The sequence below is a fragment of the Lytechinus variegatus genome, chromosome 12, assembly GCF_018143015.1.
Source record: "Lytechinus variegatus isolate NC3 chromosome 12, Lvar_3.0, whole genome shotgun sequence".
In the NCBI taxonomy this organism is placed as follows: Eukaryota; Metazoa; Echinodermata; class Echinoidea; order Temnopleuroida; family Toxopneustidae; genus Lytechinus; species Lytechinus variegatus.
The window spans coordinates 1,508,414-1,580,502 of record NC_054751.1 but is presented as its reverse complement, the minus strand read 5'-3'; the positions used below and the strand labels follow the sequence as shown (position 1 = coordinate 1,580,502).

General features: G+C 36.2%; 2 protein-coding genes across 2 annotated transcripts in view; one reads left to right on the top strand and one right to left on the bottom strand.

Moving 5' to 3' along the window:
* LOC121425254 overlaps positions 1-22,295 on the bottom strand; it is a 38,218-nt gene extending 15,923 nt beyond the window's left edge. Inside the window, exon 1 of the mRNA XM_041621273.1 lies at positions 21,010-22,295. Within this exon, the coding sequence (XP_041477207.1) occupies positions 21,010-21,511 (502 nt within the window). The 5' untranslated portion in view covers positions 21,512-22,295. The remainder of the gene's footprint in view (positions 1-21,009) is intronic.
* Positions 22,296-33,746: 11,451 nt separating this feature from the next.
* On the top strand, positions 33,747-60,485 carry LOC121425374 (vacuolar protein sorting-associated protein 51 homolog). The gene is made up of 20 exons (XM_041621402.1): positions 33,747-33,825; positions 36,782-37,008; positions 38,193-38,278; positions 39,926-40,081; positions 41,312-41,385; positions 42,269-42,401; positions 43,286-43,374; positions 43,911-44,067; positions 46,349-46,452; positions 47,895-48,006; positions 49,433-49,613; positions 50,173-50,312; positions 52,074-52,196; positions 53,880-53,984; positions 54,672-54,812; positions 56,311-56,540; positions 57,285-57,411; positions 57,757-57,869; positions 59,000-59,078; positions 59,514-60,485. The coding sequence occupies exons 2-20, from the start codon at positions 36,789-36,791 to the stop codon at positions 59,541-59,543; spliced, it is 2,400 nt and encodes a 799-aa protein (XP_041477336.1). The 5' UTR covers positions 33,747-33,825; positions 36,782-36,788; the 3' UTR covers positions 59,544-60,485.
* The last annotated feature ends 11,604 nt before the right edge of the window (positions 60,486-72,089 follow it).

The window sequence follows — 72,089 nt, the reverse complement described above, 5'->3', positions numbered from 1 at the left end:
GCTTAATTTGTGTAATGTATCTGTATTTCGAAGTAACTTTCTTAATTGATGGTATTAGTATTAACGCATTGGCTACGCATTGTTTACTTCCAGTCGGCTTTTCACAGGAAACACCTGTTTCCGGTAGGCAGCGCAGGTTAAGTTAAACCTTAGAACATCATCTCTGAGGTATATCTATGATAATCCACAGGGTACAAGAGAGATGTCTGCTTTATGTTCTTCGGTTGACCTTGAATTAGTAATTAGTGTCCAAAGTATAATCAGGTGCCCATAGTCCCCATACCTTCCCTGGCCGAAAGGACAACCCTCTCTCTCTCCAGATAAAGATTTGGTACAATATGTGGTCCACACTTCCACAAGGGAGTCCTGAAATCCTGACCAGGGCCCAGTAACACAAAGTTTAGCGATTAATCGGCTAAATGAAATGGCCTGTCAGAACGATCGTTGCATCCGCAATTTGCTCAGTAGACTGACTTGGAACCAATCAGAATTGTTCTTTCAATAGTCATTAACCATTATGACTCGAACTGGACCAGGACCTCTGTACCCCGGTCCATTACACAAAGGCTTGCAATGGATTCCAAATAATTTTGAATAAAGATTCTGATTGGTTCGTGACCGGTTGATGATGAATATTGGCCATTATCATGTAGGAATTGATTGATTTCAACCGCTTTGAGCCAAGGTCAAGTTGTCCAAGAAAGGATTCTTTACCGAATTTCTTGACCCACTTTGCCGTTGATCTAACCTTCCACCCCGTTCTTGTTGGATTGACTCATGTCTCTTATTTCTCACCATTGTTTTGTCGGTGTATTCTGAAGGTATGTCATTAACTATAGACCTTATGCATTGACGTCTTCAAGAAGCCATCTTTGAGGATGAAGCCGTTGCCTTGCATGCCTTTGTGATATGCAGCTGGCGCATCTCTGACAACTCCGTTCACACGTATTACTATATACTCTGCGGGAGGGCGCGATGATATCATGACTTCCTATGCATAAAGTCTATTGTTCATAATTGCGTCTGCAAGGTGCGCTGTCTTCGTTTTTAATATGACAATCCCACTAGGATAATAGCGTTTATTACGGTTCAGCTAAATGTCACCAATTCACAGCTTTATTCTTTGAATGAATGACTTAAATCTGCATGCCACATAATATTGAAGAATGGGTTCAATAAACAAATGCAATCGTTTGAGACTTAATCGCAGATGACATGACATAATTAGAACTGCCCATGCGGAATGTACACGGAGATTTCATTGACCACATTAACCAATTTAAGCCTAAACAAAACTAACCTTCACCTTCTCTTAAAATTTGAAGTCGGAAAAGGTCGAAACACAAACATTAAGAAAATTATAAACTTTTTTTAATGCCACGAAATTATTCATTTACTTTAAAGAGAAGTAGATTCCCTCTTTCAAAACGCAAACACGATTAATTCCAGGAACATTGTATCAGATTCTTGAAATTACTTTGGCTTAATAATATGTCATTGGCCATTTCGTGTCCAGCAGTATAGAACGGCTAGGTCGGATTTTCTCGTATGGGTTCTTATTCCAAAGCGATTCAATCATCTGTGGTCTCGGTTTTTTTCTTGTGGACCCAGCGATTACATGGTTGGGTTTAGCTGTATTACCTATAGTACAATGGCATGCATGATTTCAGGTCCAAAAGCTGACATTCTGTATGCTAAAGAAAGACCCTTGTGGGTGCCCATATTCCATCGCTCTCTCGAGTTCATATCACCTGATGCACTGAACTTAATACTGATATGTACTGTGCTATCGATTATTTTATGGCACTGGGATAATGGTAATAATTTAGGAGACCTTGACAAGACCCTACTCATCAAGGGGTTTTCCATAGATGTTAGATGTCGTAACTTGATTTGAATATAGCGAGTTTTCGAAATTGCAAAGGGGACGGATTCTATAACATAGTAAATCTACTGAAAATGCCCGTCAAATCGCAATGAACAGTTTAGAGCTCATTGTCGAATATTGGTGAACTTGGAGAGCTGATCGTCGTAAAATTCTGAGCTGGCGAAAAATCAATTACAAACATGACGTTTGTTCAGAGTCCAGGGCGACACTGCTGTTTTTTAATCACCGAGCCTTGCCAAAGGCCGCTTTGTCATGAAGGGCTTTTGGCAGATTCTCAAAGCTCAAAAAAGCGTCTACGTAGTGGTTGTGGGAACTACCTCGAAAGACTTCCCGGACAGTGGGTGTTTACGTAATGCAACGCCACGCAACGCATCAGTAACAATATGACCATCGGTTGCGTATGTCAGTAATCATGGAACAGATTGAATAATCTTACTTTACACGTAGACGGATTCACATGGAATTAGACGCTATTATTCCATTATACTGCTACAGTCGAAACTGAGATTTGGGAACTATATTTAGTGCGAGTTAAGCATTCACTTAATATGATAACTTGATGTATACTGGAAGAAAGACACCAAATAAATTAATTCCGAAAGCTTTGGAGGTCATGGGTCTTGAACAGTGTCATTAGAATCAGCTCACTGGCTTGAACTCTATTAAAGTCCTAAGCTGGACCCGCTGGAGCTTATACATTTTATTTGCATCCGTGTAATAGACGGGTTTTTAGTTCTTCGTACTTCGACCCAGTGGTAAAATTTTACTTACTTAGTGATAAGGAAAGAAGGTCTCTAGATAATGAATCTTGGATGGAGTGAGAGATCGTTTTGATAGTTTTTGTTCGAGCTCTTTCATGAATTTAAAAAAACATCCCGAGAAACATGATGCATGATGCTAAGAACAGGCCATGCGTCAGTAGAAGACGTTAACATCCCCATGACTATAATATAACATAACTCTTATTTACTGAGCAATGTTGTTGTGATTCACTTTTTAATCCCATGCTTCTAGATGTATCAGAGGATCGGATCGGATTTCAGAATACAGAAATAATCCTGCCCGAAAGACACGATTTTGTCACTTTTCTTGTACAACCGTACAAGGTGAACCTGAAGGTCTCACAATGGCTTAAGTGAAACTTAAAAGAAAAAGTTGATAAGGTTTGATCTATTATGTTTCAAAGTGTTTTTCAGAGCAGAAGTAATGGGTTCCATGATGGCAGTATCCTTGGTTATGATCATGTAAATGAGTTGCAGGCTTGTGTTTTATAGGGCTTAATGTGTTGTTTTCGTGTAAAAAAAGGTTGTTGATTTTTCAGGGTCCAGTAACTCAAAGAATATCAATTTCTCGTAGGCTTGATTTGTACGATCAATTGTACATTGTAGCCAATGCAATCAATCGTAAAAGAATCTTGTACGACGATTGCTAAGCATTAAGGTTCCGGGCTCTGGTCCTTGAAAAGGATTTTCATCATGTTCCTGGATGGTATACATCGGGGAGACTTGCTTTCTATAAATCTTAACAATATATATAGCTTTTTGATAAGCGCAACGGGATAATTAAGAGTGCGAATTGGGCTACTTAGCAAACTGGTTTATTGTTATTTAGGAAAGCTGGATATAACCTAAGCGGTTCATCCGCTTCCATATACTTTCACGCATGAAAAAAGTCGAGGAAACCCAGCATATGTACCGACTTTCGAATTTAAGACCCGACCTTGTCCATACAAGTTTATAATCTCAACCCAGATTTGTTAGATGACGATTTTTTCGACACAGCTACCAAATCTTGCTATGCCAAAAACGAAATGGATTCCAATATAATTATGTAATCTAAAAGAGACGTTTGGATCTCTGTAAATTTTCATCTAGGAAGGAATAATTAGGAGAAATCAATTTTCAAGTGGAATTGATTTCTGGTAACTGAAGGAAGAATAATCAGTGTCCACTATCTCGCTAATTACCATCTCGGACGAAAGTGTGACAGTTATGGCTAAACGTAATCGTATCATAGAAACCATGGTTTCTAATCAGGGTAATATATTTTTATAAACAAATTTCGACGTCTTGCTCCTCTGTTTAGTCAACGAGATGATTTAAAGTGATCGATTTAAAATAACTATCAGCGAATTCAACTGGGAGCACTGTGGAAAAGCTAAATCCTAGAGTAAATCCACACACATTTTTTTTTGTAAAAAAATTGGTATGGACGCTCTGTCGATGACAAACAAATTTCAGGTTGCCTTTGTGGTACCGAACTGCTTTTATTCTGGAAGATCAGAGTCACTCAAGCCCATTTAGCAAGTAACTGAGAGGGATCATACTTGATTATAGGGTAAATGACTTCTTAATGATCTTATTATTTCTGGTTATGTATCTCGGGGGGGGTTACTCACGACAAATTTACAACGAAAAACCTTGTTGACACTTTTCAGCAGAAGTCAATAAACATCTCTTCTTTTTTTAGTCTCACACGCGTACGAATCGATGTCTTGACCACGTTTCGTGAAACAATATTCATTTAATGGTTATCGAATTTCAATTAAACTGCATGTACAATAGTTCAATTATTACAGAATAGTAGAAAATCATATCACTTCATAAAATTCATGATAAGGCAGTGTTGGAATTCAGTATTAATTTAAAAAAAATGATAGGCTTTTAACATATATGAATATTAATTACACTTATCTATTTCATCATGTTCATTTACTATTTTATGTTGTCAGCTTTCGAAAGAAAAGCCAAAATAAGAAAGAATGCCAAATTAACCCATTACCTACTGAATTATGTTATTCCCATAGGCTTTGTTCAGGAACGAAAAGGTTGCAGTAGTCAACGGGTTAAACAGTAAATTCCTTGGAAATGATACTTAAATAGATCAGGCTCTTTCTTGGTACTTAAGTTGGTAAGTGTTCTTTATAGTCATTATCTTCCTTCATGCTTCCATTTCTTCAAAGAAATAGATACCCTCAGAGAGTTAAGGCATTTCCTCCGATTGCTGTATTGTGTGTATACAGCAATCGAACCACTGTGACTCTTTCAGTAATTGCAAGGACGGCTTTGTATTTTACAATAAAATATAGATAATTCCATTCATAAGTATGTTAACAGTGAAGTAGGGCAATAACCTTATCATTTGATATGGCATGTCTTTGCAGCAGAATATGCACTCTTTTGTGCCACCATTGAAACTATCAGCAGCCAAAAAAACGCAACTTTTAAAATGAAATTGCTTTCGATCTGAATTTTAGAGAAAAGCTGGAGAATGACCTTTAAATTTTGCAATTGTTGCGATACAAAGCTGAAATATTAATATCAAACTTTGATAGAGTGCTCTTGAAATTAACCATGATTAGTATGGTTATGATGATGTTGTGTGGCATAAGCATATCGTGCGAGTAATTAACCGTGAACTATACCATTATCTCATATCAGATAAAACTAATTGATACAAAACGATTAATGGTCTTGCTCTTTCAGAACCAGGATCGTAACGTGTCAGGAACCATCACAGCTATCATCCACAACCTCAAGGTTGACCCCGAGAGTTCATAAACAACCTCTTTTTCAATCGTTCTAACCAGCGCGATCAAATGAATCAATTATTATCCCAAAAAGCATATCAATTGGTGTAAGATTTTATCTGGGGTTGGCGCTCAATGGGTAGAGTCCTAATTTGATTTTATCGTATGTTCCTTTTCTGTCGCAGCAATTTTCAATCTTGGTATATCTTGCTAATGGCTATCATTAGCGAAATTGACCCTAACAAGAGATCTACTAAAAACTTTAGGTGGGGATTTTCACGTTTCACAATCTCATGAATAACGTGCAAATATTTCACACACCTACAAATGTGTTCTCAACTGGAATTTAGTATTTCTTTAATGTCAAAACATTGTGCTGCTACCGTTTCCATTTTAAGGATAAAATATCCATTGTAGTTTCAAGAAGTTTGACTATGCCAACACAACTAGGAATTCACTTCCAAAAACTTTTCAAAGACGTATTGCGCTATATACAACCGTTTAAATGAAATGTGAATTCAACTCATCGTTAGATAAGTGGTTAGCGGGTGGTTGATTAGTTGATTCGTTTGTAATAGGTCACATGTACTAAAGTAGTTTGGTGGATTGTCATGTTTTTTCATTGATTAATTGGCTGATTCCGTGATTGGCTAATGCCATGGAGTGCCCGATGCTTGGGATAGTTGGTTAGGTAAATTGTTAGATGTTTGTTGGGTAGATCATGCAAGATGGTGAGATGGTATGCTGACTGTTTTATTTATTAATTTGTTGGTAGGACACTTAGTTGAATGACACGTTAGATGATTGGTTGGATTGCCAGATTGGTGGACAGACGGATGGTCAGCTGGTTACGTGGTTGGGTTGCTGGTTGGTTATGGTTATATCAATACTTAAGATAGATGGTTAGATGGTAGGTAGACGGATGGACAGTTGGTTTCGTGGTTGAGTTGCTGGTTGGTTATGGTTATATGAATAACTAACATGATTAAGATAGATGTTTGGATGGTAGATAGACGGATGGTCAGTTGGTTTCGTGGTTGAGTTGCTGGTTGGTTATGGTTATATGAATAATTAAGATATATGTTTGGATGGTAGACGGATGGTCAGTTGGTTTTGTTGTTGGGTTGCTGGTTGGTTATGGTTATATGATTAAGATAGATGTTTGGATGGTAGATAGACGGATGGTTAGTTGGTTTTGTTGTTGGGTTGCTGGTTGGTTATGGTTATATGAATAATTAAGATAGATGGTTAGATGGTAGGTAGACGGATGGTCAGTTGGTTTCGTTGTTGGGTTGCTGGTTGGTTAAGGTTAGATGAATAATTAAGACCGACAGAGATGGGGTCGGTCGGTCGGTCGGTCGGTTGGTTGGTTGGTCGGTCGGTCGGTCGGTCGGTCGGTTGGTTGGTTGGTTGGTTGGTTGGTTGGTTGGTTGGTTGGTTGGTTGGTTGGTTGGTTCAGTCCTTCGTTGGTTGGTTCCGTCCTTCGTTGGTTGGTTGATTGGGTTAGGTGGCTGGTTCGGTGGTTGTGTGACAGGTTGGTTGCATGATTGTTTTGACAAATAGATGTTTGATTAGTAGGATTGATGGTTGGATTAATAGTTCGTAGTGTTATCCGTTCGTTTAATAGATGGTTGGTTGTTTTGGAAAGTTGGCTGGCTGGTTGGTTGGTCTGTTGGTTGGTTGTTTGACTATTGCAGGGTTAAATCATCAGTTGGATGTTGATTGGTTCGTTTGCTGGATGTTTCTTTAGATGGTTGCTTAGTTGGTAAGATAGTTACTTCGTTTGTTACTTGGATTGGATGTTGAAAAGTTTGTTGGTTCGATTGTCGGACGCTTTGTTATATGATTGGTTGATCGGATGGTTTGGGGATGTTCGGATGAATGTTATATGATTTGCTGGCTGGTTTGTCAGTAAGTTTTATTGGCAGGATACATGGATGACTTGTTAGATGGTTGGTTGATTTGACGGATACATTTTTCTGTAGTATTAATTTGAAGGTATTTCGGGTATGCCAATTACGAATTATTCAAAAACGCATTTCTGCAACCTGGAAATGTCCTATGAAATATCAATAAAACAATACTCTCTCTGTATCCTTCGTTGGCAATCTTGAATGACCAGAACGACGAAAACATAGATCCAAATTATTGCAAATGAACAAATCAAATGCAGATTAACTTTGACCTGATAGAGAAGCAATGACATTAAGTTAAAGTCTGTTGCTGGTGGGTTTTTTTTTCTTGTTTTGGGAGATGCAACAGACCCCCGCTCTATCAATCTGGAGTTACAAGTTTTAATCAATTAGAATTTCATTTCTGAACATCGCTCATGTTAGCCAAACGTCACTCAGATGCGTACAGCATATCATCCAGGCTTAGCTTTATCGAACCAAGAACATAAGAAGAAAAAGTCTTCCAAGTTTTCGAATCAAGTAAGTAAACCCGTTTGTTTTAATAATTCTCTTAGACCGTTTTGAGAGGGAAGGAATGGGATTTTGAAGCAGAGGGTAAACATAGCGGAGACGGGCCGTATGACAGCTCAGTACAAGCTCGGCGCCAGGTTTGGCATAGGCAACATTTATCTCAGACTCTTGTCTTATGTGTCTCGTTTAGGAAACGCCATCATCATATTGGGAATAACAGACCAAGTTAAAACCGGAACAAAGTAGGGGGTTGAAAACGGCATGAAAATTTTATCAAAGTAAAGCCCTCATCGGTCCATTTAGTTGATTCTAAGACAATGCCATCCAGAAGCCCTATTCAGAACGTCTTGTTGGGCTCCTATTGTCTTTTATTAGTCTTTTTACTCATCTTCAGTAGATAGAGATGTATTGACAATATTACCATTTACAACTTTAAGTTCATGTTTTTGCTGATTAATTTCTATTTCCGATTTGCAATTGGAAAATTTAAAGAAATCAAATCAAATTGATTTCACATTTACTATGAAACAAGTTCATATCAACCACATCATCGGTGAAACTGTTAGAATTACACGCGTGATCATTCTAATCATGAGATGCGCGATTGTTGAGGCTATCATTATCGCATAAGCTGCTTCTGCTACACGACAATGCCTCCCCTAAAACATGAAAAATATCATCAAGAATTGCTAAGCTGGGAGCATCTACAATGTACGTATACATCACGTAAAGTCCTAAGAAAAGAATATTACTGTTTCTGGATAATGCATTATCATATATTACTATGTAAAACCATTACAAAAAAAACATATGATAAATCTAAAGTAGAAAACTACTTTGAATTATATTTCCTTAAAAGTTCGTGAATTAAGCAAAATGTTATTAATCATCTACACCTCCTATTCCTACGTTTTTTCAATTACTTTTCGTCATGTGAAATCATATTCCTCCCTTCTCCATATTCTTAAAGAGAAATATATGAATTACACCTTATAATGATAAGTGATACATTTCGTTTTCAATTCTCTTCATTCAGCTTGGAATGTAAATATAAAGCTACCTTTATAGAAGAAAACCATCAATCATGAAAAACTGGCCCAAGCTTAGATCTTCCCAAACGACATTTTTGGGATACTTTACCTTTCCAAAATCTATTATCTGGATAAACCTAGTCGATAGAGTGATATATTCTTACCGAAATCACATGAATATAAGGTCTCCTTTTCATAACAGATTCGAGGTAAGCGTAAAAACGGAGAGACCCAAAAAGATCACCCTTTTGAAATGAAAAAGGGAAAAGAAAAGAGAAGACGCACATTAACGACGGTATGAATGGGGTCGCTTTCTCCGATAAATCCTTTTTTTCGTAAATGATAGGGAAAATACTGAGGGAAGGGTTGTATTTCAATAACCGAATCAATCTGTCAGAATATTCTACTTTAATCTATTCTATATACACACTATCGAATATATTAGACTTACATTACCTTGGTAATTACAGTTATGAGAGTTGGTCTGAACAGATCCTCTTCACTGGAGTATTATGTTATAATTATGAAACATATTCTGTAGTTTATACCTTTTGCTTGTATTAATGTAATATCTCTCTTTCGCAAACGCAAATACACATACCCACACACCCTTTTCGCACATACGAACTTATTTCTTTCTCCAGTATAGCAAGGGGTACTTTCGGCAACGAATAAACCCATTCAAGAGATTCAATTATTGTCCTACCACTTTGTATTTTCGATGATACAGCAACTTTCTTTTAAAGTCTGGTGTTTAGGAAGCACTTTTAACGTTTTAATCCATCGCGTTGCATTGATGTAGTTCACAAACTCAGGCGAATGTGTTTGAATGAGTGCGCGAGCAGCAGCAAGCAACGTCGGATTGTATAGGTTGACTTTGATACCAGTTTTGACCTACAATACGCATCCCAACAACATACACACACACTTTTTAACCGCTTTCTCCCTCATCCTTTGCCCATTGTGAGCACACGGTGGTGACAGCATCCCCGTGCTTTAAGGCGCCTTGTTGAATGATGTCTAAAGGAAGACTTTGCGCGCTTAAAACATATCCAGAACAGCTTTAAATACACTCGTTGACAGGGGACCGGAGACACGGCTCTTCCTTCAGATGTAAAAGCGGTGTCAAGCATGAGGAGGAGAGAGGGAGGTGGCAATAGGAATCTAAAGAAAATGAAAGAAAGTGAGATGGGTAAGAGAATTTGGAAGATGGGTTTAAAATATGAAAAGGGAAAGTTCATGAAGAGAAGGCTGCTGTTCACCAGGAGAGGCAGGAAGAGAATGTGGAGGAAACGTATTTTAAATGTAGATGATGAAGAAAGCTAAGATCTAGATATAGTAGAAGGGAAGAGAAGTTTGTTTTGAGAAGGGGTTAAAGCACGATTTGGGTCAATTAAAAAGAGTAAAATATTTTCAGAGAATCTAGGGTTTGGTTTCTTGGTTTTGACCCGGGGGATCCACGGTCTGCTACCTCCACAGGAATAATGGGAATGCAAGAATTCCTTTTCTTTTTAACATCACTTTAATTCTGTCCCACCCCTCCCCTCCGCAGCTCCCTGCTTCCTTCACCGCCCAATAAACCCTCTCCCTCCCACACACACACACTCATTCCACATCACTTTTATGTAAGCACGTCGTGTACAACCTTATCTTTTATCAACCACTCTCCCTTTTGTTGTAAGAGTAAACACAAACACACGCACACCTTAACTTGATCTCCCTCTACGCACACTCACAAACACAGCACACACCCACGGACATATTTAATTCTTTCTCTCTAACTCCCTCCCTCTCTTCTTCTTCTTCTTCTCTCACAATTTCTCCATCTCTCCTTCCAACTCTTCCATTCATTCCCATTTACTCGCTTTTACTCTCCGCCTTCTCTGTCTCGTGACCTACATGGAAACCCAAAGAAGAAAGAGAATGAGAAAAAAAAGTTTCAGGTCTTCGGAAGACACGTTGTAGCACTTAACAATACCATCGGGATTACTTGCCTTTACTTGTCAGTGATATGACAGGATTCGTTCTACACAATCCTGTTTTCATTACTAGTCTTTGTTTATCGCTATGGTTGTCTGTGTCCTCCTATAGAAACAATATACTGGTTGTTATGACGTTTTCCCCGTCATACCACATCATACGGTATTCTCCATCACAACAACCCTTCTCAGCCATCGTTTTCAATTCAACGGCTTTAATTCCGCCTTTTTTTGGTCATAATAATTTTGATACCCCTTTTTTTTCTTAATTTGGGTTAAAACGGGACTCAACTCTGACGTTAAGTTGGTTTTTAATACAGGTGCAAAATTACACATACCTTACCATTCAAAGTTTAGACAATCAAGCAAATTATAATTCAGTTATTATTTACTCAAATTTTCAAATCATCAGCACTTTATTACGATCAATATTTATATATATATATGATACAAAGAGTTAAAATGTAGAAACAAATATTTAGAAATAATAAATTTGGAATATGTAGAAAAACATTATTTCGTAACGTAACGTCATGTGGGAGTTTTACATCATGCCTTGTATAGTAAATTCTGTAAATGCAATCGTTGTGGTTCATGGTGAATGAATGAATATATTTTAATAGAAATGTCTATAAAATAATCTCTCTGATCTTTAGAAGGTGAGCTCATTTTACTTTTCAAGTTCATTTTGTGGAAATGTGTAATATACAGTGAATGATGGAATGGATACATCAGACACGTTCATACGTTCCGTGGTCACTATGGATTTGAAATTAAATTTTAATTTGAATTAAATTTGACTGATGAGGAAATTTTAATGAAATCTGGATTACAAGATTGTCTACTCCAATACGTATCTTTTCTCTCCTCCTATTCTCAAAATTATTTTGATCATAAAACACTTTAAAAGTCAGATTGCCCATTCCATTCTGAAACAAATCATTAAAATTTAACAATTTCAAATGTTTACAAGTTAGACAAAGGAATCTTTTATGTATACTCGCGTTTTCTAAACTGTTTACGTCATAATAATACACACCATTTTACAGTATATATATTTCAATCATCTATTCTCAATTATCATTGTACCTGAAAATTTATAATTTTACCGAAGAGCTAAAATTAAATTTTCACTTTATGAGTAAAAGAATTAGAGAAATTTTGATATTTTAATACGATAACATGCATACCGAAGCATTTCTCTCTAAATTTGTACAAATAACAACAAATGACCAAACCCTATTCCTATTACGTGGCCTGTAGATTTTAATTAGCTTCGTTTGCAGGTAGATTGTAAATGTACTATATAGCTTATTGGCTAATCGCCATGCAAGTGCTTATAATGTGGGACTTATAATGAATAAATGACAAGGTAATAATCAAGTTGGGTTCACCAGAAGTTCAAAGTAATATAGTCAGCATTAATATTTCGACTCTCGTTGAAATCTGAAATTTTCCCCAAAGTTGCCGCGTTAACGGTAAGGCTCCTCACAAACAATTAAGAATTATGATTTGATATGCGGAATTGGAATCATGGTAAATATGTAATCTTACAGTGGAATTTAGACGAAATAGTGTAAAAAAAAAAGATATATACTCTTTGCGGTATCTTTTCAAAATGAACGTATCATCTTTAGCGATCAAATTGCAGATATCTCGATACCAAATAAAAAGTAACTTTTGACGCAAGAATATACCTTATACTCATAATCTGAATTTCACGGATTGTTGTTTCTTCGCAGCATGTTACAAGCATACCACGCAAATATTTATCCACACTCTGTGTGAAAAGATCAATGGCAGATTAATACATTTTTTCTAAATTTTCCCCCCTTTTCTATACCTGTCTCTCCCAGTCATATCATTGATACAATTTCAATATACGGAATGCCTCCGTTTGTGTCCCTCGTACCGTGTGATAAACTTGCCCAGAGCAAGTTTCCACAAAAGATCGAGGGATTTATTCCATATTTTTCTCTTACGTCTCATTCTTCCTTAACTGTTCAAAATCAATGACCTTTGAATGAGCATGACAGAGCGAGACGTCCACGACTGAGCCTGGGCAAGATTGTTTAACCCCCACCCCCCCCCCTTCCCCCTCCCACTCACCGCCATGTTAATCAACTCTTAAATTGATCCCAAATAGCATCCTAATTATTGTTTCACTTGCTTGTCTGTTATCAAAGCGCTTAAAGGGCCCATGCCATACGAGCAAACGTAACTACCAACAAATGTGTGTATGAAAAAGGGAAAGTATTCGTATTCCTAGCAAAGTAACACTAAGTAATATAACAAAGCTACGTGATAAAAAGAAGAGCAGTCTGGTTATTAGACAAGCTTGCGAAATCTCAATTAAACTTTACACAAGAGGGGGCATTAACTCGAAAAGAAAATTCTCGCACATGCCTGTTATCACATTCATAACTATCGGCCTCAATTGGATTTATGCAAACTGTAAAAAATATTGGGTAAAATTTTAACCAGCACGAGGGTAATTATGTGTCCAACCAATTTGGGGAAGTGTTTTACCAAATGCGGGAAGCATATTGTCCAGTACACTGGATAAATAAAAATGCCCAATGTTGATGGGACACATAATTACCCTCATGGAGCATTTTTACCCAATATTTTTTAGAGTGAACTGTCCAGAGCAATTCATTTATCTTTTCGTCTACTATAACTGAATCACCTTTAGCTTATTTTTAATTGGCATCTGCAGTGTTTATTATCATATCTTGCACTTACAATAATGTATTTATGTCTAAATTATGTTATCCCTCAACTGTTATAAACTTGTTACATATTACTTTATTATGTCCTATTTTGATGAAGTTCATGTATTGTAAATTTATCTTAACTATACAATACATGCAGAAACTCAGAAAACGGGATACTCCTCCTCTCAACCAATGTTACTTCCAAGTATTTAGATGAAAATTGTCAGATTCAATGAATCGAAATCCGCTAAAATCAACACATCATTTCGACTATTTTGTTCAAGAAAATATAGGTTTGCAACAAGGCTTCATTGAATAATACCTTTTAACAGCAAACGTAATAAAGAATTATCAAAAGCTTTAATCGAGTCCTCATTAAATCAACATAACCTGAGACTGTATGGTAGCATGTAATAGGAATGACATTTGGACGGTAATGTCATGAAGTTTCATTAGATGAGAAACCTTCCACAACCTACATGACCATCCAGGGATGTCCTATTTATGCATATAGCGCTAATTTCAACTTGGTTGAAACATGTACCTATATCATACATTTAGGTCCATGGTTGAAATAAGGACAAGCGTGTTTTACCCCCCCCCCCCCTTGTGTGTTTTTGTTTGGTGCAAAATCTCTGGTGAAAATAACTGTTTGTGAAATATTCGTTTTCGGCCGTGAGGTTTTAAACAAAAATTGAAATAGCTATTCTGATTGACCCCCGGTTAGTCTTGTAAACAAAATATGCATGTTTCAATAAACTCGATCCTTCATTGCCATTTTGCGATTGATCGTAAACCTGTGTTCGATGCATACAGTTCCCCCATTATTGTTCGAAACTGTGAAATAGAGGGAAACACCATGTTGAACTGGAGACTATTTTGGTCTGACACCGCATTTGCTGGTTGAATGTTGGATGCAAATGCTCCTTTGTATTTCTTTCCAGAAATAAAGTAACTAATTCCATCGGTGGCTACGTGTGTGAGGTCTACCTTGTCCGATGATGACTGTAATTGTAGTAATTCGTACGTAATTTGGCCAATTTTCTTTTGCTTGGTAATTCTGTACACTAACAAGCTTGGCCTGTCGACACGGTCTTACACATCAATAGTGTCAGCCTTTCAGGGTCTGGGGTGAACTGTATATTCTATAAATCATACCTGATATAACTTTTGTTGTAGTCCTCAAATAATATTTGTTTTCAGCGATGGTCTGTGACAGATTGGACCTCAAAAGAAAGAGGAAAACAGATGCACGCTTGGTGATTTGTACACAAATCAAGTGGAAATAGAGTTCAGTCTTGACTCCATGAGCCAGCCTACTTTTGCAGTTGGTCCCCTTCGACGTATTAATTAATATTCATTGCATTGGAATGGTGGAGAGAGAAGCTATTTATAAGCATTGGCTTAATATGACCATTGACGCCTAACTAGCAATAATAACCATGCTGATGATTTTTATTATCAACAAAGCTTTCACATAATCTGTTAGAAATAGATCGTAATCCAGCTACAGTAGTGTATATGTAGAATGAATATGACGGGTAAATGAATTTCATTGGTTGTGGACGTCAGATATATAGGGTGCTTTACTTTGTCATACATGTCAGAGGTAAAAGCATGTCTGATGTCTGATGTACAATGATAATTGAGAAAATGTTTAGTTTAAAGAGTCAGGTGGACAAATATGGCGTACAGTGAGAAAAAAAAAATTGGAGTATTATTATCATTTTTTTTTTTCAATTTACAAGATCAAGATCAAATTGATGAGTAGGGGAGTAGGAATGAATAACCTTCATAAACAAAGTATATTAAGAGCATCACATAAATATCAACAACGATTTCAAAATAAACAAAAATCTTTGAAGTCTTTCAAATAGTAGGGAGAGAGCAAAATATTAACAAATATGAGTTAAATTGTTTTATCCGATCCGTAACATAATGGACGAAAACGAAAATACGTACATGATCATTTTTTTAAATGAACAAGAAACAAAAAGAGAACGTGTTGTCTAACTGAGATAAACTTGTATTGATGAGATAATTAAATTGAGTGTAAGAATGAAAATTAATGATCAAAAGTGGCTTTTACATTATTTAATTAAAGGGGAATGAAACCTTTGGAACAAATAGGCTTGTGTAGAAACAGAAAAATCAAAGAATAAGAATAAAGAAAGTTTGAGAAAAATCGGCTAATTAATGAGAAAGTTATGAGCATTTGAATATTACAATCACTAATGCTATGGAGATCCTCCCATTGGCAATGCAACAAGAATGTGTGATGTCACTGATGAACAACTTTCCCTTTGGTGGACTATAAAATACCCTCAAAATGTCTCTTTTTGCTTTTTCTTACGATGATACAAACTCTTTATCCATTATGTATTCTTAAAAAATATGTATTACATGCCCTCATGTAGAAAGAACACATGATCTATGGATAGATGTGATAAAACAGGCAATTCAAGTGAAATATATATTAAAGTAATGGGGAGAGTTGTTCATCAGTGACATCACACATCTTTGTCGCATTGCCAATTTGCTATCTCCATAGCAATAGTGATCGCAATATTCAAATGCTCATAACTTTCTCATTATTTGTCCGATTTTTCTCAAACTTTTGTTGATCTGTTTCTTTGATTTTTCTGTTTTCACACAAGCTATCTTGTTCCAATGGTTTCATTCTCCTTTAATGAATCTTCCGTAGGTTTTTTTTTGGGGGGTACTTTCTGATCAATTATGGATTGCCAATTCTAATAACAGATACCTAATAGCAGCTGATATAAGTGATAATTTCTCAATTTTTCATAGGCCTGAGCAGATTATTGTATCATGCAGGTTACCGACGTCTGTTCTGCAGGGTTATATGAAGGTTATAGAGTCCCTCAAGGCTCCCTACTTGGCCCTATATTATTTTAAAATTCGTTTAACCTGTCTATTTCTATTTAAATGTAATAACTACCTCTGAAAAGGAAGTATTTTTAACGGTATCGCCAGCCAATTTGAAAATACCAAAGGAAGAACAGCTTTGTTTGCTAAGTGACTTTATACAGCCACTTCACTATTAGTAAATTGAGCTTAATGTGTAAATACATTTATACTATACTACAAATACCACTATAAATGTTCCACTCAAGAACTTTACTATTGATACAAATTCCATGTTTGAATAATAGGTATCAAATAGTACGATTGAAAATTACCCTCACATTCCATCGGGTTTCAAGAATAGTATCCAGCCTGAATATTGGATAAATCACACTGGATAGCGACGATTAAGCAATAATGAATCATTGCGTCTAAAACCCCTCTCGTATAATCAGCTCCCCACCAATGAATCGAAAATATGTTCATATCAATCGAACAAAGAGTATCGAATTTTCTGGTGAAGTTTTGATTAATTGGCCACCATGATTGTTGTATATACTATACACATTTCTACTTCATTTTGAATGATTGTACTACGGGGTGTTATAAAAGCCTGAGGTCACACATGATATCACCTGCGTATCCACTAACTGGCGGATCCACGGGGGGCACAACCGGCTCGCCCCCCCCCCCTTGAGAGGCAAGGCATGATTAAATTTGTAATGTAAAAATGCCGTTAAAACCAAACTGTACCACCCCTCCTCCTTTTGAAAGTAAGGGTCATTTTTTCTTTTTTGCTTCTCAAATTTTCATCTGGAAAATGTGCCCCCCACACTTTTGGAAAAGCCTGGATCCGCCCCTGTGCGTATCATTATCTTCCATCGAATAAGTGTGTTCTATTTTATGAATCTTCTGGTGTCATGAATGCGCAAGGGAAAATGTTCTATTTTTTCTTCAAGAGGGATTTCGAATTGGACAATTTATACCATGCGATACCGTTTATGTAAAATGGATTGCAATATATCAATCAGCATTTTATTTTCTGCATCCATCATTACATATATTTGCTTATTCATCCACTTGGCCATTTAATCATTCTTCGATTCCTATCAAATACTTATACATTATATATTTGTTCTTCTTAAAAACTTACATGACGCCACAGCAAACACATAACATGTACAGAAAAGTGCTTCATACATTTTTTGAACTCTAAAGTTGGGTCAAGTTTGTACAATTAAAAAAAGATAAATTTATGTAAATCTAGAATGACATAATCATAGCAGTCATGCGGTGGTTAAAACCTGTTGGGAAACGAATTATGATTTGAAAGAGTTTTTCTCTTTCAAATCAACATTTTTTTCTGGGGTGGACTTGACCTTTAATTTCGTTCACCTGCAGCAACCACAGCACTCAAGTGAAATCGGATCTAAAATAAGAATGTTACGATATTTTAGGGTTTCGCTTATTTTTCACAAAACAGTTATATGCACAACTCGGTGACATTAATGATAGAATGGATGATGTCCATCACTCACTATTTATTTTGTTTTTTATTGTTTGAAATATACAATATTTTAATTTTTACCAATTTGACATTAAGGAACAACTTGACTGAACCATAAGATGTTATAACAATAATACCACATGTTCAGTATGTTCAGAGAGGAGTAAAACCTTGTCTCACAGGACAATGACGAGAAAATTAAAATAATTCACATTTCATATAATAAAACACAAGAGCAATAGTGAGTGAGTGAGTGATTTCATGCTACCGCCCACGATGTGCATAACTGTTTTTTTTAAATTAAGCGAAACTTAAAAATGTCGTAACTTGTTTATTTTACATCCGATTTTGATGAAATTCGCGGTGTTATGCTTGTTGGATTTTTCTCTTATTTTTTCCCTTATACACTTTCGCAAATGTTAGGTCATTACTTTTGTTCATTTTGTTTATAATTGCATTTATGTATTTGTATTTATGTATTTTTGATATGTGTGTGAAAAATGAAAAGAAATGAAATAAATCAATAAATCTAAATCTAAACAAATGTACATTCACCAATAATTTGCATTTCGATTCTTTCGTAATTTAAATGCAATTTTACTGATCATTTTTCATGAATGAATGCATGAATGAAAAACGTGATTATGATTCAAACAATATCAAATCAAATGGCCATTTTCTTAAACAATGATTTTAATTGATGTGGAATTGCATGTTTTGATGATTTCTGGGTACCTCTTTGATTGCTTCCAAGAAAAAAGTAATTCACTTGATAATCGTTTGTGAATGAGTAATTGAAATTATTAAAAGAACAACCACAATCGAGATCAGAGTACATACGTCTAGAAATAATTTATCAAATGAATGTGGGATAGTAAAGAATTATAGAGTGCTCTATGAAATCAGATAATGTTCTAACACACAGTACACAGCCGTATAAAAAAAGTCTGAATGTTATCCTTCCTGCGAGTGACGTAAACTTTAAGTTGCACGCTCGTAATATATACATTCTTAAAACTTATCACTCAAATTGACTAGATCAGTAGTCAGCTGGGTGCACATAATATATCTAGACAGTCTATTCACATTTCTGACGTATATTTTAGTCAGGAATAAGTCTGTTCTAGTAAAATACGACTAGAAAATAGTCAAATATGACTAGAATAACAGATGTACCCAGCTGACCCGATCATCTGGTTATTTTTTACTGATTTGTTTTGAGAGGACTTCACATTTTGTCACAAAATTAGGAAACTTTTCCAAGCATAATACATTCAATACATAAAGCATGTAAAGCATGTTCAGTAATCTAAACAAGTTTTTATCATTGGTTTTGTGAAATAGTTGTGATGAGAAGGAAGAACTCCGTGTGATACTATATGCTACGGTTATGAAAATGATGAGATGATGTTTGCCTCATCTTTCGAGTTCGATGTGATTGCAGGGGAACGAGTCATGAATGGGATGCATTCCCATGGGGTCTGTGATGACTGCGTGAAATAATGAAGTCCCTCCCCACTCCATTACCCATACACAGTTAATCATTCCTTTTCAAAGCTTCCTTGACTTCACAACGATGTAACCTTGGTATCCCTTTTCTTTCCATCTCACCTCCTCACATTCGTTCGAATTATTATTTTTCGATCATCTGATAAAGGTGTTTGTATTAAAGAATCCCTAGATCACATGATGCTGCCTTTTCCACTAAAATCTGACTATTTTGGGACTCAAAAAATTGTGCTAACACCCACCGATAGGTATATAGATCATGTTAGATAATGCAATTAGAAAACACTGGTGCATGATATTGTTGACACGTGGTATTCTAGCATTTATTTATGTTAATGTGGTGATATGGCTCGTAATTGGCTGAAATATTTCACGTGACTAGTAATTTATATTAGCTTACCAGTACTAACATGACTAATGACTAGTTATATTGACCAGCCATGATTTTGAAATGAGAAATGATTTATCGATAATTAAGGATCCCTATCACCATCTTCACTTTCGTATAAAACATATAATGCACAGGATTTTACCCATATAATTGCTACGTTTGAAACACTGGTTTAAAAGGGCACTTACAGCTAATACTCAAACATAATTGTCCTTAAAAATTTAAAAAAAGAGTTTTTTGTTGGTGTTGTTGTTAACGGAGTGACATGAAAAGTGGCAATTCATGTAATTTGTAACTACTTATTCAGGATATAATCTGTTGACCCCTGATTTTCAAAAAACGTCATTATTGCTGTCTATATTGCAGAATATACACTGGAATTTGCTTTTTCTTAATGGGGAAATATTTATCTTTACTTTCGATAAGCTTTCTTGAGTTCCTTTTTTTCTCCCTTTTACCTATTGCTGCATGTCAACTAGAGCAGGTTAATTCATATGTTGATCGTAAGAAGTAGAACATTTTATGGTTCCTTTATCTCAGCTCTTCACAAAGTTCACATTCGAATCTTTATAATACGTGAAATCACATCCAATACCGAGTTTGATATTCAACTCCATTCACCAAGTGATATACACAGTTGCTTTCAAATCACCCTAACATCGTGTTATTAGACTGGCAAGCGTAGTACTTATTCATTTTATCTGTCCGATGCAATGTTAGTTTAATTACAGCTTCGCCATGTGACTGGACATTGATATAAATGTAAGGTCTCCTAGTGGGGATGGCATGGTGTCCGAGATCTATACAACACCATGTTGGCTTAATTTGCCAGTGGCGACACGGGTCGGGTGGCGCCGTATACGTTAGGGCTGGTTCCGAGCCCTTTGCAGGCTATCAGAGCAAGCTTTAATTGCATTGGAACTCTTATCAATGCATTGCGAGAAAAACAAACATATAGAAAATGAATGGAGACGATACTTTCGTATTTGTATACACTGACACATCATGCTCGACACTTCTTTAAATGTACAATCATTAAAACACAATCATTATTGATGATTATGATTATAAACACAGAAATGACAGCATTCTCCGCTATTCATGCCAATTGTTGGTTCTTTACCCCATGTTATTATTCTGTAAATGAATAGTACAATGATTTAATCTTACCTGTCTCAGAATAACTTCTGACTGTGTTCGCTGCTGGTGTTGCATCGTCAGCATCGTTAAAATCCTCCGAGGTTTTATCATTTTGTGAACCTTGTAACTTTTCATACAGATCTAACATGAAGGAAGGGGCTTCTTTCACCGCTTTCTTATCAAGCTTCGGTAATTTAGAGAGACCAAATGAAGTCAGTAACCGCCTTTCGGCATCCCCTTCTACCTTAGGTTCTGAATAATCCGAATAGTCGTCCTCTTCTTCCGTTTGTTCGTCGTCATCGACGTCGTTCGACTCCTGGTCGTTTTTACCGTACGGTGAATCGTTTTCACGCCATGGAGGGGCCTCCTGTTCGGACCGTAAGCCGCCCGGCGGGCGTCGCGATGCCGACCCACCTCGCCGCCTCTTCCCATACTGGTCCGTCGGGTCGAGGGGCGAACTTGTAACCCGTGATAAAATGACAAGAATAAAAGAGATCCGGATCGTGGCCAGGGCAAAGTTGGGCATCATCATGTTGGATTCGTTCGTAAATAACCACCAAACGACAGCATGAATGGATAGATATCCCTGCTCGACGATGTCAGCGAGCTAAAATGACCACCAGACTACACCTGCGACGTCGTTTTGATTATTCTTCATTGAGAAGCTCAGAGCTTGGTGATGCTATTGGAGAAAAGTGTTTCAGGGAAAATCTTGGATACGAGTCATCCTGCCGGGGTATGATGGAAGAGAGACAGGGCTGGGAAAATGGAGCCAAAGTTGATAAAAAGGAAGCCAAGAAATGTTTTAAACGAGTCCCCGGTACTGGTCTATATCAGTGCGTAAACTCGGCTTAAAATGAGCTTTAGAATCTCGTACGAAACGCAATCGGGCGCAGAGGTTTTAGCGCTCCTCCTTTTCTTTCTCTCTGTCTATTTTTTCTCAGTCTGTCGCTCTCTCGCATATACTTTTTTCCCTCTCTTCTATCCCCCGTCGTGCATCAACGATCCTTCTATTTCTTTTCTTGCTTTATTCGCTTCCTCTGTGCCCCTCTATCGAATCATCTGTTACTGTATCTGAACAGATAATGGTATCATGAGTGAAGCTCTGCCGGTCCATGCCTGAGCGAGACTGAGGTGCCTTGTGTCGATTGGGCAAGCTTGACGTATCTATTTAACGCACGGGTGTTCTTGGGGGGTTTGGTTGGCCGCATCAAACACAGCCATCAATCAGTCCTAAATAGGCATACTAGCCGCGATATAACCCCTAAATTGAAGAGCCAGATAATAATTATGACAAAGAGAGCGCGAGGGAAGGGGGTATAGTAATGTGTAGCCGAGTATGTGCGCGCGTGCGTGCGTGAGGGTGGATGTGCGTATGCGAGTGGATGTGCGTATGCGAGTGAGGGAGAGAAATTGATGAGGATGAATAACAATTTCGAAGACGTTACGTAGTAGAAATATTTCCATTATTCATTGCGCATGAGTGTTTTGATTGATTTCATCATAATATTGACCTGAAAAGAGCTACAACTTTTTGTAGCGAAATCACTGTGAAGAAATAAGTTTAAGCCAAAGGATTGTTCGATTGAACATGATTTAAATTATATTGATTTAAATTGGATTTTTTTTAAAAAGTGATGCAGATATATGTCTCAAAAATTTAAGCAAATATCACCAACTATTCCAAGTGACTAAACTCATCAGCTAGAATGCGATGGTTAAAAGGAAAGAAATCTATTAAATGTAGGCCTTGTGTATGATCGATTCAAAGAGCATTTGGGGCAATACTTTCTCAAAGAAATTCTGAATTCAATAATTCAATGGAGGTAAGGAATAACATTTTTGAATCACCAACCTCGAACATAGATATACTGCATATCGAACGAGATTTTTTAAGTTATTATTAATTAGTTCACCGTTTGAACATCACCCAGTCCTAAAAAGAGATGCGTCTATCGTCATATTCATTTGTGACGTCATTTTTAGCTGTTTCTGCATATTTCCATAAATTTTCTGTTTGATGGTTAATGATAAATGAACAATTACCTCTTCTTTTCATAAACACATGTGAATAATGATATGTCTGAAAGTAACAGAGTCTTTAAAAAGCCATCCTGTGCATGGCGCAATGAGCGAGACCATTAGGGGCCTGGCAGAGCGATAATGGCATTTTTAATACCAAAAATCGAATTTAATGATAGATTTTTGCATAATATTCAGAAAATACAGAATCATAATTCACACTTTGTCCTTCCATTTGTTTTCTCCCTTTTTTCTTAGTCATGATTTTTTTTTGGGGGGGTTCCTGGCCCCCAAGCCACCCCCCCCCCCCCATCTGTACACCAGTCTGCCAGTGGTGCCTTCTACTTGAGCTGGTGTGCCTCTTGCCAAGTAGACTTCAAAAATCTGATTTGTCGTCATGTTGATATATGATATCTTGTGAAGTCGACTTCTAAAAAAGTTGCATGTCGTCATTGAGACATGGCATCACGACAAGTCAACTTCGAAGTATTTAATGTTGTCATGGAAACAGTTTAAGGCATCGCCATGACAAGTCGACTTCTAAAATGTCACATGGCGCCATGGAGACATAAATGGCAAGCCAACTTCTAAAAACTGACTAGTCGTCATGGTGACATAATGATATATTGCCAAGTCGACATCTAAATTGTAACATGTCATCATGAAGACATAAGGTATCACGCAAAGGCGACTTTCAAAGGACAAGTCCACCCCAACAAAAAGTTGATTTAAATAAAAAGAGAAAAATCCAACAAGCATAATACTGAAAATTTCATCAAAATCGGATGTATGACATTTTAAAGTTTCGTTTGATTTCAACAAAACAGTTATTATGCACATCCTGACTGGTGTGCAAATGAGGAGACTGATGACGTCATCCACTCGCTATTTCTTTTGTATTTTATTAGTATGAAATATGAAATATTCTAATTTCTCCTCATTGTCAAGTGATACAACGCTTGATTCCTCCATGGAATTAGCATTGTTTAATACTATATGGTTTAGTCAAGTTGGTCTTTATTTTCAAATCTATAAAAATGAAATATTGTATGATTCAAACAATAAAAAACAAAATAAAGAGAGCAAAATTACCTTTCTCAATATTTCTTTCCAATCTTGATGCGTAAAATTGAACAATTATTTGCAATGAACCAGTATCAAACTTCAAAAGAAGCGATACATAAACAGATTAAAATTCGGAAATGGGAGTTTGGAGAAAGAAGTCTAAAATCGTTCAAGTCCAAGTCTTTAAAGAGTCAAAATCTTTAAAGTCTTTGACTTATTTAGTTTAAATGAGTTGAGGCGTGTCGTTTGATTTTATACCTGTCCACTAAAACTGTTTTTGACCGTGATTATCAAGGGCACAAAAGGAAGCGATTGCTTCTCCTTTTCTGAATCCACGTTTTGATCTCTGTGAGTCATGGGTTAGGTATCAGATATGAAGGATAGGCCCTATTAAATTAAGGATATACATTTAAGTGGTCCGTTCGATACGGTCCCACTTCATTATCTTGACTTCATAAAGAGGTCATTCTCCGCCTGTGTCATGATCTTACTGAAGACCCCCAACACTCCCAAGGGAAAAGAACATAGCGTTTTTAAATCAAAAGAGCCCTGAAGAAGTAGGGATCTATTAGACTACTTGTGTCAAACAACGGGTATTGTGTTTAGATGTAAGTGAGACACAATGCGGCGCTCGAAGACCTCTTGAGCAAAAGGCGCCCGGTCGAGTTGAAACGATCTCGGACAATACACGGTGTATTCAACAAGTGTGTGCCGCTATGTCTCCCCTCTCTGCACGAAATGACGAGCTCCATGATACAATCGATCGAAACTTCAGTTTGATAGGTTTCATCCGAACCGTCTTGGTCTTAAATTGGGAGATCAGTCTCTTTTCATGAGGTCATTTAGCTCACAAAATGCCGCTAAAACGGGGCTTTTGCGATTCTACCGCTATGGACCCCTAATCTGTTAATTTGGATTAATGGCTTTATCCGAATAGGTATTGGTAGCGCCCCACAAAAGGGGAGAGTATTGATCCCCGAATAGGGGTGTAAAGAAATGACTTTTTCCTCTACCCTTCTCTCTCGCTCTTAAGAACATGTAGATATGTCACTATCTGAGCTTCGTTTGAAATTGAATAAAATGGGATTGCAGCGGATCTTATAATCGCAAAAATATGTGACACATAAATCACAGAATGGCTATTCAAGGTATTTGGTTGGACATATGTCCTAATAATGGGACGAATACATTTCAATCTTAGACAGCATAGTGAGACCAAAGACCATTCTTTAAAATTGGAAAATTGGCCATCTGGATCTTGTCATGTTAAGCTTCAGGTGAATAACTTTCTTTTCGGGTAATAAATGTTCTCACTTAATTCCTAAGCAGTCTTAATGTTATTCCCAGACATAATTGCACAATTCCGTCTTTGTATTTGCTTGATTTATGACTCGTCTTGCTGTTGTTGTTGTAGCTGATTTGGTTTTGTATGTCTACGTAACACAGTAACATGAAATATGTCACAGGGTAACTATATGGGCTCCTATTGTGGCATCGTTTCGGTTTTATCCGGGTATTAAAGTTAGAATTTAGACTTATACTTAACCAATTACAAAACAACTCCTCTAAACATGACAATGCGATCATGGAACAGGATTTAAAGAGGGTATAGATGCAAGTAAAAAAAAAACTATCTAGCAAGAATAGGGACTTCATTTTTTCAGCTCAGAATTTGCAGACAATAAATGGAGTTAACACAGGCGGTGTATTTGTAGTGTGTTTTATTATACTGTATACACTGTCAATACGTAAATAATCACACATAATATAAAAAGGCTGCAAATTTGCACCCTTCAATTGCAAGACTAGGAGGTCTTTTGAGGATGCAAGTCTGCGGCACATTCAGAAGCCTAAGTTGCAACCTCAAAGGGATGGTCCGGGCTGAAAATATCTACCTATGTCTTAATAAATAGAGTAAAATTCACAAAGCAAAATGCTGAAAATTTCATCAAAATCGGATAACAAATAACGAAGTTATTGAATTTTAAAGATTCGCATCATTCTGGTGAAACAGTTCTAGGCATGTCTTTATGAATATTTATTAGGTGGGCTGATGATGTCACGTCCCCATTTTCCTATTTCTTAAGTTATTACATGAAATCAGAATTGTTCCATTTTTTCCATTCATGTGTAAATGATGTGTCTCCATTATGATGAAAGAGGTTTTGACAATAAGTAACTAGTGCACTTAATCAGTTGTCAATCTAATTGTTTTAGTTCTTGGTAGAAAAATTTTGAATAAACCTAATTTCATATAATAAAATACAAAATAGCAAGTGGGGATATGACATCATCAGCCCACCTAATGAATATTCATAAAGAAATGCCTAGAACTGTTTCACCGGAATGATGCGAATCTTTAAAATTCATTAACTATTTTACTCGTTATCCGATTTTGATAAAATTTTCAGCATTTTGCTCTGTGAATTTTACTGTATTTATTGGGATATGAATATTTTCACTCTGGATCATCCCTTCAAGGATGCAATTAGCAACATTTTAAACCAATTTAGGGTGAAGAGTTGTACTCTTAGGAGAGGGTGCAATTATTGACCTACTGAACGTCAGAATAAAACTAAAGTACCTTAAAAGGTGAAAAGTGGCACCTGGTTGCAAACAGGAGCAAAAGGTGATTTTCTCCCTTTTTTAGTTATACTGGGCTACCGGTGCTGCATTGGGGTGCAATTTTTCACATTCTTACCTAAGTGTGTAAAAGATTGCAATGCCATAAAAATAGAGGATTATCTTATCAGAAAATTGCAAGACTATACCAAAGAGGACTCACCACTCAAAAATAAATAAGTGTAAAGTAATCATAAAAGTAAGCACCTATAAGTGCTATGGTACATTCCAAACGATAATTGTGTTTCATAATACTGTTCGTGTGTTAACCATGATTGATGGCTCTTAATGTCTTGGGTGCTAAAGTCGATTCGTAATCATTTTGATTGAAGCTGAATTTGAAATCAAGCCTCAATGTTTTCTCCGTTCATTTCATTTCTTGAAAAAAAATTGAGAACGGGGCCGCCCCCTCCTGCCGACCAGACCCCTTCCTGATACGCCACCACTTCGTGTTTTACATACAGTTAGGTGTAAGTGAAGTAGCAAGGAATTTATAGCCATTTCAGCTTAGAATAATGGAATCTTTTCTTTCCTGTAAAAAAAAGAAATATCATAAGCGTATTAATCAGTTGGATCAACACATTGAGGGGTGATCGACATGGCTCTATTAACTATGTATAAACAACAATCATGACAAGAGGCAAAGGCATTTCTTATTCTTCCGCGTCACAGCGCATGGTTTAGGGGCAACTTAAGATATCTTGAAAAATAGGATTCAATTACCTTTTAAAGTAGGGCGAGATTGTGAGAAGTTCTCAGTTGCACGGGACACTCAAATTTATCAAAGGCAGTTCCATTCAGTGGTTCAAACTCAGTTGATTCAATCTTCTTGCTAATTTCATGATGTTTTGTATTTAGTTTGTTACCAGATCAAGTGTTTCGAAAAATTTATACGAAGTGATTATTACCGCATGTGGTTTGAAAATAGAAGATAAGAATAAAATAATTTGTTATAGATGAAACCATTGGATTTGATATAGGAGTAATAATTGTGACGATTTTCATACATATATTTACAACATATCATTTGGTTCTAAAATGTTTAACCACTTGTTTGTTTTCCTTAATTATCTGCACCTCCACCCAACCCACCCCCCCCCCCTCTCTCTCTATCTCTATCTCATTTTATTTATGTTTCTTTCTCTTTATACTTTTTTATTGTTCTGTAAACGTCATTCATCTACTTATCATAATATTTTTTTTCTTCTTTAACCTCCCAGATAAATATTGTGAAGGTTTTTTTTTTTGAAAGAAAATCGTCCTAATGAAAATCACGCTTGATCTATATTACTCGCCTCATCGGACTCGTCTAATTATTAGTCATGGCTCATTACCAGAAAGCTTATGTCATTGATAAGTTCATTTTCAAACAATTTTATTCGATACATTTATTTCGTCTGGCTTTGACAATGCACCCTTTACCCAAGGTGTAACGTCTGACTGAGTTGTTTTGTGGCGAGGGCAAAATGGGTACTATCTCGATGTGATCAGGGCCGGTATTTTTCAACCCTTTACAGACAGGTGTGCGTTCTTTCTGGGAGGCATATTAATTCTCTATATTTTTGCCGTAATCATTATTTTCATTTAAATTTGTCTGGATTTTTTGTGATCTTTAATATTTTTGTATAAATTCATCACACTATATTTAGATACTCCAAGCAATCCATAGAATAGGGTGAGGTCAGGAGTACATCTTTGATGTAGGATTATGAGGGAGGGGCACATGCTAACAAATAAAGACTCATGGCGTACAGACAGAAAGACGGAATGGACGGACATACAGACAAGACAGATGAATAATCTCTACCTTATATAAAACATTTGTAGATATTAGGATCATTCTCATATTAAAAACACGTATATGGTTATTATTTCAGATATTTTTCTGATTATTTGTATTTCACTGTAATTCAGTGGATTAGTCTACTGACTTTGAAACAGAGGGTAGTGGGTTCGAATCCCAGCCATGGCGCAATTTCCTTCAGCAAGAAACTCATCCACATTGTGCTGCACTCAGCCCAGGTGAGGTAACTGGGTACCCGGTAGGAAGAAATTCCTTGAATGCTTGAGCGTCTAGGCAGCTCAGCTAAAGCCGGGGTAATAATAATAGCAGGGCCCGCTGGTAGAACAGTTTTCGAAACTGAAGTGGCTACCTTGGATAAATATACTTATATCATTATTATTATTATAAAATATCATCTTATTCTCTGAATTATATATCAAAAACTTTTATTTGAAAAAAAATCAGTCAAAATTTCAAAAGTTTTGCGCGCACGCTCGCAGCTTTTTAGAAATTTCGCCTCATACGCCATGCCTGCCCCCTTCAATTTTTTTTAGCTCATTACGCTACTGGTTTTATTGAGAATTGTCTACAATGACGCCCCAGCCAGGTTGATGACTCTGTGAATACACAAATCCACCTACGAAAAAAAAAACAGAAAAACACAACGCCCTCAAAAGATGGCAACTTTTGTTTCTTGTGGTGTGTCCCTATTCTTGAAATCAAATGCACGGCTGAACCCAAATCAACTGAAACTAAGTAAGTAAGTAAGGGGATGAGCAACCACTGTCACTGAATGTCAACAGAGTTGTGACGTCAGCAACCATTTAAGGGTGGTTCAAATCACATTTGTTTTACATCAGGGTCAAAACTCCCCGAAAAATTCTCACGATTATAGAAACCTACTATCGTAGATTAAAAAAGTTTTAGTTTGTTTTAAAACATGCATGGACCGCGGAAGCGGGGGGCTGGGGGCTTCAGCCCAACCCCACTTTTTTCCAAAACCATGTACAAAAATGTAAAAATGACCTTATGATTATGATGTTTTGCATGGTCAGCCCCCCCCCCCCCCACTGAAAACCGTTCCGCGGCCCCTGTTAGAGCATGTAACAAAGGAACGTATCCCCACCCCCCCCCCCTCCGCCCCTGGTCTACCTAAACGATTATGCGAGGTATTTTTCGTTATTCAATGTGCAATATACCTTGACAAAAATATGGTCAAAGAGTGGGCGATTCATAACTTAAAATAACCATAATGTTACAAATATAATATCGCAGTCAAATCTCTATTTGGAAAGTGTTTTAGAATTACCTATTATCCTATTATCATAGCATTGTATCAAAATAAAATTAGTATTTGGAAAAAAATGTTCGTTCTCCTCGCTGTCTCGGTTACATATGATTTCGAACTTATTCCGATTAATGGGATTGCTGACCTGTTTAATGTTGTTCTTTTGAAATTGACTCATCATAAAGCTTCATCCCTCGTCCTTATATATGTATATACTTCTCATTAACATTCAGATTAGTTAAGAAAATATCTCCTTTTCAATAGAAATTCGTAATAGGTCAAGGTGACCGATTTTTCAGGGATCGAGTCGGTATATATATATGTGGCCTGTATGATGCATAGACCTCGAAATAGAGATGGCGCAACATCAGGGCTTAAATGCCGAATGAATCATCAGCTTTAATTAAGAAAGGGTTTTGTCTCTCAGTCTTTCTTTGGATCATTAAGCCTATCAATATTTCATCATCCTCAAACCGAATCAAAGACTTGGAATTCTTTTCCGACCGGCTCGACCTTCACCCCAAGTTATAAATTATATGATAATCATTATACACTGATTATTTGGAAAAATGAAACAGAATGCTCGCTCTTTTACCTTTCCCATCTTTTCGACCTTCTTATTTTAAGAGGCCGTACAAAATCAAAAGAACTATTGGCATAAGTACTTTTTAAGCGCTTCTTTCAAGATATAATTTTGACTTTTTAAACACGCCACAAAAATTGACAAAAAAATATTATTTTGAAAAGTGTCAATTTTAACCAAAGGGATGTGCATTACAATATGAGGCTGAAAGGGTGAATGAGTAGGATATTTTCCGTCCTAGAACCTCTTCAGGACTCGTTGGACATAATTTAATATGTGGTTCTACTTGAAGGTCAAAATTTAATTCTAAAATCAAATTTTTCAGACTGTCCTTTGGTTTTTTTTATTTTGTGTTGTTCGTTGTTGTATCGTTTGTTTTATTCCTTTGCGTAATTTATTTGATCAGATTCGGTTGAAATCATGTCCAAATACTTCTTCAGAACACACTCATAGCATATTATATATTATATTTAGGTTTTTTAGTGAGAATGATAAATACTTGTCCTAGAATTTGAATGATCATACGAGCATTAAAATAGCATAGACGAAACCATAACAACCATATCGGTAAGTTAACACGACATAACATACTCCTGCGACATTTGCTTCGGTCTTAATATCTCAGACATGTCAGAGTGCATAGGGTTGGAGTTGGGATTTTAATTGAGTTTTGGGTTCAAATAAGGATTAGATTTTATTTAATATTGGAGGTTTATAGGTTTCATGTTTGGCTTAATCTTCAGATTTTCCATCGGAGCAATAATGTCGCCGGAGCAAATGTCATGGCACATCTATTTTATTTGCTTCACTTCTTCCTTGTTTTCACTCATGTCTTCCAACATGACCAAAGGAGGCCAAATTGTCTCTAGACATCTGTTGGATTTGTCATTTCTTAATCTGCTCCATGCAGTCCCCCCACCCCCGCGCCTTTAATGTAATTATTGTTTGTTTGTTTGTATTTATTTCCATATAATATACATGATCAATTTAACATAACATACAGATGGAGGACGGCCCATTTCAGCGGTATCAGTAAGATACCACTGTTCTCTCATGGGGTCCTTTAAAACATAAATACATGCATATACAACAAATATACAAAATATACACAAAACTTAATCGAATGCATGAAAAGGTTGAAAAATCACTACCCCCCAAAAAAAATGCAAGCAAAATGATTATGGAAAACCGAGATATAATTGAATATTTGATTTAAAGGACTGAATAGTAGAACTAGACGATAAATGAATAGGTAATTTGTTATAAATTGTAGCCCCCCCCCCCCCATACGAAAATTTCCGTTTAAAGCTGTTTGACTTTGGTTTGGGAGACTGAGGTGATTTTCTGTACGCAGAGAGTAAGGGTATGATTTACGAGAAAATTGTGTTTTCATATAATCAGGTGCAAAATTAACCATATTATTAACCAAATTATAACCATATCATACTTAAAAACAAACAAAAATGGTATACAAATATGAATTTCGCACAATACAGTGCTACATATCGTTTTTAATTGTTGTATGCAATAGCCTAATATTTTTTTAGAAAAACTGGTTTCAATATTCCCTCTGAAAATGTAGGCCTATATCAAATTACATTGCTTAAAATCATTTGTAAGATTAACAAGTGTTGCCCAATTAATATCGTACATTGCGTGTCGGTATCCTTCAGGTAGTCTTTTATAAGTGAATATTCACCAAAAGGGGGATTTTTTATTACGGAATTGATTGTTCCAAACTATTTATACACCTTTACTGAGAAATTCAAAGATCTGACACATAAAGAGTGATAAATGGATTATGATTTGTGAATGTAGTGTGTACACGCAAAGTCAACGTTCTTTGTGGACTTTGGTTCACATAAAGGACATTATTGTTATGCCCATATGCAAGTTGATTTTAATAATACGAGCAAAATCAAACAAGTGTTACTATATCGGGGCTTACACTTATTGAAATTTGTATGTTTTAATAAAATCTTTTGACATCCGATTTTGTTGAACATTTCACTGTTGAGCATGTTGTTAATTTTGCTCTTTTTATTCAAATCAAGATGATATTGGGGTGGACAAGGCCCTTAAAAAATAATCATCTGCATTTCATGTTGTAACGCAAGTTACAGATGAGTGCCTAAGTGAAGATGAAACACTAACCAAGCAATATATCAATGATATTCTACTGCGTATTCGCCCTGAGAGCTTCAATTACTAATTGCTACTCTATCGTTGATGGCGCTAAGTATAAAAGTAGAGAAAGTTATATTCATCTCGAACTGTTCTTTTTATAAGGTTCAGTTTTTGAATAGTTTGATCTAGTAATCGAATTTACACGTTCAATATGAATTCAAGTTTATGTGTCCTTAAATACATACATACTTGCTAACACTTGAACATTTATATAGCGCTTCTTTACGTATAAACACTAGCTGCCCCCCCCCCCACACCCTCCCGTGGCCTGCTTCTACTGTGATTTTTTTTCTTCCGACCAAGAAAAGGGCAAGAATAAAATAAAATAGAAAAGTATGAGATACGATTTTCTGACTAATTACAATATATCAAAAAATTATATTCATTGTAAGGGTCAAAATTTTGGATCACTTGCTTAGCTCACTCGCAGATTTTTAGAAAGTTTGTTCCATACAACGTCTGGTGCCTCAGAATTTCAGGTTCATTACGCCAGTGGCCTACAAATGGGGGGGGGTCGAGGCGCTTATCCCCCCCCCCAAAAAAAATGACCACTGAGAAAAAAATGAAAAGGAAAGAGAGAAGGATGAAATATGATATAATTTTCTGAATATTTTTTATTATGTCAAAATCTATCACAAAATTTGATTTTTTTAATAACAATGTCAAAAAAATTCTCGTTCGCTTTGCATTCTTGCAGCTTTTGATAAATATTGCCCTATATGCAATATCTGGCCCCCTCAAAATTTTGGCTCACTACGCCACTGCATTACGCTTCTGGCTGCAACTATTAAGGAGTCACATCAGATACACATGCATGAAAATATGAAATCATTATGATTTCATTAAATAACATAAGAAGAAAGAAAGTGGGGACATCATCAGCCTACCTAATAACATTCGTGGCAGTGTTCTGTTTTCAAAAAAATATTAGTAGACCTTAGAATTCAATAACTTAGTTTTGTTAATAGATTTTGATGAATTTTTCAGCATGTTGTGGCTTTCTTCCTTTTTTTAGATTTGATTATATCAGCCCAGCTATAACCCTTCTAGTAAGAGTCTTTTAGTAATGACTTTACAATCTACCGTTACTGATACTTACGAATCTAGCTTCTTCTTATTGTTATTCTTTTATTGGTTTGGTTGCATTCAGTCATATCGCCATTGCGAGCGGCAACCTTGCTGAAAATCTCCTTGTGTTTTTCCATTTATATTTGAATGCTGCACGACACCGTGAACATTACAGTGGACTCCGATTTTTTTGTAGCAGTCGAATCTTAATGAATGGTTAATAATATTGTAAGTTTTAAGCATTTGTTTGTGAATATTTGATATCTGTAGTATTTGGCCTTCAGCGATGCTGAAGTATAATCATAAATTCTTATAGTTTAATCGAATTATTAAAGTGAGAATGTTTCTGTGAGTGACTGTGAATCAGAGCAGTGCCAGTGACTGAGTGTGTGGTTGTCACCGTTGTGTACCGAGCAGGTGCCAGGCAGTAGCACCATCCGCTGTTGGGGCGGGGCCCCGTAACGGTTCCCCCGCAACGTACCGGTACCGTATCATACCTAGCCTAGCCCTAGTCTTGAGGACGCAATGATGATGATTTTTTTAGATATGTCATCTACTTCTTCATCATTGACGTCTTGACACTCTCTCCATAGTGTCTTCAGCGAAGGACCAAAACAAAGATGGATTCCCCAAAAAATCCATCTTTTTAAACCGAAGTCAAGAGAATTCATTTAATTTTATTAATTGTTACACCTTCCTACGCCTAATGCGTAGGAAGGTTTTAAATATTACTATTTAAAATTGTACAAAAATGAAGATTTCTTACCTAACTGATGCCGCGTAGACCCCTCGTTCCACATGTAAACAACAGAAATACAATAGCGTCGACCCTTGAACCGCTTATGTATGACGTCCTTCTGGAAAGCAATGCCGTCTTAACGAACAATTTAGCGATAAAAAATCTTATTTAACAAATATTAAAATTTATTTCGTGATCATAAATAATTTATATATATTGATATGAATTATTTATGATCACAAAATAAATTTTAATATTTGTTAAATAAGATTTTTTATCTCTAAATTGTTCGTTAAGACGGCATTGCTTTCCGGAAGTACGTCATACATAAGCGGTTCAAGGGTCGACGCTATTGTATTTCCGTTGTTTACATGTGGAACGAGGGGTCTACGCGGCATCAGTTAGGTAAGAAATCTTCATTTTTTTACATTTTTAAATAGTAATATTTAAAACCTTCCTACGTATTAGGCGTAGGAAGGTGTAAGAATTAATAAAATTAAATGAATTCTCTTGACTTCGGTTTAAAAAGATGGATTTTTGGGGGGAATCCATCTTTGTTTTGGTCCTTCGCTGAAGACACTATGGAGAGAGTGTCAAGACGTCAATGATGAAGAAGTAGATGACATATCTAAAAAAATCATCATCATTGCATCCTCAAGACTAGCCTAGCCCACTCATTCAATGAACAAGGTTATAATATAACCTTGTTCTCAGTTATATCTCCATGTGTGGCAAAATAAGGGTGGCAATGATTGGCTTATTTTCTCTTTTTCTTTGGGGCAAATGCTTGATTTTTTTACACTGACAGTTTTCATTACACCTATTATTCATACTACTTGGCTCTTATTTCAATTAGATTCTTTAAATCATTTTTTTCTTAATTAAAAATAGAGATCAAAAAATGAAATTTTCTTGTCATATTACTTTCCACCAATAGAGGGCGTACAGAAAAATATGCCCAAATTTCAAGTTTTTGAGCGCTCTGGTGAATACAAAATTATTCCCAAGTAGTCTAATGTCAAATAAATTGCAACTGTATGAAAATTAGTAATTTTGGTCACAAAAGTGATATTTTAATGATTTTTTGAAGTGTGTGCTCTGTACAACATTGGTATATCATAGTCCTACGTGTAGATTCACCACAGGCAGGGTGGTAGAGGTGAACAAGTGGCCTAGCCAGGAGGCTTCTTCGAGAGAGTAAAAATAATTTACGAATGTAAGTTTACTCTCAACGAAGCCAGGTCTTCCTTCCTATTCACCTGCACAGAGGGCCCCAAACTTGAAACTTTCACCCCGAGATTTCTACTTTCCTTCCGAAAGATCCTAGCCCTAAATCATGTAGGCCCTACATACAATGGATTACAACTTCATTTCCAACATTTCTACACTATCGATTTTATTTTCAAAAAAAGAATTCATCAAAAAATGAGAAAAATATTATGAAAAGACGGAAGAGACTTGCCTGATGTTTACGCCGCCATCTTGTTTCCTATTGTTCTTCCCCCACGTTACGCAACACATGCGTCCGTAACTAAACATGCTAAATGCAGTCCTTAACAATAACAGCTTACTTTGCAGACCAGGGGAGCGTTTCATCTAGCCAGGAGGCTTCTACAGGGTAAAAATCATTTACTAACGTAAGGTTACTCTCATCGAAGCCAGGGCTTCTATTCTATACATGTGCGTGTAGGCAGCCAAAACCTGAAACTTTCGCCCCCGAGATTTCTACTTTCTCTCTAAAAGATCTAGCCCTAAATCATGTACATGGGATACAACTTCATTTCCGACATTTCTATGCTATGGATTTTATTTTTAGACAAGAATTCATTTAAAAAAATGACAAAAATATGAAAAAAAGGAAGAGACTTGCCCGATGTTTACGCCGCCATCTTGTTTTCTATTGTTCTTCACCCACGTTACGCGACGCAAGCGTCCAAAAATGGAAAGAAACTGTGGAGGTCTTATGTGCCACAGGGCACAAATGAGGATAGTAGTATTATAGTAGCACCATAAACAATTCTGGCAGAGCTACAAAGCATGCAGTGTGCTCATATGTTGGCTCTTCTACAGGGTATTGCATGTTTCGGTTTGGGGTTGGTTTGGAGAATTCTGGTTTAGAACTAGGGTCATCAGAAAAGAGATGAATTCAAAATCTAACTTCTACTTCTAACTTCTAATCTGTCCAGTCTTTCAAACTGAGGGTTGTAGGTTCAAATCCTAGCCATGGCACGTTTTTTGTCCAGCAAGAAATCTATCCCCATTGTGCTGCACTCTACCCAGGTGAGATGAATAAATACCTGACAGGATTATTTCCTTGAATACACCAAGTGCTGCTGGAAAAGTCATAGCTAAAGCTTGGGTAATAATAGTTTCGCTTTGTATACTCAGGTAAAAGGCGCCATTTCAATCTGTAATTGTGATTATCATTTTTATGATTTCATCAAGGTACACAATGAGTGAGGGATCATCAGAAGGCGGGGCGGCAAAGTCCCGGAAGAAACATGGCATGCTGAAGATGTACTACGGTCTGGACGACCAACAGGAGAAGCCGTCCAACATGAACCCTACGGACATCAACGGTGCTTACTTTAACCCAGAGGTCTATCTTACAATGATCATGAAGGAAAAGAGACTCAACGATCTCATCGATAAAGAAGCCGAGATGGTGAAACGTAAGTCCGTCTCTATTGAACATCTTTCACTGAACTTTAAGCATCTTTTCTTTTTTTCTTTTTTTGATGGTCTGCCATGTCTAAGTCATTGAAAAATTTGTTTTAAACATAAATTTAAATGTATTCATAACTAGAATTTCTTTACACATTAATCCCACCAGAGGATCCAGGTCTTTATGAAGCAAATTTGTAATGGTAGTCGGGGGAAGTCTCACTCTCATTACTCAACAGTATTTAATTCTCTTATCTTGCCTTCAAACTGTTTAGAGCTTTGAAAAATATCAGTCGAGATCTAATTTCAATTATTTTTCCAAAGTTTTGTGAAAGGTTACTGTGTGTAAAGTTCTTTTGAAATCTGAGCTTACAGTATTTTCTTAAAGGTCAAGTCCACCTCAGAAAAATTTTGATTTGAATCAATAGAGAAAAGTCAGACAAGCACAATGCTGAAAATTTCATCAAAATCGGATGGAAAATAAGAAAGTTATGACATTTCAAAGTTTCGCTTATTTTCAATTAAAAAAGGTATACGAACGAGCCAGTTACATCCAAATGAGAGAGTCGATGATGACACTCACTCACTATTTCTTTTGTTTTTTATTGTTTGAATTATACAATATTTCAATTTTTACGAATTTGACGATTAGGACCTCCTTGCCTGAAGCACAAAATGTTAAAATAATGGAATTCCACGTGTTCAGGGGGAATGAAACTTCATTTCACATGACAATGACGAGAAAATAAAAATATTTCATATTTCATTTAATAAAATACAAAAGAAATTGTGAGTGAGTGATGTCATCAACTCTCTCATTTGGATGTAACTGGCTCGTTCATATAACTATTTTGTTGAAAATAAGCGAAACTTTAAAATGCCATAACTTTCTTATTTTACATCCGATTTTGATGAAATTTTCAGTGTTATGCTTGTTGAATTTTTCTCTTTTTATTCAAATCAAGTTTCTGTTGGGGTGGACTTGTCCTTTAACTAGAATTTAAATGCCAAAATTTTCATTGATGCACCTACATTTATCTTTATCCCCCCCCCCCCCCAAAAAAAAAAAGAATGTCAACCAACATACACTCTACACTGTTCTCACATGTATTATCTACATTACCTGTAGATGATTCTCAGGAAATAATTTCACTACAAATTAAGCATGCATTACATTTCATTCTCTTTCCAGAAATCCGCTCATTAGACAGTGATATGCAGACCTTAGTCTATGAGAACTACAATAAATTCATCAGCGCCACAGACACTATACGAAAGGTAAGACCAAAACTATCACAGTAAAGCCCAGGGCACAATACGCAATGCGATCGCACTGAGACCAGATTACAAGTTGAGAATCGCATCTCGGTGCAATCGTATTGCAGACCAGTGCACACATGCCCACATTGCAACAGCTCTGCGCATGCTGCATCTTACAGCTCTTCTTTTATGTCGTCTGCACTCCAGCAGCGCAGCCAATTTGGCCATGGCGTCATTGCCTAGGACAAATCAGACTGGCTGAAATTAGCAAAATAGCAGAAAAATGGCAGAAATGTCTGAGATTCGATCTGCGATCCTACTGCAAAAAAGCAGGTTGCAGTTGCAGCACATTGTAGGGTGGCGCACACTGTAATTTTGTATCAATCGGATCTTGGTGCAATCACTTTGCATAGTGTGCACTGGGCTTTATAAATGTCTCTTTGGTGAGCAACGTGAATATTGATCTCTTACAGGTGTTTGTGAATAACAACAATATTGAGGCAACCTGTAATTTTAAACTTTATACACATCAGTGCCCCATCTTACAAAGAGTTACGATTGAACTGATCAATCACAACTATGGAAAGCCAGCAACATCAATATCTAAAATTAAGTGTTTGTTCCAAAATATTTTCTAGAAATGATGTATATTCATACATTCACTGTTTTCTTGAGAATTCAGTATGCTTCTCTTTATTTCCAAACAACATTGAGCAAATTCCATGAAGAAAAATTATGACAATAATGGATTTCCATATACTTTAGATTGATTGAATCAATCGTAACTCTTTGTACGACGGGGCCCTGGGCAGCATTTCATGAAGCGAACAGTCAATGGTTTTCACTGACAACTGTTATATAAGTTTCTAAAATCAGTGCATCTGATTGGCTCAGAACAAATAACAGCTTCATTGCTATCAAATTTAATGGTTTTTATATCATTAGTCTTGAAATTTATTGACTGTATGTAACCCTAAATGCCCGGAGGGGGGGCCGAATCCGCCTCCCCCTCAACGTTTTTCGCGATTAATCAGCTGAGGGAAATTTTTTGACCGCGCCGCTCGCTGACTTTTTACTTTCAAGTCTCACGCAACTTTTGAGACCAAATTTGTGAGGCCTGCCTACGCGGTTAGGTAATTACGCAACATTATGTAAGTAAGTGCATGTCAGACCCTAAATTGCTCAAAAACATGAATTCCTGTACAAATCCAATGCAAATTGTGTGTTCAGCCAAAATTCATAAATGTATCATTAATTTTACTTTAACTGATCAAAGTTAATTAATTTTATCTTGTTTGTGATCAGAATTAAGTCTGCAATAATTTCCATCAATAAAACAATAAAAAAAACAAAATATTAAAAAACATAGAAATACATAAGAAATTAAAAAACAAAATACATGAGAAAAAACTTGCGATACCAAAACTCTTTGATGTACATTTGATCAGAATCCTACAAAGAGTCTGTGAATAAAAAATTAGCAATTTTGGGGCTATAATAAGTTAATTAGAGCAAATGTTTTATTTCATGCATAAATTAGCATAATTAATTCATTAAAAATATCTTATTTTTTCAGAAAAACTAATCATACTGGCTCTTTTAGGGTTAAGTAAAATTTAATGTTTGGGGTGTTGGATTTCATTGTGGTTCTGGTTCTGATCTTAGATGAAAACTGATTTTAAGAAAATGGAGGAAGAGATGGATCGCTTAGCAACCAACATGGATACCATTGCCGACTTCAGTGAGAAGATCAGCTCAACGTTGCAGGAAAGAAGAGCTCAGATCACCAAGTTGAGCGGTGTTCATTCACTCCTCAAAAAGGTAGGTAACTGTTTCTTGTTAAAGGTTAGAGAAAGTAATTGCTGCAAACTAATGTTTTCATGAGATAGCTTTTAAAATCATTAGCACATGATTAGCATATGATTGAAATGATTAGCACCATATTATGATAAAACTCGATCTGGCACATTGAAATCAACTCATTTTTGTAAACTCATGAAACCTTTAACAGCTGAAAACTATTAATTCTGATGGTAACTAAAACAGAGAGTTATATGTGGGACAGTGCATTGATATTGCTTGGAAAAATATCTGACATTTTATGGAATTCCATGCTTATTTTGCTCATTTCTCAGCAACTATACATTTTTTTCCAGAGTCAATTGGCACATGTTTTTTTTTATTTATTCATACAAACACTTGGGTGATCATTTCATTGAATTCTGTTGGAACTCAATTTGAGATTGTTACCACAACTGGTATTTATCTTTAATTGCACATTGAATACATGTACGTTATTCTGCAAAGAAGATGTGTTCACCTCAAAACATTGTGTGCATTCCATTCACAACAGATTATAAATTTAGTCTATGCAAATGTTTTTTTAAAGCTATTTGTTAAACATGTTTTTCATTTTGTTAAACATGGTTTCACTTTGTTAAACATGTTTTCACTTTGTTAAACGTTTTTTCATTTTCAGCTAAGTAAGTTACTTGGCAAATGCAATACTTACAAATTGCATCGTTACTATGCAGCATATAAGCTCCGAAGAAGTGAAATGATGTAATGTATTTCATCCTTTGGTAACAACATTTTATTGTTATTTTAAAAAGCCCTCTGAGTGCTTACTAATAACATATTTTGTAATTAGATATTAGAAAACTACCTTCAAAGATTAGATTCTGAAATTTGTCATCCCATTCCGTGCCTGATATTGCAGATATTTTATTTTGATTGAGCACCCAATTGAAATCAACTTTGAATGAAAATCTGTAATATTATCCAATAAAACATACTTCTTAAATTACATCCTTTCACATACATGTAGTAACCATACCGTTTTAAGGCACATGCATTTGCATTATCTTGTTATGAATTAGAATATACTGGCACAAGCACTTTTGGTGGATTTACCAATAATGATAAGCTTTAAGCCAGTGGCTATAATATTTGGTATACATTGTCAGTATGTGATACTATTACATCACTGTAAGCTTCTAAGGGATTTCCAATAATTTGCAATTTACATCAAAATTTTAATTCACTCCACAGTTGCAGTTCTTATTTGAGCTTCCTGCCAGGCTCAATAAATGCATCTCGATGAAAGCTTACAGTCAAGCTGTCAGGTGAGTTTATAACTCAATGGCATTTTTAACATTACCCATTGACTGACCAAATGTGAATAGTCCTTTTATGAGGCCACAGCCATACTGAATATCATACCGAAGTGTGATATATATTTAAAAAAACAGGTTGGCATTTCATTGTTTTTATATCATAGAGTGTAACTTGGGAGATGATGCAGCCCATATTTGGTAAAGAAATATTTAAACTAGGTCAATAATACATTGACTTCAATGTGGCTAAATATGTATTCATGTGGTCATACTACCTCGTGTCTAATAAACCCTTTTCCTACAAAATATAAGGCTCTTGATAGAATGACCCGTATGTTGCATTCACTCTTTGTGATGAGAATTCTTGGTCTGTATCTACTTTGAAATATCCCAGATACTTCTCTGAAGTGCATAGGCAAGAATCTCGTCACCATGTTACCTGTTTTTATTATCCACATTCGCAAACCTCAGTTTCTTATAGCTCAATATTTTTTCAAGGACCTATTCTTTGGAATAATGTACCGTATTTAAAAACATGTCAAGCCCTCAATTCATTCAAACGTTATTACAAATTACATCTTTCAAGTTTGTATTCTTAATTTTGAATTTGCGTGTGAATATTTGTTTTCCTTTATGTTATCTGTTTTTTGAATATTTATTATTTTTGTCTTAGATGTTGGGTCAATGTTGAATAAGGCTATCTCCGTTTTTGTTGTCCCCTTCACTCTCACAAATATGTTTGTTGTTTGTTGTGACAATGTTTTACTTATGTATCTTATGTATGTTTTTTTTTTGAGAATGTAAATAAATTGAATTGAATTGAAACTATATGCTACTTGTAGACTTTGTGATGTAAATTCCTTGCCTATATCTACTTTGATTTGTCTCCCAGATACTACTCCAAAGCACGTGTTGTCCTGCTTCAGTACCAGCACATGCCTTCATTCCACGGTATCCATAGAGACTGTAATGAAATCGTCAATGAACTCAGGCTCAAGTTAAGAGAACAGTTCGGAAACAAAGAGGTAAATATTCTATCATTCTTTAAAAGCTTGGTCCCACTGCACTTGGGGATGCAGAGAGGATGTAAAACGGAAAAGAATCTTGGCATCCATTGGAAAACGTTATCTAGTATTGTGTACTCTTGGCAAACTTGTTTCATACGCTCTATATCCTAATAAATAGCACTTCTTTTTACACTTTGAGACAGTGCACGCTAGATGTAATACATTTTGTACAGTCTTGCTCCCACATCAACTTCAATGTGTGAAGTTGGGTAATCATATTTACCACATTATTAAACTGTACTCTGATTGCATCAACCCGACCATATTACAAATTATTATACGAATGGAATTTTGATTGAAAATTGTTAGATTCTGTGTTATTATCTTTAAATTCAAAGCTTGATCATATATTGAATTTCATCTATTCTGTAATTACTTTCACACAGTTATTATTCTCTTGTCTGATGCTAAACAGCTTGCTTGATGCGTAGATCTGTTGGTTTTAACCAACCATAGTGTAATCTTTTTTATACAATGATTATTCCATAGTCTGGTGCTAAACGTCTTGCTTGATGTGTAGATCTGTTGCCTTTAACCAACCATTGTGTAATCACTATCATACAATGAGTATTCCCCTGTCTGATGCTAAACAGCTTTGTGAATGTGTGATCTTCTGTTGGTTTTAACCAACCATTGTGGAAGCACTATCATACAATGACTATTCCCTCATCTGATGCTAAACAGCTAGCTGAATATGTAGATCTGTTTCTTTTAACCAACCATTGTATAATCACTTACATATACATGTAATAATTATTCCATAATCTGATGCTAAATCATATGTAGATCTGTTGCTTTTAACCAACCATTGTGTAATCTTTCATACAATGATTATTCCCTAGTCTGATGCAAAACAGCTAGCTGAATGTGTAGATCTGTTGCTGCAACTCAAAGAACCACCCGATGAGCTCTGTGATGAGTTTCTTTCTCAGTAAGTATGAATTATGACTACTTAATGAATTGACAGCTTTAACAAGGTAAACACTTCAACATGAATTTTCAGAGGCCTGTTTCTTAAAAGAAACCATCATTGTAACTTTGCCATTAAATGGTAATTTCTATGGTAATAACGTCCAACAGCCACTCAAAGTTCTAGGATCCTGAGGAAGTTACAGATGGATCTCAAAGGTACCATTATCGGGACTCTTCATTTACAGGCCCAAGTGGCCCATTTTATTTCACTATTGATTATTGTCACTTTGCCTGCCAATGGTGACTTCATTGGAAAATTTTTAGTTTATTTATTAAGAGTATTTTCACCATGGTACATGTAGTTGCATTTAGATACCAAAGTTTCTGTGATAGTAGCTTTTTAGGAAATTGGCAAGAGGTCATATTGTCCGTGAATGATGATATTGGGGGGGGAAGTGGGTTATGTTTATCTTTATTGAAGGAACAAAATAAGTCGTTAATTTCATGTAATTAGTATATTTAGACTAAATTTCTTGTCTGTGAATTCACTGACAGTGCCCGACACAAGTTGGACGAGAGTCTGAGAGAGATGTCTAGTCATGTTGCGACCGGTAGACAGCGGACCGCATCCAGCCCTGAGGAAGATGAGGATGGTGGTGACGTTCAGGAGGGGGGGAGACCCTCTGATAAGATCATGAGGTCACTTCCAATGGTAAGCCTAACTTCTGTTGTAAAATATTCCTCCCTCTGGACCTCCAATACGTCAAACCCTCGTTGCAGAGGCCACCGCACTAGCTCAGGGTTTTGGTGTTGTCCTAAACCCCGATAAAAAAATCCTTGTTGGAAGAACCATGGAGGAATTAAGATATTTTATTCCCAAGCGCAATCAACCCTGAATTGCCCGATAATCCCTCTTTTGTAACATTTCTCCTCTGCAGGCACAAGCCCGAGGGTTAAACCATAAACAACAGCTGTGATATTACGTAAGAGCAGCTCTGCCTGTAGTAGGCCTTTCGGAATTAAATTATTGTATATGATCTTTAATCAAGTTTTCAAAGGCATATTGTATTTTGAAATCCAATGATATTCTGTTTTCAGTTTTGAACAAAGAAAATCGGCCCTGAAATAAGGAAACTATTAAAGAGAAATAAAAATGACTGCATACGATGGCGAGTGAGTTTGCTCTAATCGGCGCGCTGCGTATGTAATTGCGGTTTAGTTTTTTTTGTCCGGACCCAAGAAACAAATGTTTAAATAATGAAATAACTGGCCAGGGGTGATTTAGGTTTTTCATGGTTCGTAACGAGGGTTTACCGCCATCTCTATCGTCGCCATCAATATTTTCATCCGCTCTACATTTCTGTATTGTTGAAATAAAATATTTGTGTTTGTATTGTGGTGGTGTTGTTTTTTCCGTATCCTGTGTTATTGGCCTCTCTTTGAAGGAACGGGACATCTCATAGTATACAAATAATGCACGTAAGCACGTGCATGCAGGGCCAAATAATGAACGATGCGCGAAAAGAGCCAATGGATGTTTGGCGAGTTGAGCAGAGTTCATTATTTAGGTCCTCTATGCACAAGAATGCATGCATTCATGTGTTATACAACATGCCCCAAATGCTATGTTTGATCTAAATTCTACATAATACTAGATAATTCCAGACCTCACACTATCCTGCACTCAGATGTCAGAGTGCAGGATAGTGCATTTTGGATGCAATAATGCAATTCGTTGAATATCATGTGATCCAATTTGGACCAATCAGATTACAGAACATTCTTGAGGGGTTGTATCAAAATATCTTTTTTGATGGGATGACCCAAGAAATGAGACATTTGATGGTTTCAATGTGTATTGCAGGTTCTGTCTTGCCAAACATTAATTTAGAAATAAATGCGAGCTGTAACATTCTCCAAATGAGTTTGAAAAGAAAGCAGTAAATTTATGTGTTTAAATAAATCATATTTGCCAAATGATTGTGGTAGAAAATGCATAATTACCAAGATATGGAAACAATAAACATGGCATTCCAGGCCATAAAAGCCTGGTCCCACATGTGGTTATCTGTGTTGGTAAAGTTCAGTGTGATCATTTTCAGCTTAGATTTTATGATTTCAGAGAGTTAGGTGGATGTATATGAACCAGATTTAGATCAGTCTTGAAAGATGACAGTTAGCCTGAGCTGTAAAAACTTTTGTTTGCTGCAGTTGTACTCATTTTTAAGAAGAAAGCTTTCTCAAGAGAAATTATTACAGGAAGATTCTGCATGATTTGTCAAACTGTAGTTGCTTCAAAACTCATTTGAATTCCCCAACCAGACACAGTACAGGTTAATTTCCAAAGGCTTTCAACTCCACCCCAGAAAGATATTGATTTGAATAAATAGAGAAAAATAAAACTAGCATGATGCTGAAAATTTCATCAAAATCTGATGTAAGGTAAGAAAGTTATAACATTTTAAGTTTCGCCTATTTTTCACAAAACAGTGATGTGCACAACTCAGTGACATGCAAATGAGACAGTCGATGATATCCCTCACTCATTGTTTCTTTTGTTTTATTGTTTTAATTATATAATATTTCATTTTTCATACTGATTTGACAATAAGAACCAACTTGACTGAACCATATAGTATTAAACAATGCTAATGCAACTTCTTCAGGGAGGAATTAATCGTTGTTTCACTTGATAATGAGGGGAAAATTAGAATATTTCATATATAAAAAAGAAATAGTGAGTGGATGACGTCACCAGTCTCCTCATTTGCATACCAACCAGGATGTGCATATAACTGTTTTGTGAAATTAAGCGAAGCTTTATAATAACTTATTTTACATCCGATTTTGATGAAATTTTCAGTCTTATGTTTGTTGGATTTTTCTCTCTTTATGTAAATCAATTTTTTGTTGGGATGGACTTGTCCCTTAAAATCTATTTAGATCCCTAAACCATGCCAACCTCCTATAAAGTTGTATTTGTATTCTTTCAGGATATATTGGAGTTTGTTGACAGCAGCTGCAACGGTTTTCTTGAGAACATCTGTTTAGTAATAGCCTCTTACAAGGAGCTCTTTGTGAACAGGCAAGCTGGAGAGTAAGTACATATTACTGTTATTTTTCTTTTCATTAATAAGATCATGTTCCCATTAATTGTGATAATAACAAAATGCACAATTTCTGTAACATGTTTATTTTTAGCCAATCAAATTGAATGATTTCAAACGTTTTTAAATGTTAGTGGAAATTTGTTGTTACGACAAGTTTCATGAAACAGGCCGCAGGTTAATAGACGAAGAGGGAAAGTGAGGTTATTCCAGGTCTGAAAATAGCCTAAGGCCTCCAGCGCCCCTACTACAGGCTGCGATGCCCTCTTCCTTTTGATCAAATTTGAATTTAGGCCACCTGCCTCTTTTGATGTGGCCTTGATGCCCGTGGCTGCTTGCCCTATTTGAAATTTCTTTTCAACATCCAATTTTGAGGATGGGTATAGTTTATTTTCAGCTGAACTACACAGGAATTGCTGCAGAAAACCAAGAAAGTTGTAATAAATAAAGAGAAAATTGACAAATTTAAATGTTCATACTCTAGATTGAATTCAATTCAATTAAAAAAATGGTATTTATTGATGATCAAACATGTTAATAACAATCGCACATGAAAAAAAAACAGCCGGAGCTGGAAAATTCATGTTTAAAAGTTTTTGTTGGCACAATAAATTACACACTTAAAAAAAAAGTGGTCAAATGCATTAAAAAGGCCATACGTTTAAAAAGCTAATGCAATTTTAGATACAGCATAAAAGGCAATTAATGAATTTAACATGATAAAGGCTAACTTGAAGGAAAGGAGACTGGCATTTTTTTTTGATGACAAAATTGACTGTAAGGTGAGAGGGGGTGACCATTGTTCATTGCCTTTCCTAGTCGACACACTCCTCTTTTATTGAATATGTCAACAAAAAGGCAATGGACTATATTTAAATCTTGTTGTTCTCATTTGATTTTGTTGGTAATTGTTATCATTTGTATAATGTAATTGTTATAATTGTCATAGAAATAATCTCTTTATATGTATATAAAGAGATCTTGTATATTTGTGTGTACCAGATATTCATTCTTATGTCTGATAAACTTAATAGTCAACGGTTGTTTGTAAGAACCTATTGAAAATGTGCCTTACATTATTTAAAGTCTAGTGCACTCATCAAGTGAGCTTTATCAAGGTACCCACATGTTAATGGCGATTTATTGATTTGATGTAATTTTTATATCACCAGTCACATACATGTATCAAATTATATGTCAAATGCATTGATATGAAAAATTATATTTGTATTTTTCGTGATTGTTCCAAAATTAATATTGATATATTTGTGTTAATCTTCATGTTGACATTGACCTATCCACAGGTTGTGTGCCAAAGACATGAATAATGATCAGAAAATTCAGCAAAAATATTGTATGTTGCGTTGTTGAATATTTTCAAGATTAGTTCATGGTCTTATGTAATTTTTTTAACGTTGTGTATTATGTAAAGTTCGCAGGAAGAGGAGGAGTTGGAGCAGGTCGCTCATGCCAAGCTTGGTCAGTTTGTGGATTCCAGGATGCAACAGTACTTTACATGTATTCAGGATAGAATACAAGCTGAGGTATTTCTTTTTCCTTTTCATTCTCAATAGAAATGAATAAATACGTTAAGCTTGGATAACAATTGTAAAGCGTCTGTGCCTCATTGCATAATCATTACTTTTATTGGAGCTTTGCCATCTAGCCATTTTATTTCTTCTTTTTTTTGCTATTTCTCTCAAGAATATTTTTTTAATTGCCCTTTACATAATTGTAGGGACTGTTTTATAAAGCAGACCAGGTCAGCAGGACTTTTACAAATGATTCAAATATACATTCAATACATACATACAATATTAATTCGATGTAGGCCCACCCTCTTCTCCCATACCCCATGAAATAATAGATATATATAGGGGAAGGCGGGGTAAGTTGTGACACTTTTTGCATTTTGTGACCTTTGAAAAAAAACGATGTCAAATGGCTCAACTTGCCCCATATGTGGGGTAAGTTGTGCCATCTTCTGGGGTAAGTTGAGCCACAAAAACTATGTACAAAATGTATGCAGGAAGAAGCAGTATGTCCATTTTTTATTTCAAGTCTTATAGCTAATTCTCTATAAATAGTAACATCCTCTAAAAGTAAAAGAACTGTAATGTGAATTTACACCTTTTTGCCTGCATAACAATGGCTTTTCAAATTTTTTTTTCATTTTTCACTCTTATTACCATAAGAATTACCATGGCTCAACTTGCCCCATGCTTGCTGGCTCAAAGTACCCCAGTCCGAACTTAATGCGATATTTTCGCATCCACATATTTCTTATGCAGCCATCATTTAAAAGACTATGACAAGAATGAAGATCCATACCTGGACTAACAATATTGTTCTTATTTCTTTATTATATTAAAAGACGTGTGTTGGTAAAAAGCACTCCTCTATTTTACACCCTTTTTTACTTTTTTGGCTGAAATTTGTATTTTTCCATCTAAAAAATTACTCTTTGTTTCCGTCTAAAAAATTACTCTTTGTTTCAAAGTCGAAAACAATATGGTTGGGTAAAGGGTTATGTAGTGGGTCATCAATACATGACACCACCACAATATCTGACTCATTCATTATTGGCCTGTGGGTGGTGGCTCAACTTGCCCCTATGCTCAACTTACCCCGCCTTCCCCTATATATAGTATGGACCTTGCATTGTAATCAATGGATGATCAAGGAATTTCATTTTATTTCTTCTTATTTTAATTCAATTTTTAAATGGCAATGAAACTCAATTTTACATCATATTTTGCATAAGGAAAAAATGTTTTGTAACATTATGAACATAATTCAAAATTACATATATTTGTCCAATTTTAATATGCATCTTTAAATCATCCACAAAAAGTTAAAAAGTGTCTTACAGAAACAATATGAAATTCTTGTTCCTTATATAAGAACAGCTAGAAATCACAAAATTGCGAGAGAGCAAAAACATTTCTTGTAATGTGCATTCCATTCCAGAAATCTTCTGTGGAGAATTCGCTGCTGGTGAGAGCGTTAGATCGATTCTTCAAGCGGCTTCAAGCGGTCCATCGTCTCTTACCGGACCTCAAGATTCTCCAGCGGGGAGCTGATATCGTAGCAGCAGCAGCCAAGGAGAGGGCCCAGTACTACGGGGATGGTCTTAAGAAGCATTTTGCAGGTGGGTGACAAAACCTTGGACTATCTTGAGTGGCCCTCTTTATCAAGAATACACAAGATTGAAAGCAGTCTCAGTTAAGGAGGGCCAGGGGGGTGTTTCACAAAGATTTAAGTATGACTTAGAGTCGTACTTAATATCTAATTGCGTGCAGAATAAAAGGCATGACCGCATTGGTCAGATCATGCCAAGCAGACACGCACTACGGCATATTGATCAATAAGATTTGCGTTGCATATCGTGTACGCGTCAACATTTAAGTGCGACATAAGTCATACTTCAATCTTTGTGAAACACCCCCCAGGTTCAAGTCTTACAAAGAGTTACGATCGATTTGATTAAAAATATCGAAGGCTCAATCATCTTGTGATAGAAACACGCCTAACTACATATTCAAGATGAAAAATTATGTTATCACTTGCTTTCCATTGCAAAAAACAGCTCTTTTCTACCCCACATTTATGCCAAATAAAGATTTTTCAACAGTTAGGAAGTCAGTTGTCAATATTCATTCAGTTTTGCTGTAAAATTACAGTTGGATGATTGTTTTCATGTCTTTCAGAGTGTATAACTGACATCCGCCAGACGCTATGTGCCCCAAGAGTGGTGGGCAAGCAGTCCGCACCCAACCTAGCTGAACTAGTTAATGTAACATCGTCATCCGTCATCGATCAAGTCAAACTCGTGCTTACTAGTCTCAAGGTATGCTTCATAGTGTAGTCAGACAAAAGCTTGAAAAAGCATCCCTCTTTAATGGTATTGAATCTTAGTAAAGTATAATGTAGGTTCGGAAGGATGAAAGCATTTGTAATAGAATGATGAAGGTTTGAATTAATTGCCTTGTAATGTTTTTTGTCTCGCCAACCAGAGGTGAAGGCAAGACTTAGGGATCCAAATGTCGTCCGTCCGTCACAAATTTAATGACACATAACTCCACAACCGTAAGTCGCTTTTCAACCAAACTTGGATGGTAGATGTACTTAGGCGACGTGCATGTTTTGCTGCAGTGGAAGGTCACATGGTAAGGTCAAAGGTCATTTTCAGGTCGACATTAAAATTTACATGCAAGGCTCTTATGACAATTCTGTTGCGTGCCCTTGCAAATCACGATAATTGTGGTTATTTTCATAAGTGGGCGAGACACAAAATCGCTTTTGCCTTGTTTTTTTTTAGATTTTGATTAGTTATAAAGCATATTTATGAAGAATCTCTTTTTAAGATCATTTGATGAGGACGGGTATCCTTGAATTATAGGTTGTGGATGAATGATTAGCCCCTGCTTCATAAAATGTGATACCATTTACAGATGCTACATGTTAATCACAATTCCCCTATTTTCATTATAATGCTGACAACAGTCATAAGTTTGGTGCTTGGGTTTCTCTTTCTACTCTAGACAAGTGCATGCATTGATATCAGTGATGCCTATAGCAGTTACATTGTTCAAGGGCAGTATTGGTGTGCCGGGAATCTATCCATGAACTCTTGTATGTTCAGTTTGTTCATGGTGATTTCACTTCTCGATCCAATGTAACCAAAATGATCTCAAACACTCAAGTGGGATAATGTACAAATAATGCACGTAAGCGTGTGCATACAGGGCCAAATAATGAACGATGTGCAAGAAGAGCCAATGGATATACCGCACCGAGGTCCTCAGGACCGAGTGTGGTATATCCATTTGGCAAGTCGAGCACAGAGTTCATTATTTAGGTACTCTCTGCACAAGAATGTGTGTATTGTTTGTTTTATACAAACCCTCCTCCCCCATGTTACTGAGTTGCCCCAAACGATGTATGATCTAAATTCTAGATAATTCAAGACCTCGCACTATCCTGCACTCTTGACTTCAGAGTGCAGGATAGTACTTTCGGTATGATGTCAGAGTGCAGGATAGTGCATTTTGGATGCAATAGTGCAATTTGCTAAATATCATGTGATCTGATTTGGACCAATCAGATTGCAGAACATTCTTGAGAGTTGTATGATATAGAAAGTAGATGCCTCACCCAAAGGATAAATACTCTCCACAAGATGCTTAATACAGAGCTTGATAAGCTCCTGGGGGATAACATCCAGAGGAAAGGCCCAGGAATTAGATTGACACATGATAACTAATAGTTGTGTACTTATTCCAATACTCATTCAGTCAATCCTCTCTTGAAGCCGTAAAACTCTGGAATGACCTCCTCGACACTACTGTGGACATTAAATCCAGCCCAGCTTTTAAATCTGCTATCCAAAATTGAACTCATTGTTAATTCTTCAATTCATCATTTGTCAAGCCCCCTCGCCAAATTTCTAGTAATATTTCCTCATGAACATTTTCAGATGTAAGGAGCACAAAATAGAAGATGAAAGGTAGTCAGACACCTCGGACCTCCACAGTCATAATAATTTGTGTTTTTTGACAAGTTTATGTAACAAGACTGTGATCTCAATTACATCTCTTTATCCTTGCAGTCATTCCTCGGCCAAGATATCACGTTTGCTCAGTCTTTGTTCTTTGCTACCAAGTATCCCACCAAGACAGTGAGAGAAGGGCTCCTAGTCGACTTCCTCAGGCACATCTTCCAGACCTGTACAGTAAGTATCATGAGATATAATAATAATAATATTCCGCATTTATATAGCGCTTACTACATCGGAACGATGTCTCTAAGCGCTCTACAGACATATTGTTACCCCGGTCATCGGATTCTTGCATGCCCGCATACAATGTATGCACCTTCTCCACTCCCTGGGGAGCATTGAGTTCAAAGACTCAATTGCTAGGCATACTACATATAGGCTTTCACATCCTACCGGGTACCCATTTAACACCTGGGTGGAGAGTGGCAAAGTGTGGATTAACGCCTTGCCAAAGGACGCTAGGCCATGGTGGGATTCGAACACACGACCCTCTGATTACAAGGCGAGAGTCAGAACCGCTACACCACGACGCTTCCACATACAAATATACCTGGGGGCCATATCATAAAGCTGTTTGTAAGTTAAGAGCGACTTTCAGAACGACTGGTGATCCTGTCTTACCCGCTTAACCATCGCTAATGAATATATCATTTACCACAAGAAAGGATCAACAGTCATTCTTAAAGTCACTCTTAATAACAGCTTCATGAAACGCCCACCAGGCTTTGAGTACTGTAAGTATAGCAGGAATTATTTGTCCGAGCTGGGACTGGCATTACTATTTTTCCCAAGGGGGCAAAGTCCCAAGGGATTTATGGTAATTATGCCTCTTCAACCGAAGATGAATAATTCCCTCTTTCAAAATAAAGGCCTTTTATTTATGTGTTATATTCTACTTTTAATAAGTTAGAACAATATATCTTGATAATCTAGTTCTAGTAATTGTGAAAAATGGGGATGGACATAAAAAATTAAGAATGATGATTTTATGGAATTGCTGTCAGTATTCAAGCAGTACTAAAAGACTATTAGTATATATTTTTTGAAATGCAGTTTTAGCATATTGATTACAATAGCCTACTATATCATAAGTGTTTTCACAAAGATTTCTTTACTCCAGAGTTGATGGAATTATTTATTGGGACACTCAAAACTTGAAATGGTTACATAACAATATTCAGTTCAAAGTACGTTTAGTCATGATTTTTGAAATGCTATTCTTAAACTGTAAATATGATTTGTTGTGATACGTGGAACGTTGTGACCCTGTGGATTAGTCTCCAGACTTTGAAACAGAGGGTCGTTGGTTCAAATCTCAGCCGTGGCATAATTTCCTTTGGCAAGAAATTTATCCACATTGTGCTGCACTTGACCCAGGTGAGATGAATGGGTACCCCATAGGATTCATTCCTTGAACACTTTAGCGCCTAATAATATGGTGGCTCAACTATAGCTGGGGTAATAATATGATACCAAGTATCAAAGCGCAGTTGAGTATATGCACATAGTAACTGCGCTACAGAATTTGGCCAGAATTGGAAATTAGAAATTACAATAGGCCTATATATCACACCCGTCCATATTTCATGCACTTCATTGGAGCTGTCTCGTGCCATCTGTCCGATCATTACCAAGTAGTACTAGAAAACAACAATGTACTACATTTTCTAATTGCCTCACTACCCTTTTTTCTGTGTGGTTCTAAGTAAGATGGCACAAAGCAGTGCAGCTAAGTAGACTATATACTCTTCATGCCTATATGATTGTTCTCAATATTTTATGATTAACAATTGGTTTTATATTGTGATTCATTTTTGTATTCATGATGAATTAAACTCGTTATGTGTTCTTTCGTAGAATCTTTGTGAAGGAGGAGGAGAGAAAGGATCAGCACCTCATACACTCATCTTGATCTTATCCAGACTCCTAGTAGACTTTGAAACAACTCATATCATACAACTGGTAAATATTGAATTTATGTTTTTTTTTAATCAGCACCTCATACACCCATCTTGATCTTATCCAGACTTTGAGTACTTTGAAACAGCCTGCATCTTACAAGTGGTAAATTTATTTGTCTAATAAAAGAATAAAAGTAGCACCTCATACCCTTATCCTAATTTTATTAAGACATTAAGTAGACTTTGAAACAACTCGCATCATCCAACTGGTAAATAGGACAAAAAATAAGTGAGCACTCCATTCTCTCATCCAAATCCTATGTGGCTTTCTTGTAGATTTTTAAACAAATCATATACAGCTTTTTTTTAAGAACACCTTGTACACACATCCTTATCAAATCCAGACTTTTAGTAGACTCTTGAAACAACTGACATCATTTTGATGGTAAATATTAAATTAAACTCATATAGCTTGTTAGTATGAAAATTGTATGTTTTATTTAGCACGCTGTTCACTCATCCTGATCTTATAAGGTTCATGAGGTAGTTTTATTGTCCAAATTAATAAATAAATGGAAATATGCATTTGTACATGGTATTGAACATACAAAACATGACAGAAAATGAACATATTTACAATAAGTCAAACACTGACATAACACATACGAATAAACACGTGCATAGGATTTAAGTAGATTTTGAAACAACTAACATCATATGACCGGTATGAACCATTTCTTTTGACCAGCTTGGTACTTGCAATGCACAGTTCTTGATCGAAGACAGTCGAGGCCTGACCCAGACATCGACCCTCTGCTCGGAAGCCAAAGATTCCGCTCAGCTGCTTCTCAACCACTACGTGCAGTCACAGGGTCTGCAGATATCCCAAGTGAGTACATCTTAACAGTAGTGAACATCTTTCGTTCTCTCCAGACATAGAATGACTAAAGCCTGCCTCACACCATGCAAATCACTGTAATTTGATTTTGGAAAGAAATGTGTTTAATACTATATTTGCAAGGTAAATTCCATTTCATTTCGTGAATTGCTGTTAGGAATAGGAATATTGATATTGCAGAGTGATATGGCCTGTCTAGTTCGAGACAATGGCACAAGAGCAGATATTGAAGTGATGTTACACTGATTGCATCTGGCCTCCAACTGGTTTCAGAATTTTTTTTTTCTCTGTGATTTTGAATACTAAGAAATCCATTCCAGTCGCAGTCAATCTTGCAATGTGAGGCATGCTGAATGTCAGTGGATTGTCACATTCAATTTTAGTCACAAATGGAGAGTGTATTCATCTGACAACTCCATGCAATTTAATAGTTACGATGGACCCTCATGATAATAATGATAATAATGATGGTAATGATAACAAAAATAATAATAAAAATATTAATAATAATAATTATGATTATAATTATAATGATAATAATAATGATAGTGATAATAATAATTAATGATAATAATTATTGATAACAATAATAACAATAATAGTAATGATAATTACTTTTTGCCAGAGGTTACAAAGCACAACTATTATTACCCTGGGCTAGATTTGAGCTACCACTTTACCAGTGATGTTCTCTGCTTATTGAATTCAATGAATTGAAGGAATTGATCATGCTTGACATAGATATATAGTTGATTGTACCATTAAGTTGTGATATGCAAACTGAAGAGCAATTGCATATCTGCCAACTTTCTCTAATTGATAGCACGCTCCCAAATTTTGGGTAAAGGAGAAAGACATAGTGTCATTATTTTTTTTTTTTTTGGGGGGGCAAAATTTGTATGTTTTCCCTTTTGTCTAGTTTTTCTGGGTTTTAGGGTTGGTAGGTATAGAAGTGTCGTTATTTTTTTTTAATTCCCTATACTTCACTTTTACATGTAAGTATACATTTATATTTTCATTTATATGGTAGTTTCAATGTATATTTAAAAAAAATGAACATTATTTATCAGTTCAGATTGGGAAATTGCCAGGCAAGATGCAAAAAATTGCTGCATATACTGTGAAAAGGCCTATCATGCATTTTGAATCTATTGGGCATAGTGGCCTGTGCCTGTAATCCAAGCTACTGGGGGAAGTTTCAAATTGATGCAGAGGTTCAAGCTTCGAGCCCTGGTCATGTCTTTCGGATGGTGATGGTAAAGGACGGTCCCAGACGTAAATAATCATATCTGATTGATACATGTCTGATAAAATCAAATACACACAGATATATTTCCAGTGCATTCCTCATGAACATGATTTTACATTGGATTGGGGTGTGAAATTGTTTACCAGTATTAAGTTGCTCATGATTTTCGCTTTTATATGAAGTCGAAATTTCTTTTTAAAGAGTGTCTTATTATTTTTATTCTGATGTTAATCTTGTCAGATGTTGAGGAAAAGTGTGGACACAAGAGACTGGCTGAACACGATTGAACCCCGCAACGTGAGGGCGGTGATGAAGCGTGTCGTCGAGGACATCACGGCCATCGACAGTAATGTGGGGTCGCTGTACGAGGAGGGAACTCGTAAAGCGCACAGCAGCGACTCCAGCAAGAGGACGTACCAGAGTTTTAGTGTATCCAGGCAGCCACGGACGCAGAGGAGTTACACTCCAAGGTAGGAAGAGACTCTGATATCAACCAGTTGATGACTGAAACTCTGTAATTTCCATAGGCATTGTGTACAGGGATCACCTGGTTCCAGAGGTTATTGGTTAACCTGTTGATTACTGAATTGTATTGGCTTGGTATAGGGACCAACCTGGTTACAGTAGGCAGTGGACTACTGAAATTCCTATAGGCTTTGTACGGGGATCTCCAGGATCTTATACATGCAGGTTATTAACCAGTTGACTGCTAAATACTGTGTTCCCCATAGGCTTTGTGCAGGGATGGCCTGGTTCCAGTAGGCAATGGCTTAATGACTACTGAATTATGCAGGTCCTATAGGCATTGTATAGTGAACTTCCAATTCTAATTTCGAGAAAGCTCTAGAGAGACTTGGATATTAAGTGGTTCATGACTGAAACTCTGTAATGCCCATAGGGTTTGTACAGGGAACATCCAATTCTAGTAGGTAATAGGTTAATCTGTAGACTAATTAGTTCTTAGGCTTTGTAAAGGGACCATGCGATCCCCAGGGGCAACAGGATAGTAGGAATTCAACAGTTGAGAATGCGTAGCATATAAGGATGAAAATCCTTTGGATCCAGAAAGGTCACCTGTTCCAGAGAAGTTGACAGGCTGTATGAAATATGCAATATCTTCTTAATATTAAAAAAGTAAAACTATTTTTCATATTGCCAATCAAATAATGATGAATAATTGATTAATAGCTAAATGTTTGGTTTTATTTCCACAGCACGACATTTGATACCAGTCTGATGAGCAACATCCAGAAGCTCTTCTCTGAGAGGATAGAAATCTTCAGCAGTGTGGAATTCTCTAAGGTCTCCGTCGTCACTGGCATCATCAAGATTAGTTTGAAGGTAAGGTTGTTGTGTTGCTCCCCCCTCCCCCTCCATCATCATCAGTGAATATTTGTAATTTTCTTTGCAGACATTCCATGAGTTTGTCAGAGTGAGGACATTTTCAAGATTATGACCTCCAACAGAGTGTATGATGTTATGTATCTTTGTGTTTTCTTTGCAGACATTCCATGAGTGTGTCAGAGTGAGGACATTTTCAAGATTATGGCCTCCAACAGACTGTATGATGTTGTGTATCTTTATGTTTTCTTTGCAGACATTCCTTGAGTGTGTCAGACTGAGGACATTTGGAAGATATGGCCTCCAACAGAGTGTATATTGTGTATCTTTGTGTTTTATTTGCAGACATTCCTTGAGTGTGTCAGACTGAGGACATTTGGAAGATATGGCCTTCAACAGATCCAGGTGGACACCCACTATCTCAACCTCTATTTATGGAGATTTGTATCAGATGAGAAGTAAGTTTGAACTCACTCCATAGATTTGGAGTAGTGAAGCCAAAATGAGGGCTGAGGTGAAATCAATTCTATAACCATACATGTAATTATTGTACTTTATTTCAAGATGGTTCACTGGATTGGCTGAATTTTACAAATCTTTTTACAGATAAAAATCACAACAAAATTTAATACTTAACAGGAAATGATATCCAAATAGCATTACAAAAATACATGCAAAGCAGGAAGAGATATAAAATCAATTATACTTTCAGGGGCAATATGAATGAAGAAATATCAACGTTTTCAACAGAATATTTGAACCGTATGTCCGGGAAAATTTGGGCTTGGGTCTGTGAGAAATGTGTATAGTAAAATGAAATTGATTTCACGGGTTGAAACACGATTGGTGCGCCCCTTTTTAAGATTGATTTTTGTTGCTAGTGAATCAACCTCATCCCTTTCTGTAACCCAGGTTTTGAATAAATTTGTGTTGGAATCTGTAAAGATAAGTACCAGTTGTGGTCACGACCTGAAAATGAGTTCGAATAGAATCCAATAAAATGACCACCCAAGTGTTTGTATGTATGAATAAAAAGATGTGCCAATTGGCTCTGGAAAAAATTGTGTAATTGCTGAGATATTATCAAAATAAGCACAGAATTCCATAAAATGTCAGTTTTTTTCCAAGCAATATTAATACACTGTCCCACATGTGCCTTTTTGTGTTTAGCAGTTATCAGAATTATCAGTTTTCAGCTAAGATTTCATGATTTAACAAAGATGAGTTGATTTCAATGTACCGGATCTAGATCTATGATGATAGTATGGTAATTGACCTTGATTTTAAAAGCTTTCTCATGAAATAATTATTTGCTGCAATTACTTTCTTTTACCTGCAAGAACCAGTTACAATCTCTCTGTATGTGCTATTCCACAATAATCCTATCAAAAAGCTATTCTAAAAGCTAGTTTAAAAGCTTTCTCATGAAATAATTATTTACTGCAATTACTTTCTTTTACCTTTAAGAACCATTTACTATCTCTTTGTATGTACTATTCCACAATAATCCTATCAATGACATCTGATGGCATCTGAATATAGAATATAATACTAGTATGATAAAGTTAATTCTTTTCTTATCTTTCAGATTGGTACACTTTTTGTTGGATGAGATCGTAGGCAGTGCTGTTCACAGATGTCTAGATGCAACTCTTATGGAGACGAGTGTAAGTTAACAATTACTTAGAAAATGGTGAAAATAGGGTAGTGAAATCAATAATTTGCTTTGTTAATTAAATGTTAATTTGCTTATCAGATATTCATTTTCATTTAAATTATGTTGTGTTTCACAAATGCTTTTGTTTTCTTGATGGGGGTGGGGTAGCCAGATACAGATTTCAATCCATCCTACAATATGGGTCAAAATTATAGTTGTTCTCAAGACTGATACTTTCCCGTTATATCTCTCAAATTTATTTTACAAGATCATTAGTTTGATATCTTCTCAATAATGATTGTTCAGTATGTACACCATTCATATTACAAGAGCCAGTTAAATTCTGAACAATCTATTTAACACCCACTGCTTTAGTTAATTAATGGTATAATTCATAATTACCGCAATATTAATGTTGCTACTTGTCTATTTTTTCTTCCAACAGATCGTGGAAGTGATATGCGAACGAGGATGAAATCGTCAATGCGTGCAATCAAGACTGGTCATTTATATAGTCTATCAGGATATCATTTAGAGACAGACAGATATATGTTCGTATTCAAGTTATGTTTCATTATATGATAATTGTTTCGTATTTCCTTTGCCATCTGTATGTTATGGTAGCAAGATGTAATATAGAATTTGATATATTTATCTTTTTTATCGTCATGGTGATCTTGAATTACACAATTTTTCAAGATGTCTGATGACAAGATGGGTTATGTCTCTTAAGAGAGTGAATGAGAGATACTATAATTTGGAAGAGAATGTTGGTACATGTTACGGTCTTATTGTGTTAATGTTATCTGTAATGTAATTCTGTTTGTTTTCCTACAAGCGAAGAACTGTTATAGCTATATATGGCTGTTCATGTTTTATAGGCATATTGTTATCAATTTAAATATAGTGTACAGTGGCGCTAAAAGATGGAGAACCCTACCAGGAAATGACCATATTTAAAAGTGATAAAGTTCTGCCATGTTTTAGATATTTCTTTGTGACGTCAGGTGATAAAATATTACATAAATAAAGCTTGTTTCTCTGGCTCTGCTGGACATTGTAGTGTTGTCTTCATTCAACTCTCGGCAAGAAGGGGTGCATTTTCTGGTGGGGTGCACTTACTTTTTAGCACCACTCTATGTATGACTTAACTTTGCTGGAGAAGATTTGGGAAGTTACTTATTCACGCGATACAAGATCTCTGATGTCACAGCAAAGTCCAATGCTCAAGAGATCTACTATCCCGCATCTTAAGGCCACCGCACACCTTACAACTGGTCCATGATCCGATTTTAGAACAATTTGCGTTCTGCTCAGAATGATAAGTACCTTTTTATTTGTGGTTCAAATCAACTGAAAGAATACTAATATAACAAGTTCAGATAATTTGCAAGACTTTATTTTGGAGTAAAGGCCAAATTACTTTCAAATCGTAGCCAATTGTACAATTGCTATGACGTCATTACGGCTAGATGTTAAATTTGCTTTTAATCTATGAAGGATGATAGCATAATCACAGATATTACATAGGCAATTGTACAATGATTTAGAAAATTACACAGTAGGATATTGCTTGTCTCAATATTAGCATCAAATCCTACTATGTTTTATTCCAAAATTGGGTCGCAGACCAATCGTAAGGTGTGTGGTGTCCTTAAGACATGTATAGGCTTGAGCAAGGGGAGAAGCATCTTGATTTCAGATGTTGGCCTTCTTTTCCTGCACCTTTCCTCCAAGTCTGCAGTGCTATTTCTTCTTGATGCGTTGCCATCATGCATTCCATATTCTTGCATAAACTTACCATGAGTCATTGAATATTTTTTACACAATAGATTGAGTTTCAGTTATGAATTCTAATACAATACTTTCATTAGAAAATGAGTTTAGATTTTCTTCAACAGAGTAATTTCAGCGATGTTAAAAGGTTAGCTGAAAATGGAAACTATTAATTGTGTTTGTGTTAACACAGCATATAATCTTTTTTTTTCAAAAATGCTAACATCCCTTTGATGTTAAAAAAAAGCTATGTGAGAAAATGCAGAAATTATATTTTGTCTGATAGCTTCAATTTCCATTTACCTCGACATTTCTTTTCATGAAATAGAAGAAAACTTTTCAATCTTTTGTATTGGGAATTCAATAATTAGTAGTAGACTATAATACTGTCTCTCCATTGGTAGCATACATAGTGGCATAAAGCCGAGACCAAAATGTCCCAAAGAAAAGTTTAAAAGAAATAGATCAGTATATTAATGTGCTTTGTTTCTTGATATGAACCAGAGTGAATGAAATGTCATGCCTTCCATTTTCGATCTCATATTTTAATCTCCCAAACTGAATGGAAGACTGACAATTCATTTGTCTAAGCGAGTAAATTACAGATTTCTTTTAAAAAGCATTAAAATGAATGAACTATATTTAACAATTTATCATGTACATGCAGATAGTAAAATAAATGAAAGGAGTAAAATGTGTTACAGAGAGAATGTCTTTGATGCGCTTGAATTAACCTATTGAATACTGAATTGTGTAATTCACACTTGCTATGTAAATGAAGCACCCATTTCAAGCTCCCCAGCATTTCCTCAATGTTCCACACAGAGGCGCGAGTGTCAAGATCAGAGCTTTTTATCAGGGTTTTCTGTTGATTTTGAATGTTGGAATCTGTGCGAAACCAGTATGAGGTGTTCGGCCTTGAGCCCGTATGTACCAGTCGACAGTGGGTCATTTCATAATCGGTGTTGACTGGTGTCATTGTAGGGGCAAGGGCTGATTACTTCATCAATCATAGCACTAGTATGAGGTGTTCTGCCTTGTGCCAGTATGTACCAGTTGACAGTGGGTCATTTCATAATCGGTGTTGACTGGTGTCATAGTAGGGGCAAGGGCTGATTACTTCATCAATCATAGCACTAGTATGAGGTGTTCTGCCTTGTGCCAGTATGTACCAGTTGACAGTGGGTCATTTCATAATCGGTGTTGACTGGTGTCATTGTAGGGGCAAGGGCTGATTACTTCATCAATCATAGCACTAGTATGAGGTGTTCTGCCTTGTGCCAGTATGTATCAGTTGACAGTGGGTCATTTCATAATCGGTGTTGACTGGTGTCATTGTAGGGGCAAGGGCTGATTACTTCATCAATCATAGCACTAGTATGAGGTGTTCGGCCTTGTGCCAGTATGTACCAGTTGACAGTGGGTCATTTCATAATCGGTGTTGACTGGTGTCATTGTAGGGGCAAGGGCTGATTACTTCATCAATCATAGCACTAGTATGAGGTGTTCGGCCTTGTGCCAGTATGTACCAGTTGACAGTGGGTCATTTCATAATCGGTGTTGACTGGTGTCATTGTAGGGGCAAGGGCTGATTACTTCATCAATCATAGCACTAGTATGAGGTGTTCGGCCTTGTGCCAGTATGTACCAGTCGACAGTGGGTCATTTCATAATCGGTGTTGACTGGTGTCATTGTAGGGGCAAGGGCTGATTACTTCATCAATCATAGCACTAGTATGAGGTGTTCGGCCTTGTGCCAGTATGTACCAGTTGACAGTGGGTCATTTCATAATCGGTGTTGACTGGTGTCATAGTAGGGGCAAGGGCTGATTACTTCATCAATCATAGCACTAGTATGAGGTGTTCTGCCTTGTGCCAGTATGTACCAGTTGACAGTGGGTCATTTCATAATCGGTGTTGACTGGTGTCATTGTAGGGGCAAGGGCTGATTACTTCATCAATCATAGCACTAGTATGAGGTGTTCGGCCTTGTGCCAGTATGTACCAGTCGACAGTGGGTCATTTCATAATCGGTGTTGACTGGTGTCATTGTAGGGGCAAGGGCTGATTACTTCATCAATCATAGCACTAGTATGAGGTGTTCGGCCTTGTGCCAGTATGTACCAGTTGACAGTGGGTCATTTCATAATCGGTGTTGACTGGTGTCATAGTAGGGGCAAGGGCTGATTACTTCATCAATCATAGCACTAGTATGAGGTGTTCTGCCTTGTGCCAGTATGTACCAGTTGACAGTGGGTCATTTCATAATCGGTGTTGACTGGTGTCATTGTAGGGGCAAGGGCTGATTACTTCATCAATCATAGCACTAGTATGAGGTGTTCAGCCTTATGTCAATATGTACCAGTCGACAGTGGGTCATTTCATAATCGGTGTTGACTGGTGTCATTGTAGGGGCTAGGGCTGATTACTTCATCAATCATAGCACTGAACTCGAAAAGAAGCTCTTGCTGGGATTGGCATAATTTGGTGTTAACATGAGATTGGGATGCTTTAAGTGTGGTGTTAACAGATGTTGGTGTAGGGCTTATTATTATGGCAAAGAACTTTTTTATGTTATTGCTAGGACTAGCATAAATTTGAGGTTAAAATGAGAATTAATTGCTTACAAGTTTGGTGCTGGCAGTTGGGTGTAGGACTGATTATTACACCACTCAGAGTGACATCATTGAACTTGAAAAGAAGCTAGTACTAGGACTTACATTATCTGGTGTTAACATGAGAATTGACTCCTTTTAGGATTGATTTTATGATTTTGATTGTTGGAATCTGTGTGAAACCAGTCAAAGAGTTTGGCCTTATGACAGGATGTACCGGTCGACAGTGGGGCATTTCAAATTTGGTGTTGACTGGTGTCGATATAGGGCTGATTATTGCACCAACCACAGCACTGAACTTGAAAAGGAGCTTCTCCTGGAACTTGCATTTGGTGTTAATATGAGAATGGAGAGCTTCCAAGTTTTATGTTGACAGCTGGTGTCGATGTAGGGCTAATGACTCTTTAAACGCTGTTGCTATGACTAGCATGAATTTGAGGGATTTATTTACTTTAATTTGACCCTCTACATGCATCTTTGAAATGAGTTACTAAATGTTGCTCAAGTTTGTTGGAAGAGAGCAACACTCGACCAATACCCATATATATTTACGATTACTAAACGTCACTTTTGTTGATCTTGAGTTTTCCAGCAAAAGAGTCGTTTTGATACCAGGAACAGGGAATCAGTTTCCAGAATCTGTATATCCTGTTCCAGGGAATCCTTCATACAATATATCTGTTTTTATGACACCTAGGTAGATCCTTGTGATTTGATTGGTTGTTTGATATCGTTCATTCAGCCCATTTTGCAATGACGTCATAAACCGTGCAATTTTGGATCCATTCATCATTCAAGTTTGGATCCATACGATTTTGTCCATTGCACGCGTGCACCGAGACTGCAGCTGCAGGCACCAGCTGCGCATGTTGTAATGACGTAACAATCAACAGACCGAACCTGTACTGCATGAGAGCATGTTTTGCATCAAAATTCATAAATTTTGTATGGAAAAAAAAATTTAGGTGTCATATAAACCAAATAATAAATGTTCTTTCATTCGTGCAATGGACAGAATACTTCATTCGATGAAAAATGAAAAATTTGGTGAAAGATGAAATGGATCTTTTCATCTATCTCCTCATGAAGTATTCTGTCCATTGCACTCATAAACATTCATTATTTGTATACCATATGATACCATTTTTTTTTCTTGATGTGTGCTAATGTTAATACCTTGACACGTGTCTGGTGGTGAATAGGGGGTGTGTTTTCTGTGGGATTTTTCTTCATATGGATGATGTGCACATGCCAATGAGACATTAGACCACCACCCCTCCCCCAACACAAGAGAGAGAGAAAGAGATGGTGAAAAGGGAGGCAGGGACAACAAAGAAGATGAGGAGGGAGTGGAAGGGATATTATGAAGAAAGAGTCTGGTATCAGTGAATTTTGATTGTTATTATTGTTATTACTTTGATTGTTGTTATTTTGAAAACTACTACAGTATAAAATCATCCACACAAATCACCATCTATATAATGATTAAATACTACGCTCCTTGACCCTAAATGACATTTGACCTTGATCATGTGACCCAAGACTTGTCAGTAATACTTGATTACCCCTATTTCCACGATTCATAAAATATATCCATAAACTTTGAAAGTTATGATAGTAATTTCGTAATAACTTCCATAATGGCCAAAGTTTATTGACCTTTATGGCCTTTGACCTTTATCATGTGACCTGAAACTCTGACAAGATATTCAGTAATACTTGATTAACCTTATGTCCAAGTTTCATCAACTGGGTCAATATACTTTCTAAGTCACGCTGTTCATTCAAAAACTTAACCTTAAGGCATGGTCACACCGCCCGAACGTTGTTGGAGCGGATAGAAAAAAATCATCACCGCTCGCTCTCGTTCACCATTTTCGATTTCGATTGTTTTATTTTGTTTTCGATTTTTGTTTTTTACTTTTTCCCCAATTTTGTGATCGAAATTCGACCCCCTCTTTCCCTACCGCTCCACGACCGCTCCAACAACGCTCGGGCGGTGTGACCGGGCCTTTAGATTTGATGTTGACGCCGCGTCGGAAAATAGGCCCTTATAGTCTCACTCTGCTATGCAGGTAAGACAAAAACAGTATAAAATAAATCATATGGAAATTAGATGTCTACTAAAAGTAAAGCTAGTACAGTATGAAGCCCCCTTCATAATTATGTGGGGGTATTTTATCTAATTTCTCATTAGGATCCCAAATGATGTATTATAAGTGACGGCATTACCTATTACGAAATGAAAATATAGAGATAGTAATGGTGTCCTGTAACTTACAAACCCATCGGAAAGTGATTAAATATCTGGAAACAATTATATGAATAAGAGAAACAATATAACAGTCATAATCTTAGTAATGATGATAAGTAAGGATTCAATTCAACAAATTTACATTCACAATCCCATAAATTTAGTACGACTGATTATTTGCAATTTTCAGCATTGCTAGTTGCATCGAATCTCCTTGTAATTTATAATACCTCTTCCATTCTACCTTGGTCAATCCGGTATAACCTCCCATTGTTAGGTCACAGATCACGTGGGCCTACTAAAAACAGTACCTGTATATTTTCTGATCACGGAAACAAGGAAAGTGGATATCTATCTACAACTAATAAATATTCATACATTCTTAACGACAGATGTTTTTGCTTTGTGTATACGACTTTTACAGATGGCGATTAATAACGGCGGTTTATAATGGTATCATGGATTCTGTTTCAGTTGGTTTCTGTATCAGTGATTCGCTCACTTCCATTGCTTTAAATCTGTATTACTATTGCACAGGATTTTTATTTGTGTAAAAAGAAATGTATGACATTTAACCTTCGATTTTTTTTAGTTCAGTGTTACTCATGGACCCATTTATTACAAATTACTGATAGATGATTTTTGACACTAATCCCGGCTTTCCATGTTTATGAAATTCGTATAGGCCTCATATAATGGTTACTCATCTTTTCGTGCATACACTCTAAATAACAGAGATTTAAAAAACATAAATCCTCGGAAGGTGGACAGTAGTATAGGGCACAATCGAATTCTGAATATTTAAATGTTAAAATGGAATAAATTCAATTCCCCAAGATTTAGAAATTATTTTGGGATTGAAACTAAATCCAGAATTCAATTGCTCCCTAACTATGTTAAATCCATGCAATTTGGAGTGTAAACTCTTAGTTTCAGGATCAAAATTGGCCAAATGTAAATACGCTCAGCTGGGGTCAGTTCAGGGGCCCGTTTTAACAAATAGCTAAAACTATTGTAAACTTTTCAATTATAGAAATTACCATGGTAACAGGGATCAGGAACCAATTATAATCAAGCTTAACTATGGTGACTTTTTTATGGAACAGCCCCTTGTTCCATAAACAGGCACTTTGGACCCTTTTCCGGGTCATATTTGACTCGGAATGGGTCAATCTGACCCAGGAATGATCGATATTGCAATATTTAAAAATGGCTCTGAATCAGACCAGCTAGTTTTTTTTTTACCTCCAACTTATTAAGAGCGTATATTTTACAAATAATGGACGTAAGCGCGTGAATGCAGGGCCAAATAATGAAAGATGTGCGAGAAGAGCTAATGGATATAGCGCACCGAGGTCCGCAGGACCGAGTGCGGTATATCCATTTGGCGAGACGAGCACAGAGTTCATTATTTAGGTCCTCTATGCACAAGAATACGTGCATTGTTTTGTTTTATACAACACCCCCTCCCCCCATGTTACTGAGTTGCCCCAAATGCTATACTTTATCTAAATTCCAGACCTCGTACTATTCTGCACTCTGACGTCAGAGTACGGGATAGTACTTTTGGTATGACGTCATAGTGCAGGATAGTGCGTTTTGGATGCAATAGTGCGATTCGCTGAATATCATGTGATCCGATTTGGACCAATTATATTACGGAACATTCTTAGGAGTTGTATAAAACAAATCTCTGCTTTCTGGTTTCTTAAAAAATTAAAAACTTTTTATAATATCAAAATTTTAACTGTTTCTAGCTACTGAAATGTTTTGGTTTGATTGGCTTACTTGGCTAAGGCCAGTGTGAACTTGTTATAGACACTGTGCATTAGTTATTATAACAAGTCTTAATGAAACATGACCCAGTACGTGTAGGTTTACCTTTAACATCGGCCAGCCAATTAAATATCAGAATTTTTCTACCCTACTTATCAGGCGTGGATCCAGGAGGGGGCCGAGCCGGCCCCGCCCCCCCCCCCTATTTTTTGGCAACCTGCAAAAAAGTGTACTCTTTAACTTCATCGAAACGATGAAAAACAGAAAGAAAAGTAAGAAAGATATATTATACCCATGATGAGTAATTTACAGCCTCGTAACGGCCGGCCCGACCCCGAAAGGAAAACAGAAAAAGGTGAGGGGAAGAATTGGAAAATAGACTTTATATAAAAAAAATTTGCTCGCGCTTTGCGCTCGCATTAATTGCCTGTGTATAATGAATGTCATTCAAGAGGATTAAATGGCACTTAATATACCTAATTCTGAAATCAATTTGCACACAATATTTTAGCTCGCATATTAAGCGTTCATTATTTTGTTTGATTTACAAAAATTGTTAATATATATCAAAATTTTCAGCTCGCGCTGCTCGCTTGCATTGTTTTATTTGTGAGATACTTATCCTATTTGGAAATTCTTACCAAAATTTCTCAAAATGTCCCTTTATCATGTGAGTATATTAAAATTTTATGCTCGTTCTTCGCGCTCGCATTTAATTGTTTGAGACACACAGCTTGTTCTTTATTTAAATAAAAACACGCTTAGACTGTCCAGTTTTCAGGTCGGAATATCAAAAATTTTGAGCTCGTGCTCCACACTCTCATTATTTAAATGATGATACTTGTACACTCTTCATTAATCACTAAAAACAGTCGATCCTATAATTAAGTCCCTTTTCACGTACGTTACTATATTAAAATTTCGGCTCGCGCTTCGCGCTCGCATTGATTAGTTGGATACTTATCTTTGTTCATGATATAAAAACTGCTCAGAATTTCAAGTCTAGGGACAGGAATTTGAGCTTGCGCTTCGTGCTCGCATTATATATGAAGACCAACAATAAAATCTAAATCTGCAGTCTTGAGTTAGGACTACCCCCTAAAAAAAAACCCAAAAATCAAATTTATAGCGGCCAATCGGGAAAAAATGTTGATGAAAATATTTTTCGGCCCCCCCCCCCCTATTGGCGAAAGCTGGATCCGCCCCTGCTTATCTTCCGTTTTACTTCATATCTGTTCATTCTTACATTTGCTGTTTAAGTGCTAGTTGGAAAAAAATAATAATTCAAAGAATCTAAAGTAGATGCCTAAAGGATGATAAATTTGTAATCGTCAAATCAAAAAGGTGAAATAGGGCCTAATGTCGTTTCCTTATAACAGAAAGTAAAATAAAAAATTAACATATTATTTTACTCTAGTTCCTCATAATACTACCTCATTATGGCCGCTTTCTCTACGCCAACGCTGGAAATTGAATACTATACACCGACATTTTAAAAAAGTCACTTTCGTTAGCATTCTTAAATGTAATTTTAGACCTATAATCTACAAAAGTGGCGTTTATTTAGCGATGAATAGCCCTATTTGTCGTAATAAATTAAGATTCGTCAATAAATTATCATTACAAGGGCTTACTGTGTATATTGAAACATAGAATTCTTTTTGGCCTATTGCCTATACCAGCTATGAACGATAGGGTTACAATATTCCCGGGGTTTCGCGAATTGGCTGGTAGTATTTTGTGCTTATATCCATCTATTTCCACGTTTCCTTGTTCTCTCATATCACAGATGTTATACATGTATAGCTCAAAGAAGAAAAGGATTTGATTTTGATTTATACTCTTTCTGTAGATTATGATTATGAAATGATTTACGTTTATGCGCAGCAACATGGCCAATAAAAGAATACTTTAACAAGGCGCTAATCGGGGCGCTAATAGTCTATGATTGTATTTGAATCATTATACAAACGAACAGCCGTCATGCCGCCCTAGAAAACTGCGAAGTTATGTCTTCAGACCAATTAGTATTAAAATAGCATCGGTTTGATTCCAAACTGGTATTGTTTCAATACTTCTCTGCTGTGGACATAATATAGATTCCGGGCTGGTGTTAAATCAACACCGAATTTTTGCAGTGTATAAAGAAAGTACTATTTTCATTTTTATATAACGCTGTCTACTATTTATGAACCTTACAGTGGTTATTTAAATAGTTTAAACAACTGTTCAATATCTTAAACAACAAAAATTATATATTTATTTCATTCTCAATAAATCAAGCATGGTTGTTTAGACCGTTATCTATATTGTAATGTTCATATGATAAAGAACGTTGTATACAATTTTTAAACAACGTTTTTACTGTGTAAAGATAAAATTGATTTTTCAATTAATTATTGCAACTGCAAGTCTGGGTAAACTATATATGAGCAAACAATACAATCAAATATACTTCTGATTGTGTATCTTCGTGTTTACATGGTTCGCCTGCGGTATGACCCGGGGAAGGGCGGGGTCGCACAGATGTTGAGAATGCAAACCCACTCGGGAGGGAGTGGAATATTAATCATGATGATAAATAGTTTTGTGCAATTGTGGCTGTATAGTTCAAGAGATAATTATGAACTTGTGAGTAGATTGTGCACAACAGCAAGTGAGAGTGAATTATAGTTGATTTAGTCATGCTTAGCGTGCATACAGCTGGTGTTGTTGTTGTTGTTGTCGCTCCCTATTGGAGGGGGATTTATGCCGCGGTGGTAACACGCCGTATACATAGCCCATTTTGGTATATTAAATAGAAACAGGGTAAATAATAATAACGGTGTTCATAGTGATCAATATAATCATATTGCACTTGTAACCAATGTGTCGGTGAATACGTGTCCGACCAGAAAGATCGGTAAAAATCAGACAAGTCATATTTTCAAACAGAATTGTTTTTACTATAGTCACTACTAGTATTAGTAATTATAGATATAGTAATGAAAGTGATCATAATGATATTAGCTGTCGATGTCAACATCATCATCAATTTGTCACCTTGCTAATACCAGCATTTCAATTCAATTCCAGCATCTACTCCTTATTGGCAGTTTAAAAAACTTGCCTGTAAATAAGTATATATATACAAAACTAAAAACAATCTTTAGCGGTTTACATTCAACATGTTCAACATAAACGAAACAGTATTTTTTTAATGTACATAAAAATGATCAAAAAAGGTTGTTCCAATTACAGTTTCATCGGAGCATTCATAAAGATGAATTAAAAATACAATAACTGAATTCATAACAATCCCTTTAAGTGGAGAAAAAATACATTTCGGAATTGAAATAAAGTCAACTCTTAATTCGTATATAATATCAGCAAATCCACATTATATCTAATGCTATATTAACTACTTATAAATATGATTCCTGATACTGATAATTGGGTTTGATAATTATTCAATGGCATTTAACACAGTTGAATGTCTTTAAAAACTAGCATATCATCACTTCCCCTGCTCATACTACTTATCAGTAGAAGATGTGAAGTTAGCGATAAAACCTCGAAAACCTCGCTCGATATTCTATGATCAATGCTGTTATTTTCAAAGACGTAGTCGTCATCGGTAGTCCTCAAAGTTGGCTGTTCTCGAAGCTTCTGCGATGAATTAGACTTGTTCCGTGTTAAGCACCAGTGCAACAGGTCTGAGAAGCTATAGACTAGCTTTACTCCTTTCCAGTTAGTAACCTACGGCACTAGTACTTAGAATAGAACGAAGTCATGTGATCTGCAACATCCGGGGCGTTGTAGGCTGAACTATAATTATATTTCCGGTTTACCTCGGGATTTTCTTTGTCGTTGTTTTCTTAACAGAATCAGAAGCCGACACAAAACTTTAGGAAACATTATGGATATAAATATTTTTTATTGCAGTTCATGTGGCCATTAGTAAAAAAAAAGAATGTTTCGTGTCTCTTTATAACTATGTTGTAGGCCTAACTTGAAACGTAATAGTGTTGAATTAAAATGAATTAGCCAAAAGAATAAAAATGGTGTGTATATGAAATCTTAATATATTGATGAAAATAACAGCTTATTTAACATAAGTCTCTCTTCGATCTTAATACATATATCTTGCAATTTACAGAATAACAAAAATTAATCATTGAACATCCTTTGCTTAACATGGATTAAAAGGGGAACACATGTATAAACATCTTATTCAAGCCATGCCACTTTTCACTATTCAAATTTGAAGGGAAAAAAGTCATTCGGCTCTCTTGCATGAGCGGTACATAAAACATATTTTGATCACGGGGATAAAAATCTATGCCCTGCATTTTCTCGAAGATACTTTTTTTTTTAAATCATGTATCAAAAACTGAATAGGCCTATAGTGAATGTTTTGAATGACTGGAAAGTCGGTTCGGAGATCTATATTGTTTTCCACAGCAAAACTGGATGGCCCGTATTCTGAAGTCGGTTTTAACTTAGAGGACTACCTGTGCTAAAATTATGGGAAGCCAAACATTTCAATGTTTACAGTGAATGCTTCTTACCGGTATGTTTACTGTGCTCTGTACTAATTCTTTAATGGTGAAGACAACTG

Bases quoted from the DNA above. Each gene is read 5' to 3' on its own strand.
- LOC121425374 (XM_041621402.1), top strand. From the start codon at position 36,789: ATGAGTGAGGGATCATCAGAAGGCGGGGCGGCAAAGTCCCGGAAGAAA. The intron at 48,007-49,432 runs GTATTTCTTTTT...ATTCCATTCCAG, and splicing joins AGGATAGAATACAAGCTGAG to AAATCTTCTGTGGAGAATTC. The intron at 52,197-53,879 runs GTAAGTATCATG...GTTCTTTCGTAG, and splicing joins ACATCTTCCAGACCTGTACA to AATCTTTGTGAAGGAGGAGG.